The following is a 70,841-nucleotide window of genomic DNA, read 5'->3' on the forward strand; positions in this document are numbered from 1 at the left end:
GGGAAGAAGGAAATTCTCTAAAGCACACAATGTACTTAAACATAGCGAAGTCAACCACTAAGCCAAGCAAGGGAAGGAGGGACGGGGAGGGAATGGGGTGGGAATTGGTTAGGGGCTAAATGGGCGATATGTACATGTATGTCCACACAAGCTTTTACCCCAATATGATGTATGAATACAATGCACCAATAAAAAATTAAAAAAATAAAAAAGATTATTGGAACTGAATGATTTTCATGGACTGACATTGGCTTTATTGGGGAAGAAGGGGGCTCGCCCCCAGAAACCTGTCCCCCCAAAAGTCAGTGTTTCTATCTCTGGCACGAACCAAAAGTCAGTTACTGCAATAATTGTTTATCTATATTATATGTTTTGTTTAACTTGAAGTTGTTTTTCAGTGAGGGCACACTACTTTGTGTGAATTCATTAGTCAAAGAAAGAAATTAGCAAACTTTTTCTTTTTTTTTATTTTTGGTACTAGGGATAGATAGAATCCAGACGCATTCTACCTCTGAGCTATACCCGCAGTCCTATTTTATTTATATATTTTTGAAAAACGGTCTTACCAAGTTGCAGAGGACCTCACTGAGTTGCTGAGCTACAAATCTGCACTCCTCCTGTCTCAGCCTCCCAAGTACTGGGGTTACAAGCGCGCACCACCGTGCCTGGCTCAACAAACTTTTTCTGTAAAGAGGCAGGTGGTAAATACTCTCAGCTTTGCAAGCTATACAGTCTATGTTGTAACTAGTTAACTCTGCCATTGTCCCATGAGAACAACCATAGACAATATGTAATAGAATGGGGTTTCAGCAAAACTTTAATTTTCCAAGGGAAATGGCTCTCTTTTCCAGGACAATAGACTGTGCTTAGGCAGGAAATTGAGTTTCTAAGTCAACATGTAATTAAGAAAACCAAATGCAGTCAAAATTACCCCTGGGCATAAACAAAGCCTTTGAGCAAAGGGACCAATGTTGTGTGTGTGTGTGTGTGTGTGTGTGTGTGTATGTGTGTGTATGTTTGTGTGTGTGTGTGTGTGCACACAAAAACCCTGGTATGATAACCTGCAGACTTAACTGAATAATTCATATCAGAAGATGAGATGGTAAAAGAGTGCTATAACTCTTTGATGAATAACTTCCCCATCTCATGACAACACAATTTAAACTATTTATGCTTCTTTTCAGGGTATAAAATTGGATGCAAATAAGTTAAATGAACACACAGTTGATGCGACTCCAGGAGATCAGAATTTAAAGGCTTCCAGCATCCCTGTTCTCATGGAAAGCTGGAGACAGCCACATGTACCACCCACTCGGCATGCTTTGAGTCTCGAGGTATTAGATACTGATCTCTGAGACCCTCACAGTTAGGAAGACACATTAAAACAAAAGGCTCAATTCAACTTTGGTCTTCATATGAGAAATGCAAGTTAAAACTACACCGAAACCAGCATGGTGGCGCACGCCTGTAATCCCAGTACTTGGGAGGCTGAGACTCCTGTCACAGGTTCAAGGCCAGCCTCAGCGACTTAGTGAGATCCTGTTTCAAAATAAAAAATGATAGGAATGGGGGGATGTAGGTTAGAAGTAGAATGCCCCAGGGATCAATTCCCAGTAACACACACACACACACACACACACACACACACACACACACACACGTAACTACACTAAGATACTATTTTTCGCTTATGAGACTGAAAATATCCAGAAGTTGGATAAATGCACTATTGGTGAGATTCTAGGAAAATAGGTGCTGCCATGCACGGAAGGTTGGTGTCTTAATTGGCATCACCCCTGCAGGGATCATATGGGCACGATCTAACCAAACCACAAGTGTATGTCTCTTGGAAGCAGCAATCCGTCTTCTAAGAATTCACCCTCAGATAGCCACACACACACACTTGCAAAACTATGTGTGTACAAGGTTATTTGATCCAGCATGTTTTTTTTTCCAGGAAGACAAAAAAAATGGAAACCATCCAAATGTCCATCAGGTTAATGAAAGATGATGAAACTCTCACCAAAAAAAAAAAAAGGGAATGCTTTCTACAAATTCACATTGAAAGATCTCTAAAATATGTCCCACGAAGAGAGCAAGTTACAGAACAGTAAGGATTGTTGTGAATAAGCACACTACCTTTTCTGTAAAAAGTTGGAAGAATACACAAAAAGGACATATATGTTCATACTTGGTGCGTGTGTATGTGTGTGCGTGTGCGCGTGTGTGTGGTGCTGGAGATGGAACCCGGGTTCATTCTACCTTTGAGCTACACTCCCAGTTCTATTTTACTCTTTTGTTTTAAAACAGGGCCTCACAAGTTGCTGAGGCTGGCACGAACCTGTGACCCTCTTGTCTTCGTCTTCCAAATACCGGGATTACAAATGTGTGCCAGCAGGCCTGACTTAAATTCATATTTGCATAAATAAATCTGAATGATACTTAAGAGACTTATTACAAAGTGTTTCCTGCAAGGTGTGAGGGCGTGGCGCAAACTAGGCAGATGCCGGACAGAAGTTAAAGGGAGTCCTTAATTGTTTTTTTCTTTGCAGAACTGGGGATTGTTCCCAGGGGCATTCTATCTCCACCCAAGCTACACCTCCAGCTTTATGTTTTATTCTTATTTTGAAACAGGGTCTCACTAATTTGCAGATGGTCTCATTAAGTAGCTGAGGCTGGCCATAAACCTGCAATCCTCCTGTCTCAGCCTCCCAAGTACTAGGATTACAAGTGTGTGCCACCACACCTGGGTGGGGATCTTCTATTAGATACCCTATATGATTAGGTTTGAAACCAGGTGAATCTATTACCTACTCAAAAAACAATTTTTTAGCCAGGCATGGTGGCGTACCCACCCCTATATTCCCAGTACTAAAGAGGCTGAGACAGGAAGATAACAAATTTGCTGCCAGCCTCAGTAACTTACACCTGTTTCAAAATAAAAGATAGCTGGGCGTGGTGGCGCACGCTTGTAATCCCAGCATTTGGGAAGCTGAGATAGGAGGTTCACGGTTTGCAGACAGCCTCAGCTACTTGGTGAGGCCCTCTGTAACTCAGTGAGACCCTGTTTCAAAATAAAGAATAAAAAATAGGGTTGGGGTGTGGCTTGGAGGTAGAATGCCCCTGGGTTCCATCCCCAGTACTGCAAAATATTTTTTAAAAATAATTTTTTTAAAGATAAAAAGGGCTGGGAGTGTAGCTCAGAGGTAGAATGCCCCTGGGTTCAATCTCCAGTACCACAAAATAAATGAACAAATAATTGAATAAATATTTTAAACTTTAAATTAAATTTAAAAGAAAATACAACCTGAAAAGTGCTAAAGTACACGCCTATATTCTCACCTATTCAGGGGACAGAGGCAAAAGGGTCACAAGTTTGAGGCCAACTTGGGCAATTTAGTGAGACCATGTTTCAAAATAAAAAGGGCTGGGAGTGTAACTCAGTGGTACAGGGCCCCTAGGTTTAATCCCCAGTATAAAGAAAGGAGGAGGGGGGAAGGGGGAGGGGGAGGAGGGGAAAGAGGGGGAGGAGGGGGAGGAGGAGGAGGAGGAGGAGGAGGAGGAGGAGGATAACAGGCGTGGTGACATATGCCTCTAATCCCAGTACTTGGGAGGCTGAGACAAGAGGATCGCAGGTTCGGGGACAGTCTCAGCAACCTAGCCAGACTCTGTTTCAAAACAAAAACTAAAATAGAGCTGAGGATATAGCTCAGAGGTAGCATGCCCCTGGGTTCAATCTCCAGTATCCCCCCAAAAAAAACATAAAAAAGGGAGTACCCCTGGGTTCAATCCCCAGTTCTACACCAAAAAAAAGGAAGGGGAAAAAAGAGGAAGGAAGATACAACCTAAGAGCAAAATATTGCATACTATTAAACAAAACGTTATTTTAAAAGTTAATGTCAAAGCCGGGCGTGGTGGCGCACCCTTGTAATCCCCGCGCTTGGGAGGCAGAGACAGGAGGATCGCGCAGGTTCGAAGCCAGCCGCGCGCGCTGGCTTAGGAGACCCTGTTTCCAAATAAAAATGTAAAATAGGTGTGGGAGTGTAGCCCGGAGGTAGAAGGGCTTCCAGGAACCCCAGCACCACCAAAAAAAAAAAAAAAAAAAGTCAACGTCATCATGATTTCAGCCTTAAGCTCATCCATAATTATCTTGAAACTCAAAGTAATTATGCTGAGTGGGGGAAAAAAAGCCAGAACAACAACGCAAAAACAAGAATCCACTCCGTATGATGCCATTTATATAAAACTCTGCAACATACCCACCACTCAGCAGCAGTAGGAAGCACCATGGTTGCTGGGGAACGGCAGAAGGGCTGGCAGGGCGGGGCCCAGGAAGACCTTTGGGTCTGACATACATATGTGTTCACTTGCTTGTTTTTTGTTTTTTGTTTTTGGTTTTGGTTTTGTGTGTGTGTGTGGTGTTTGGGGGTGTTGTTTGTTTGTTTGTTTGTTTGTTGGTACCTGGGTTCCTGGAAGCCCTTCCATCTCTGGGCGATACCTCCAGACCTATTTTATACTTTTTAAAAAATTTTTGGAAACAGGGTCTCTTAAGCCAGCGCGGCTGGCTTTGAACCTGCGCGATCCTCCTGTCTCTGCCTCCCAAGCGCGGGGATTACAAGCGTGCGCCACCACGCCTGGCCACTTGGTTGTTTAATGGTTTTGCAGGTGTACACATATCAAACCTTATCAAGTTGTGCTTTTTTGTTTAGGTAGTGGGGACTGAACCCAGAGGCATTCTACCTCTGAGCTGCACCCCCAGCCCATTTATTTGTTTGTTTGTTTGTTTGTTTGTTTGTTTGTTTTTGGAAACAGGGTCTCACTAGGTTGCTGAGAGTCTCACTAGATTGCTGAGGCTGACCTCAAACCTGAGATCCTCCTGTCTCAGCCAAGTACTGGGATAACCGGCATGTAGCACCATGCCCAGCCCAATTTGTACATGGAGAAGCGCAAGAAGATTTATCAAAGGAAAGCTTTTTAGCCAAGCATGATGGCACACACTTGTCATCTCAGTACTTAGGAGGCTGAGTGAGGAGAATTGCAGGTTTGCAACCAGCCTTAGCTACTGAGTGAGGCCCTCTGCAACTTAATGAGACCCTGCTTTAAAACAAAGAATAAAAAATAGGGCTGGGGATGTAGCTCAGAGGTATAATGCCCCAGATTCGATCTCTAGTACCAAAAATTTTTAAATTAAATAAGTAGCCGGGTATGGTGGCACACGCTTGTAATCCCAGCACTTAGGAGGCTGAAACAGAAGGATCCAGGTTCACAGACAGCCTTAGCTACTACTTAGTGAGGCCCTTTGCAACTAAGTGAGACCCTGTTTCAAAAACAAAAGACTAAAAACTAGGGCTGTGGATGTAGCTCGGAGGTAGAATGCTTCTGGGTTCCATCCCCAGTACTGCAAAATAAATAAATAAATAAATAAATAAATAAATAAATAAATAAATAAAGCAAGCTTTTTAAAGTGAAGTGTATTTTCCCATTTTGTTCTGTTTTTATAATATGTACATATGCAATAGGACAGGAATTACAAATGTAATTTATAAATCATATATATGTACATACTCATATTTGAGGATGCATGTTCAGAAATTTTCTCACTGAAAAGGCATAGAATCACAAATGTAGGGAAACCACTGGTTGAAGCCTTTTTAAAACCCAGTAAAAGCAGAGACGCCACACCGTTAACTGCTGCGCTCTACTGCCCCCTGCTGTAAGCACGTTCTATTACATCCTTAGCCTCCTGGAGCTACAATTTTTGTGTGTGTAGGTCTGGGGATGGAACCCAGAGTCATCTGACCTCTGAGCCAGACCCCCTGCCCTATTTTTTATTCTTTATTTTGAAACAGGGTCTCACTAAGTTGCAGAGGGCCTCACTAAGTAGCTAAGGCTATCCGAGAACCGCGATCCTCCAGCCTCCCGAATGCTGGGATTACAGGCGTGCGCCACCATGCCCGGCTTAGAGCTCAAAATTTTAATGATGAGGAAAGTTGTATTCCAGGGCAAAAGGTTTTTTCCAAAGATCTGCTTAGAACCAAATCTTTCTATTCTACACCACACACACACACACACACACACACACACACACACACACACGGGAAAAAAAAGAGTTTGAACTTTGAACTTGAAGCCCTTCCGCAGCCCCCGAATGCCCCACCTGGGGTGGGGGAGAGTCGGAGTGGAAAGGGATTTTCTCTCCCTCTTTCTCCAGGTAACTTAGAGACTTAAAGCCAAACCTCTTTCTTGCCAACTCGGGTTGCAAGAAAAGGTTAACTCTAAAAACTAGCCTTCGCCAGGTGTGGTGGCACACGCTTGTCATCCCAGGGCTCGGAAGGCTAAGATAGGAGGATCACAGGTTCAGAGCCAGTCTTGGCGATTTAGCAAGACCTCAGCAACAAAATAAAACATAAAATGGAGCCAGGAGTGTAGCTTGGAAGTAGAACACCCCTGGGTTCAATCCCAGGATTAAAAAAGAACAACAGAAGAAAATAGTCTGGCCAAAGTCCAGAGAGTTACTTAAGCACTGGGCTGCATGGGAGCCCACGGCAGACTCTTGGGGACCTTATAAGTGTCTCTTGAGTGTCACTTCCAAGTTCTAACGCGGGGGGAGCTTGCTATTTTAGTTCAAGATGGACCATGACATGGCCAAGAACTCATCTCCGGAGCAGCTCCCATGTGAGGCCCAGACAAGACAGGGAAGGATTAAGCAATGCACCCAAGACTACCCTGAGCCCAAGACCACTCCACAGTGACCCCCAGTAAGCCACCATCCTGCACCCGCTACTGTATCAGTCTCCTGCTTCCACACAAGTATAAAACTCACAGCAATAAGCCGGGCGTGGTGGCGCACGCTTGTAATCCCCGCACTTGGGAGGAGGAGACAGGAGGATCATGCTAGTTCAAAGCCAGCCTCGCTGGCTTAAGAGACCCTGTTTCCAAATAAAAATATAAAAAAAATAGGTGTCTGGGAATGTCGCCCGGAGGTAGAAGGGTTTCCAGGAACCCCATCACCACCAATAGATGATAGATAGATAGATAGATAGATAGATAGATAGATAGATAGATAGATAGGGGCCGAGCGTGGTGGCGCACCCTTATAATCCCAGCATTTGGGAGGCTGAGACAGGAGGATCACAGTTTGCAGACAGCCATAGCTACTTAGTGAGGCCCTCTACAACTCAGCAAGACCCTGTTTTAAATTAAAGATTAAAAAACAGGGCTGGGGGTGTAGCTCGGAGGTAAAATGCCCCTGGGTTCCATCCCCAGGACTGCAACATATTAATTAATTAATTAATTAATTAATTAATAACAAAGGGCTGGGAGTATAGTTCAGAGGTAGAATGTTCAATCCCCAGTAAAGAGACAAGTGAAGAGAAATTTTGATACTAGGGATTGAACCTAGGGACCTTCTCCCTCTGAGCTACCCCTTTTGTACCTCTGAGCTACCCCTTCAGTGCTTTTAATTTTTTTTTTAATTTTAAAACAGGGTCTCACGAAGTTGCTGAGGCTAGCCTCAAACTTGTGGTTCTCTTATCTTAGCCTCCCAAGTACTAGGATTAGAGGAGTGTGTCACCATACCCAGCTGAGAAAAAGATCAACTCCTCATATTCTGGGAGAAGGTCTACTATCTGTGGGCTATATCTCTTCTCTCAAAAAATAACATCTTAGCCAGGCAGGGTGGCGCACGCTTGTAATCCCAGTACCTGGGAGGCTGAGACAGGAGGATCACAGGTTCGTGGCCAGCCTCAGCTACTTAGTGAGGCCTTCCACAACTTAGTGAGACCCTGTTTCAAAATAAAGAATAAAAAATAGGACTGGGTGTAGCTTGGAGGCAGAATGTCCCTGGGTTCCATCCCCAGTACCGAAAAAGAAAAAGAAAAAAAAAGTAACATCTTAGCCAGGCATAGTAGCACACATGTATAATCCCGGTACTTGGGTGACTAAGACAGGAGGATGGCAGGTTAGTGGCCAGCCTCAGCAACTTAGCAAGACTGTTTCAAAATAAAAAATAAAATAGGGCTGAGGGCGTAACTTGAAGGTAGAATGTCCCTGGGTTCAATCCCCAGCGACACACACACACACACACACACACACACACACACACACACTAGTATCTTAGAATACTTGGACAGTGGTTCTCAAACTAAGATGCATTTAGATTTACCTGGAGGGTTTGCTAAAACACAAATTGCGGGGTCAGGCCCTCAAAATTCCTGACTCAATAGGTCTAGGGTACAGGCAATAATTTATCATTTATAATTTGTCATTCTAACAAATCCTCATTTTCTATACTTTAAATCAGCCCCAGAAGCTCACTAACCAGAGAGAAACTGGTTTGCAAGAATTTAGTCCACTTGAAGTATGAGTCTACCTTCAAGAAGAGCGTCTCCTCCCAAAGTCTGAGCAGCTTTGGAGGCCTCTGGGGCGTGGGATTTATTCATTTATCCCTTTAGGAAACATCCGTAAAGAAGTGGGGGAGAAGACAGGTTCAGCGGCACATGTCTGTAATCCTAATACTTGGGAGGCTGAGACAGGAGGATCACAGGTTCAAGGACGGCCTCTGCAACTTAGACTCTCAGCAACTTAGTGAAACCCTGTTTCCAGCCCCCACCAAAAAAGATTAAAAAGGGCTAGAGTGTAGCTTGCAGGTGGAATGTCCCTAGGTTCAATCCCCAGTGCCACACAATAGCAAGGAGGAGGAGGAGGAGGAGGGAGGAGGAGGAGGAGGAGGAGGAGAAAGAGGAGGAGGAGGAGGAGGAGGAGGAGGAGGAGGAGGAGAAAGAGGAAGACAAGAAGAGGAGGAGGAAGAGGAGGAGAAGGAGGAGGAGGAGAAGAGGAGGAGAGAGAAAGAGGAGGAGGAGGAGGAAGAGGAAGGAGGAGGAAGAGGAGGGGAGGAGGAAGAGGAGGAGGAGGAAGAGGAAGGAGGAGGAGGAAGAGGAGGAGGAGAAGAAGAGGAGGAGGAGGAAGAGAAAGAAGAGGAGAAAGAGGAGGAGGAAGAGGAGGAGGAGGAGGAAGAGGAAGAGGAAGAAGAGGAGGAGGAGGAGGAAAGAGGAGGAGGAAGAAGAGGAGGAGGAAAGAAGAGGAGGAGAGGAGGAGGAAGGAAAAGGAGGAGGAGGAGGGAAACATAGTAAGAGACATAGCGGCAGAAGGAGCAAAGATGGCATCTCAGAGACAGCGGCGCCTGGGCTGCTGTGGCAATCGCGCTGCGGGACGGCCCCTCCCGCTTCCCTGGAGGCCCGCTTCCCTGGAGGCCTGGCCGCTGCGCGCTGTGAGCAGCCAGCCCTCCCCGCCCTCGCCGCCCTCCCAGCCCTCCCCGCCCTCGCCGCCCTCGCCGCCCTCCCAGCCCTCGCTGCCCAGCCCTCCCAGCCCTCCCAGCCCTCCCAGCCCTCACCGCCCTCGCCGCCCTCCCAGCCCTCGCCAGCCCTCGCCAGCCCTCGCCAGCCCTCGCCAGCCCTCCCGGCCCTCCCCGCCCTCGCCGCCCTCCCAGCCCTCGCCAGCCCTCGCCAGCCCTCCCCGCCCTCGCCGCCCTCCCAGCCCTCGCCGCCCAGCCCTCGCCAGCCCTCGCCAGCCCTCCCGGCCCTCGCCAGCCCTCCCAGCCCTCCCGGCCCTCGCCAGCCCTCCCAGCCCTCCCGGCCCTCCCGGCCCTCGCCAGCCCTCCCAGCCCTCCCGGCCCTCCCGGCCCTCGCCAGCCCTCCCAGCCCTCCCGGCCCTCCCGGCCCTCGCCAGCCCTCCCAGCCCTCCCGGCCCTCCCGGCCCTCGCTGCTCCGGAGAGCTTGGGGGAGGCTGCTGCGGGCGCTGTGTACAGCAGCGCTCCCGGTCCTGCAAGTGGGCACCACTCCACAGCACGGTCACGTTTTGTTTGTTTGGGGAATTCAGTTTTTTTCCGGTTTTTTATATTTTATTAAGAAACTGAAGCTGGGCGTGGTGGCGCGCGCCTTCTGATCTCAGTACTTAGAGGCTGAGGCAGGAGGACGGCAGGTTCCAGACCAGCCTCGGAAAAGTAGGGAGACTCAGCGACCTTGCAAGACCCTAATTCAAAACAAAAAAACAACAAAAAAAAAACGCTGGGGTGTAGCTCGGAGGTAGAATGTCCCTGGATTCAATCCCCAGTACCATCCACAAAAAAACAAGAGGAAGAGGAAGAGAAAAAGAAGAAAGTTAGACAAAACTATTATATGTTAAGATCCATCAAACTTTAACCATGAGGGTCAAAATTCAGGTGTCTGCTTCTCTCTTGCTTTTATCTACTTATTCATTTATTTATGTATGTATTTATTTACTAGTACTAGGGATTGAACCCATGGGCATTCACCTCTGAGCTATATTCCCAGCCCTTTTTATACTTTTTGTTTTGTTTTGAGACACAGTCTCACTAGGTTTCTGAGAGTCTCACTAAGTTGCTGAGGCTGGCCTCGAACCTATAATCCTCCTGTCTCAGCCTCCCAAATACTGGGACTACAGGCACCCACCACTGCACCTGGCAATACAGTACATTTTAAAAATCTTGTTCATAGATTAAAAACACACGTCATAAACTTTATCATCTTGACCATGTTAAAGCGTGCGCTTTAGTGGTGTTAAGTATGTTCACGTTATTGTGAAGCCGTTCTTCAGGACTTTCTCATGTCCATTAAAGGATTCCCCTTTGCCCCTCTAGCCTACTTCCCAGTCTATGGATCTGATTCCTTTAGATGCCTCATCTAAGTGGAATGACCTAACTCACTTGGCTCAATGTCTTTGAGGCTCATCCATGTGGCCCTCGTGATAAAAATTCCCTGTATTTTTAGGGCTGCGTAGTATTCTGCTGCGTGTAGATGCAGCGTCTCCCCTCTCCATTCATCCCTCGTGGACATTTGGATTCCTTCTGCTTCTTGGCTGTTGTGAATAGAGCTGATATGACACGACATGTTTAATGTTAATCCCATTAGTAGCACCTTCTTCATTGTTTTCTTAAGTCTAGGAAGTTAACAAAGTATACATGGAGCCCCCGGTTGTAGCATGCCCATGGTCTCCATGTCCTAAGCACTCCCACCATCACTAGTTCAAGATGCTAAAGCGATGTCACTGAGCAGGCAGCTGGGACTGATTCCCAGTATCACACCATTGTAGAGTATTTCCGCCGTTCTAATACCAACTATGGAAACAGAGCAGGAGTAGCAGTAAAATAATTAAGATACGATACTTTTGAATAGCTACTACTTTTCCATTTAGTGTAATGTTTCTTGGTTTTGGTTTTGGTTTTTGCCGTACTGGTATGGAACCCAGGGGCACTGCACCCCTGAGCTACACCCCCAGCCCTATTGGAGTTTTTTTTATTATTATTCGTGTGTGTGTGTGTGTGTGTGTGTGTGTGTGTGTGTGTGATGCTGGGGATAGAACCCAGAGGCTTTCTACCTCCGGGCTATACTCCCACCAGACCAATTTTCTATTTTATTTGGAAACAGGGTCTCACTAAGTTGCTGAGAGCCTCACTAAGTAGCTGAGGCTGGCTTCGAACCTGCCCAATCCTCCGGTCTCAGCCTCCCAAGTACTGGGATTACAAGCGTGCGCCACCACACTGGCTCTTACTCTTTATTTTGAAACGGTCTCACTGAGTTGTGGGGGCGCCTCACTAAGTATCTGAGGCTATCCGTAAATCGCCATCCTCAGGTCTCAGCCTCCCAAATGCTGGGATTACAAGCGTGTGTCACCTCGCCCAGCTACAAATGTAACATATTTAATTGTGAAAGTATGTTTAATTTCTAATGATAAAGCTGGGCTTGGTGGCGCACGCTTGTAATCTAAGTACTTGGTAGGCCGAGACAGGAGGATCGCAGGTTCGCGGCCAGCCTCAGCTACTTAGTGATGCCCTCAGCAACTTAGTGAGATCCTGTTTCAAAATAAAGAATGCAAAAATAGGGCTGGGGAGTGTAGCTTGGAGATCAAATGCCCCTGGGTTCCATCCCCAGTACTTCAAATAAATAAATAAATTTCTAATGATAGCTGTGATTAACTGACAGTTTACAAAATTCCTGAAAATACGGCAATAGCATACCTTGATGCTTTTGTTCAAACAGAATCATAAAAGCCTGCAGTTTGAATAATGGCCACTAGAGGCCTCTGGCGAGTGCACCTCTTACAGGACTTTGCCTGCTAGACCCAGGCCCTGAGAGCTCACCCTCCTGGGGTTGTTAAGGGGCAATTGGTTATTCATACCCCCGGGTGGGAGGATATAGAGCAATGCCTGGGCACTGAATCTTTGCTTGGGTGAGTCCCCGGAGGTCATGTAAAACCACTAGGTCCCCACCCCACCCCCGGGAAGTTATGGAGACCAGTGTTGGGAGAGGAATGCCTTCTCAGGCTTCAAACCCTGCTGTGATCTTTCAACGACCCCAATGAGCAATGAAGGCTGCGTCTGTGGGTCACAGGCCAACTACCTCAAAGCTCATTTATTTGAGGCTTCAACTGTAATCCTGGCTCTCTAGATCTCACCGCCCCGATGTAGAGGAGGTGAATTCACGCAGAAACACGTGGAAGAATAGGAAAGAAAAAACAGCACAGAGGTTAAGTTACAGACTCGGGCATTAAGCAAAAGCTGGCTTTGAATCACTGCCTGGTTACTAACTAGCTTTGTAAACCCGGGCAAATTAACCTTTCTGAAACCTATTCATCTGTAAACTGAAGACAATAAAACCTTCCTCGTGAGTTCGTTAATATATGAAGTAAATCATATATGAAGTACAAAAAGGGCTTATATTTCAACAGTGACTATTTTTAGACTCAGGATGAAAGGGCGAGTTTTTATTTTATTTCCAAAGTGATTCTAGAATTTATTACGTGCAGAACTGGCAGGGCAAGGGAACACGGATGGTTTAGTCCGTTCCTCATTACTATAACGCAGTACCTGAGGCAGACCCTGTTTCAAAATAAAGAATGAAAAATAGGGCTGGGGAGTGTAGCTTGGAGATTGAATGCCCCTGGGTTCCATCCCCAGTACTGCAAATAAATAAATAAATAAATTTCTAATGATAGCTGTGATTAACTGGCAGTTTGCAAAATTCCTGAAAATATGGCAATAGCATACTTTTATGCTTTTGTTCAAACAGAATCATAAAAGCCTGCAGTTTGAATAATGGCCACTAGAGGCCTCTGGCGAGTGCCTCTTTTATTTTAAAGGGGATTATTTAACTCACAGTTTTGGAGGTCAAGCAGCAGGGGGCACACTCTAGGAAGGGCCCCAGGATAGATGACAGGCTGTATGTCAGAAGAAGGATCACATCTTAAAACAGAAAGCCGGGAGAAACTGGGTCCTACAACCCCTCCCCAGTCAGTGCTTCCTGTTAACCTAAAACTCTCCCTCATGGCCCCGCCTCTTAAAGGTACCACCACCTCCAATACCATCATCTCGACGGCTAAGCCTCCAATACACAAACCTTTGGATGGACAAACCTCCAAACCAAAGTACATTCATTTTACATAAGTAAGACATACAATGAGTGCTTTCTACTTTTGAGTAAATTTTTAACTTTTGGGGGGGCTGGTTTTATCCCTTTATTAGGATGACATACCCCCTCTAGCCTAACACAAAGCCCTTTTTTATTTGTTCGGTGATTGCCTGGTTGATTTCGGTGCTGGGCATCAAACCTAGGGCCTTGTGCGTGCTAGACAAGCATTCTGCCACCGCCCCAGGCCCCGTCCACGCAAAACCCTTGTTCACTAACCAGTATATTACATTCTGCGTTTTTCCCAAGCTTATATAAAAATAATTTTATATAGACTCGTATGCATCGTTTTATAAAAACTGTTTCCTGCAAGGTGGTTTTCTGCATCTCACTCTTCTCAACATAACAAATAGGAATCCTTCCAAGTTCCTAGTACACAGGGGCTGAGACAGGAGCATTGCAGGTTGGAGCCTCAGCAGTTTAGTGAGGTCCTCCACAACTCAGTGAGACTCTGTTTCCATATATATATTCATATATAAAATCATATATATATATATGATGATATATATGATATACATCATCATATATATCATATATATATATGTATATGTATATGTATATTAGGGATGGGGGTAGCTGAGAGGCAGAATGCTCCTGAGTTCGATCCCCCAGTACCAAAAAGAGAAAGAAAGAAAGAAAGAAAGAAAGAAAGAAAGAAAGAAAGAAAGAAAGAAAATTCTTCCAAGTTAATGAAGGTACTCTAATGTTTTACTTTTAGTCTTTGCATAATACTTTAAAGTGCAGATCATCTGTAATTTGGTCAATTGAAGACTGCTTGTTTTTTTTCTACTTGTTTGCAATTAAGAACAATACTGCTGACGGGTGTGGTGGCGCACACTTGTAATCCCAGCATTTGGGAGGCTGAGACGAAAGGATCATGGTTCACAGACAGTCTCAGCTACTTAGGGAGGTTCTTTGCAACTCGGTAAGATCCTGTTTCAAAATAAAGAATAATAAAAATTTTTTAAAAATAGGGCTGGGAGTGTAAGATCGGAGGTAGAGTGCCCCTGGGTTTCATCCCCAGTACCGCAAAAAAAAAAAAAAAAACCAAACAAAAAACAATACTGCTGTAGCATCCTTGTAGCTCTATTTTCTATTGTTATAACCCTGGTGCCTTTATTTTTATGGAAAAGATCCCCAAGAGTGAGTTTTCCAGGTCAGAGGGGTTATTTATTTTTTGGTTTTGACAGTTGTTGGCAGATCGCATTTGAATAAGTCTGTGAAATTTACATTTCCGCCAGCACTTTGAGGGGGTGCCGTTCCCCATATGCCCAATAGCAAAAGGCTTAGCATTCCTCTTTGTTCTTTGGGATTTCTTTTTTTTTTTTTTAATGGACATGTTCAAGCGCTTTAAAAGCAAACAGGGTAGTAGAATGGACCCCCAAATACAACCCAATCTTAGCAGTGATCAGTATTCTGACATTCTGGTAGTCTCTTCTTTAATTTTTGCAAATTTATGGGCATAAAGTGATATACTCGGCGTTACTTTTTTTAATCTTGTTTTTGCATTTCTCTGACTGCTAGTGATTTTCAGCACATTTTCATGTGTTTGGAGTTGATCTTATGTAAGTGTCTATTCATAGCCTTCACATATTTTTTGGTTGTTTGTCTTTTTCTCGACTCTTTATTGGAGCAGTTTATATATTGTAGATGTTAATCCTTTATTTATCGTCTATGGTACCAATATTTTTCTGATCTGGTGACTTATGGTGCCTTTTACCATTTTAAAGATATTAACTTTATATATATATAATATATAATGTATGCATATATGTTTTTCTTTTATAGTTTCTATATTTTCTGTACTGCATAAAAACAATTCACCACCACTAACACTAAATGTTAGCTGACATAACAGTTTGGAACAATGTTTTTCAAAACCTACTGAAACCAAATATAAACATATCCTACGACCCAGCAATTGTGCTCCTAAGTATATACCTAATAGAAATGCATAAATATGTTCGCCAAAAGACATGCATAGGAATATTCATAGAAGTCTTCATAAAAGCAAAGAACTGTTGGGGAAAAAATATAACACCTTTCAACATCAGGATGGATAAATAAATTTTAGAATATTAATAAAACGTAATGCTATATATCAATAAGAATGAATCACAATTATATTTGATGATGTAGATAACTCACGAAAATAATAATGAAAAAGAAGCCGGACAAAGAAGAGTATGCATACTGTATTCTTTCTTTCTTTTTTTTTTTTTTTTTTGCAGGTCTGGAGATGGAACCCAGGGGCATTTGACCTCTGAGCTACACCCCCTGCCCTATTTTTTATTCTTTATTTTGAAACAGGGTCTCACTGAGTTGCAGAGGGCCTAACTAAGTAGCTGAGGCTGTCTGCGAACCGTGATTCTCCAGTGTCAGCCTCCCAAATGCTGGGATTACAAACGTGCGCCACCACGCCCGGCTTATACTGTATTATTTAATTTATTTATTTGATTGGTAAGGAGAATTGAACCCAGGGGCATTTTACTTCCAAATTAAACCCCCAGCCCTTTGGTGGTTTTTTTGTTGTTTTTTTTTTTTTTGTGCACAGGTGCACAAGCACGTGTGTGTGTGTGTGTGTGTGTGTGTGTGTGTGTGTGTGTGTGTCTAGGGATTGAACTCATGGCATTCTAACTCTGAGCTACATCTCCAGCCCTATTTTACATTTTATTTGGGAACAGGGTAACACTATATTGCAGAGAGCCTAAGTAGCTGAGGCTGGCTGCAAACCTGCAATCCTCCTGTCTCAGCCCCCCAAGTACTGGGATTACAAGCATGCAGCACCACGCTCGGCCTATTTTTTCTTTTCTTTTTTTCTTTCTTTTTCTTTCTTTCTTTTTTTTTTTTTAAAACAGGATCTCACTAAGTTGCTGAGGTTGGTCTTAAATGTCTGATCAAACTAGCCTCCCCAGTACTGGGATTATAGGTGTGCGCCACCTATAATCCAGTTCTAACCTGCTTTTATTACATAGAATTTGGGAAAGGTGATGAGATGCTATTTCTGAGATTAGGTTACAAGACACTGTGATTTCTATCTTGCTAGCATCTCCCTCCTCCTCCTCCTCCTCCTCCTCCTCCTCCTCCTCCTCCTCCTCCTCGCTTTTGCTTCTCTCCTCTCCCATCCCTCTCCCCCTCCCTCATCTCCCCCTCTGCCTCTTTCTTATGAACTAAGTTACCATGTTATAGGCTGCCCTCTGGAGAGACCCACATGGTGAGGGACAGGGAGTGGCCTACAACCAACAATTCACAAGGACCTGAGGCCCTCAGTCCAACAGCCCATGGGAGCTAAATCCTGCCCGCGTTCACAGGAGTGAGCTCGGAATGATTCCTTCCCGAGCCACCCTGTCAGTGACCACACTGGACAGCACCGGTGGCACCTTGTGAGATCCTTGAACAGAGGGCTTGGCTCAGCCCCACCACCACCCCGGGGTCCTATGCACAGAAGCTGTGAGCTTCCAAGCCACCTGAGTTGGAAGCACTTTGCTACACAGAAATAGACAGCTAATACATGTATACTATAAAAAAGATTTTAAAACTTCCTTCCTGCTATATAGACAAGTATTCCAATAGGTTAAAATATCATGTATGTCATTTATTAAATTCTCGCATATATGCTGAGTATAGTGGCACATGCCTGGAATCCCTGTACTTGGGAGGCTGAGACAGAAGGATTGCAGGTTGGAGGCCAGCTTCCGCAAGTTAGCAAGGCTCTCAGCAACCTAGTGAGCCCGTTTCCACATTAAAAATTAAAAAATAGATCTGAGGGTGCACAGCCCTGAGTTCCGTCCTCAGTACCAAAAAAAATTTTTTTCCTATATGCTGATACATGCTTCTGGATTTTCTGTTCAATCCACTAATACATTTACCTAATTGTCAGTTCCTGTGCTAAATTGACATTGACACTGTGGTTTCACAGTATGTTCTGGTATCCGCTAAGACGAGCCCCCTTCCCATCGGTCTCCACTTCCACGAGTTTCTTGACAAGTCTCAAGCATTTCATCCGTGCATAGGATCTCTTTATCTTAGCGAAGTTTTCAAAACCTTGTCTTAATATAAATTCCATTACACTTAGATTTTACTCAATCCGGAGAGAATGGACATTTTAATTACATGAGGTCTTCCCACAGGGGAATAGTTTTCCATTTGTTCTCATTTTGTTTTATGTCCTTCGTAAAATTTTATAGTTTTCTCTATCTAGGTTCTGTGCCTTTCTAATTAAATTGACTCCGAAGCATTTTCGTTTTATTACTACTATGGCTGGACTATTTCTGTCACTAGAATGGAGCAGAATGACTGGTGTCAATGGACAGTCGTCCCTCAGTATCTGCAGGGATTGGTTCCAGGAACCCCATGAATATAAAAATCCATGGCTGCTCAAGTCCCTTCTACAAAGGATATAGCAAGCTGGGGGCGGTGGCGCACGCTTGTAATCCCAGCGTTTGGGAGGCTGAGACAGAAGGATCATTCAGGTTTGAAGCCAGCCTCAGCTACTTAGTGAGGCCCTTTGCAACTCAGTGAGACCCTGTTTCAAAATAAAGAATACAAAATAAGGCTGGGGTGTAGCTCAGAGGTAGAATGCCCCTGGGTTCCACCTCCAGACCCGCAAAAAAAAAAAAAAAAAAAAGCACTTTAAATCAACTACAGATTAGAATACCTAATACGATGTAACTGTTATGTAAATAGTTGTCATGCTATATTGTTTGGGGAATAATGACAAGAAAAAAGACTATGTTCAGTATTGATGCAATTTTTATCAAGTATCTTCAATCCACAAATGTAGAACCTGTGGATATAGAGGACCAATTGTATGGGTATTTAGAAGCAGAGCAATTAAGAATGAAAACTGGGAGCCGGGCATGGTGGTGCACAACTGTAATCTCAGCATTTGGGAGGCTGGAATAGGAGGATCACGGTTCCCCAGCAGCCTCAGCTACTTAGTGAGGCCCTTTGCAACTCAGTGAGACCCTGTTTCAAAATAAAGAATAAAAAATTGGGCTGGGAGTGTAGCTCGGAGGTAGAATGCCCTGGGTTCCATCCCCAGTACAGCAAAGAAAGAAAGAAAGAAAGAAAAGAGCTGGGCGTGGTGGCGCATGCTTGTAATCACAGCATTCGAGAGGCTGAGACAGGAGGATTGTGCAGGTTCAAAGTCAGCCTCAGCTACGTAGTGAGGCCCTTTGCAACTCAGTGAGACCCTGTTTCAAAATAAAGAATAAAAAATAGGGCTGGGGTAGTGAGACCCAGAGGTAGAATGCCCCTGGGTTCCATTCCAGTAACACTATATATATATATATATATATATATGAATTTGGAGAATAAGTTTCTAAGTCGTGAACTTAGAGGTGCACATTCAAACTATTGTGCTCTCTCTCTCCTCTCTCCTCTCTCCTCTCTCTCTCTCTCTCTCTCTTCTCTTCTCTTCTTCTTCTTCTTCTTCTTCTTCTTCTTCTTCTTCTTCTTCTCTCTCTCTCTCTCTCTCTCTCTCTCTCTCTCTCTCTCTCTCTCTCTCTCTCTCTCTCTCTCTCCCCACTCAGTTGAATAGGCATAATGAAAACATCTGCTGGCTTCCATATCATGCTAGACAGTGGGATCTCCACCAACACCCCCTCTCTGCCCAGACATAGCAGCTGCTTCTCCTCTGGAGGCCTCTGCGTTCCCCTGGCTCTACCCAGGAGAGAAGGCGCAGATACCCTCAGCTCCAGGACTCCACAAGCCTCTGCGGGGCGCTCGCTGGGGGAGGGGGCTGTAGGCACAAGTCTCCCTTTCTCAGGGACCTGCAGCATTTTCTTTTTCTCTCTCCTTATTCTCTCTAGGTCTAAGGAATCTTTCCTAGTTTCATAACTTTTTTTTTTTTTGGGGGGGGGGAGAATGTACTCCGGATTGAACTCTGAGCTACCGCAGGTCTTTTAACAAGTTTTTGTTTTGAACAGGGTCTCTCTAAGTCGCTGAGGGTCTGATTACATTGCCAAGGCCGGCCTGAAACCTGCAATTCTCCTGTCTCGGCCTCCCAAGAACTGGGATGACAGGCGTGCGCCGCCACCCCTGGCTTCATGAACCTAGGTTCATACCCAGATACCTGGAAAGCTAAGAGAATCTTCTTTTTTTTTTCTATTGTCTGCTTCTTCATCACTTCCCTGAGGCAGTAAATCCAGAGCCGCCTCCCATCTGGGAGAAGGGCCGGAGAGGAAAAGGCAGCTCCAGAGTGGAAAGCGTGCTAATGTTTGAACAGTTTAACCAGTCAGTGTGGAAAACACCAGAAAAAGCGTGGCCAGATGTTACACAAGCGCTCTGCTTCCAGGGACCATGAGTGGATGTTGTTTTCTTTTTTATTTTTCTAAATTTTACGAAGTTCCCAGAATACTTTTATTATCACACACACAGTGTATCCCAGGTCATTTGCTTGTGTGTGTGTGTGTGTGTGTGTGTGTTTTGTGACACTGGGATCGAACCCCGGGGCATCCCTACGTCCAAGCTACAGCCCCAGCCCTATTTTATTTTTATTTGGAAACAGGGTCTCGCTAGTCTGATGAGAGTCTCACTACTTGCTGAGGCTGTCCTTGAACCATCTACGGTTTTATACCCAAGTCAAAATCACTGCCTGAGAGCTGGGCGCAGCGGTGCACACCTGTAGTCCCAGGTACTCAGGAGGCTGAGACAGGAGGATCATCGGTTTGCAGCCAGCCTCCGCAACTTAGCAAAATCCTGTTTCAGAAGGAAAAGGGCTGGAGGTAAAGTAGCTCGGATATAGAATGCTTCTGGGTTCTATACCTAGCACCAAAAAACAAATGTTTACTGAGGAAGTGACTCTGAACGCAAGCACATTCAACCAACGCCATGTGCCTTCCAAAGCAGGTACACAGTGTAGAAGACAGAGCGCGCAGAGGAGTTCACGCACTCTGCAGTAGCCAGGCTCCCTTTGTAAGGTGGCGGGAAGTCACTCTGGCCCTGAAGACCGGAGAGCTGCACAGCTCAGGGTAAGGGAGAGAACAAGCCCAGAGGCTCCGCCCGGGGCTTTGTTACTGTATGCTTTCACTTTTTTTTTTGGGGGGGGGTGTCTGAGGATGGAACCCAGGGGCATTCTACCTCCGAGCTACACCCCCTGCCCTATTTTTTATTCTTTATTTTGAAACCGGGTCTCACTGAGTTGCAGAGGGCCTCACTAAGTAGCTGAGGCTGTCCGCGAACCGCGATCCTCCTGTTTCAGCCTCCAGAATGCAGGGATTATAAGCGTGCGCCACCACGCCCAGCTTCATGCTTTCACTTTTATTTATTTATTTATGTATTTATGTATTTATTTGTGGTACTGGGAGTGGAACCCAGAGGCTTTCTACCTCCGGGCTATACTCCCAGACCTTTTTTTTTTTTTTTTTTTTTGGAAACAGGGTCTCACTAAGTTGCTGAGAGCCTCACTAAGTAGCTGAGGCTGGCTTCGAACCCGTGTGATCCTCCTGTCTCAGCCTCCCAAGTGCGGGGATTTCAAGTGTGCGCCACCACGCCCGGCCATGCTTTCACTTTTAATTATCACACATTTATGTGTACACATTTATGGGACACAGTACACTATTTCGATGCATGTATAAAATGTGTACTGATCAAATTAAGGTGATTAGCATTTTCATCTATCATTTCTTTTTTTTTTTTTTCAGTACTAGGGATGGAACCCAGGGGCACTCTACCTCCGAGCTACACCCCCAGCCCTAATTTTATTCTTTATTTTGAAACAGGGTCTTACTGGGCTGAAAGGGGCCTCACTAAGTAGCTGAGGCTGTCCTAGAACTGCGATCCTCCTGTCTCAGCCTCCCAAATGCTGGGATTACAAGCGTGTGCCACCACGCCCGGCTATTATGTCTTATTTTGAAACAGGGGCTCACTAAGTTGCTGAGGGCCTCTCTGGGTTGCTGAGGCTGGCCATGAACCTGCAGATCCTCCTGTCTTAGCCTCCCAAGAACTGGGATTACAGGCCGGCACCACAGCGCCCAGCAAACAGGGATTTTTATACAAGGATGAAGGAGAGATGGTTGAGCTAAGATTTGAAAACAGAGTAAACACCACCTTCAGAGACTTCTACAGACCAGCTGTGGTGGCACACGCCTGTGATTCCAATATTTGAAAGGCTGAGATAGGAGGATTATGTATTCAAGGCCAGCCTCATCTCTTTCGTTCTCTTGGGTGTGGGGGGGGGGGGTACTGGGGATGGAATCCAGGGGCATTCTATCTCTGAGTGACACCACCAGCCCTATTTTTTTTTTTAATTCTTTATCTTGAAACAGGGTCTCACTGAGCTTGCAAAGGGCCTCACTAAGTAGCTGAGGCTGGCTTCAAACCTGAACGATCCTCCTGTCTCAGCCTCCCAAATGCTGGGATTACAAGCAAGCGCCACCACGCCCAGTTTAACAGGACTCTATTTCAAAAAAATAAATAAATAATAAAGGGCTGGGGAGTAGAACTCAGCAGTCGATTGCCTCTGGGGTCAACGCCCAGTACAGAGACAAACAGAGGACACACAATGGCGTTGTACTTAACGGGTAGAGACTTCTCCATAAATGGCCAGAGTTAGTAAAGTCCCTTTCCAGGAGAGTTCAGAGCGAGCCCCGGTAGGTGACAGGGTGGGAGAGACCGCAGCAAGGATCCAGGTGGCAGGCGGCGGGAGGAGGCGACTTGGACTAGGTTGCGCCCAAGACTGCGTCCCCAGCCGGCCCAGCCCGGGGCGGAGTCTCCTCCTGGGTCGGGTTGGGGGAGGGGGGGGCTGCGCGGTCCCTGGGATCCCGGAGGGACCTGGCACCGCTGTTTGGGGATGGCGAGCGCGGCCCGGGGGTCGCGGCCGTGGCCCCCGCTCGGGCTCCTGCTCCAGCTGGCGACACTGCTCGGGCCGCAGGTGAGAGCCGGGGCGGACGCGGAGCCGAGGAGGTCGTGCGCGGGGCAAGGGGCTGGGGCGCTGCGGAGAAGCAGCGCAATGGGGCGCGCCTCCTTTGGTCCTTAGAGCCCGGGTCGCCTCCAAGGGACCCCTGGGGGCCGGAGGTGAAAACCTCCCAAATGTAGGGGACTGTCACTCGCCTCTCCTAGCCAGGGAGAGGTGCCAGCGTGGACAGACGCAGGTAGCCGGAGCACCCCGCCTCGTCTGCAGCAGGGAGGGCGGGAAGCGGGCTTAGGCTGAAGGAGGGGAGGGGGCGGTCTGCCAATAAAGCCAAGCCTCTTACAATTTCTGGGGGATCCCCGGACCCCTTTAAAAAGACAATCGGCCAGCCGGGTGATTGTTGGCGCTGGCTTGTAATCCCAGCATTGGGGAGGCTGAGACAAGAGGATCGCCTATTGCGGCCAGCTTCAGCTACTTAATGAGGCCCTTTGCAACTCAGTGAGACCCTGTTTCAAAATAAAGAATAAAAAAATAGGGCTGGGGTGTAGTAGCTCAGAGGAAGAATGCCCCTGGGTTCCATGCCCAGTACCGGAAAAAAATAAAAATAAAAAAAAAAAGGCAAAGACAACCTAAGGATCTTCTGTTGAGAAAAGTGCCTATTCGCCCAGTTTTAGGGTCTCAGACATTTCATGACCACCACCCTCTCTTACCTATTACTGGACCTCAGGTTCAGAACCTCTGGGATTTGTGACCTGGACCTGGTTCAGCCATGCTCGCCCCAGAAGAGCAGTCCTGCCTCTCAGAAATGCAGCCAGAAGACACAAGCTGCCCAGCCCAGAATGGAATGGGGCACCTGAACCCCCAGCCCCACTCCGATTTTGGGTCCATCCATCGTTCTCTAATAATAACGGGAGCCCATTAGAGCCAGATTTGGTGTTCGCAGAAACGATCGAAATGAGAACCATCAGAAAATACGGAGTTTTTAAAAAGTGAAATCCTAGTGGTGGTGGTGCACGCCTGTAATCCCAGAACTTGGGAGGCTGAAACAGGAAGCTTGCTGGTTTGAGGCCAGCCTCAGCCTCAACTTGGTGAGACCCAATTTCAATATAAGGCTGAAGGTATATCTTGGAGGTAGAATATTTGCTCCTGGGTTCAATCCCACCAAAAAAAAAAAAAATTTTTGGCAGTTTGAAAATACATTTTTAAAACTATGATGGCCAAAGCCGGGCGTGGTGGCGCACGCTTGTAATCCCCGCACTTGGAAGGCTGAGACAGGAGGATCGCACAGGTTCAAAGCCAGCCTCAGCTACTTAGTGAAGCTCTCAGCAACTTAGTGAGGCCCTGTTTCCAAATAAAGTATAAAATAGGTCTGGGAGTGTATCCCAGAGGTAGAAAAGCCCCTGGACTCCACCCCCAGTACCACCAAAAAAAAAAAAAAATAATAATAATAATAATAATAATAATAATAATAATAATAATAAAAATAAAAAAAGAAAACTATGATGGCCAAACAAAACTTGGTGTGGTAGTCAGTCTGGGGTCTCTTCTCTAAGCCAGCCTCCCCTCTGCTATGTGTGGATAGCTAACTTATTATAATTACTATTATTATTATTATTATTTCCAGGGACTGAACCAACCCAGGAACCTTCTACCTCCAAGCTATATCCGCAGCCCTTTTTATTTTTTATCTTGAAAGAGTTGCTGGCAGTCTCTCTAAGTTCTCGAATCTCCAATCCTCCTCTCTCAGCCTCCCAAGTACTGGGGTTACCAGCATGCGCCACCATGCCCAGCTCAGTTAGATAAATCAAGCTTCAGGAAAGAGAGGGGCTAGAAGGTAGCTGGCCCCTCTCCACTGGACACCACTGGCTCAGACCCAAACCCAAGGGTCCAGAAGCAGGATGTGGCCTCTGCAGGGGTGCGGCTGGGCCACCCGGATGTTAGGGTTCCTGCTGTGAGCTCTGCCTCACCCTGTTTGCTCAAGGAGGGGTGAGCAGGTGAGTTAGCCCAGCGGGGGCCAGATGGAAGTTTCAGGACTCCCCCAGCCCCCACAGCTACCCCCAGCTGGGGTTCAGGGGGCCTGCGGGAGCCTGGCACTCAAAGCCGCTGGGCCGGTTTGGGGAGGCAGAAAGGTTTATTTCCAAAGAGGCAGGCATTGCGGCAAAGGAGAAAGAGACCAGGTCCTAGACTACACTCCCAGACCTATTTTACATTTTATTTGGAAATAGACTCTCACTAAATTGATGCGAGCCTCACTAAGTAGCTGAGGCTGGCTTCGAATCTGCGCGATCCTCCTGTCTCGGCCTCCCAAGCACTGGGATTACAAGCGTGCGCCACCACGCCCGGCTCTGTTTTTAATTTTTAATTTTGAAACAGGGTCTCAAAATTGTGTTGTGGAGGGTCTCGCTAAATTTTCCAAGGATCAAACCTGTGATCCTTGTATGCCACCATGCCCAGCTTGGAATTTAAACACAATGGGAGCCAAGCTCCCTGGAACTGTAACACACACACACACACACACACACACACACACACACACACACACACCCCACAGTATGACAGATGGAGATAACAGCTTCCCTGGGTCATCCTTTCTCCTCTCCTCTGTCCCCTCTGGGAGCGTGGAGTCATGGGCAGCCCTGTCTGGGGTAGGAGGACAGGTGGTCCCAGGTCCCTCAGGGGAGCCACCCCATCTCCCACCCCAGGGGCAGACCCTCAGGCCCGAGAGCCTCCTGCTCGTGTCCACCCTGGACGGAAGTCTCCACGCTCTGAGCAAGCAGACGGGGGACTTGAAGTGGACGCTGAAGGATGGTGAGTAAGCGGCTGCCATTTCTCTCCTCTCGGCCCCTCGTCTGGCAGCGCTCACGGTGGAGTGTCTCTTGGGAACTAAGAACCCAACAAACCAGGGTCTTAGCGTACCCTCCGCGCTTAGCAGCTGTGCTGCCTTGGGGACTTCGCCTCACCTCCTGAGCCTCGGTGCCTCTGAAGTGGGCAAAGGGAGGTGAGCCCCCTTGCAGGGTTCTGGGGAAGATGCCGTTGTGTTCCTGGTGACGCTGCGCAGGGTGTCTGTCGGTCCGCAGCAAGCCCTCAGTGAGCATGGGCCACGCTTGCCAGCGGGACTCCAAAAGGGACTCACACTCCCCGTCCCTGTCCCTACAGATCCCATCATCCAAGGACCGATGTACGTCACAGAGTGAGTGAACCTTTGAAGGAGGGGGAGGCTTGCAGCTGGGGGAGCCATAACTGTCTGGAAATTGGAGAGAGGGCACATCGGAAGAAGGGAAGAGAACAAGTCTGGATGTAATATACAGGGAGAGTTTGGAGCTTCAAGATGTTTCCTACTGCCAGGCATAGTGAGGGAGGCCTAGAATCCCAATACTTGGGAGCTTGAGACTGGAGGGTTGCAGTTTCAAGGCCAGCCTCTGCAGTTTAGGGAGACTCTCCGCAACTCAGTGAGACCCTGTTTCAAAATATAAATAAACAAGCCAAGTGTGGCGATATAGGCTTGTAATCCCCGCGCTTGGGAGGCTGAGACAGGAGGATGGCGCAGGTTCGAAGCCAGCCGCGCGCGCTGGCTTAGGAGACCCTGTTTCCAAATAAAAATGTAAAAATAGGTCTGGGAGTGTAGCCCGGAGATAGAAGGGCTTCCAGGAACCCCAGTACCACCAAAAAAAAAAAAAATATATATATATATATATACAAGCCAAGTGTGGCGATATAGGCTTGTAATCCCAGTACTTGGGAGGCTGAGACAGGAGGATGACAGGTTTGAGGACAGCCTCAGCAAATAGTGAGGCCTCCATCAATCTAGTGAAAATCTGTTTCAAAACAAAAATAAAATAGGGCTGGGGATGTAGCTCAGAGGTAGAATGCCCCTGGTTTCAATTCTTAATGCCACCAAAGATAAATAAATAAATAAGCTCAGAGGTAGAATGCCTCTTGGTTTCATTCCAGTACCAATAAAAAGGAGCTATTTTTAGCTAGGTATGGTGGTACATGCCCGTAACCCTAATACTTGGGAGGCTGGGACAGGAGAATCACAGGTTTGACACCAACCACAGCAAGTTAGTAAGAACTTCAGCAACTATTTCAAAATAAAAAATAAGCCAGGCATGGTGGTGCAAGTTTGTAATCCCAGTACTTGGGAGGCTGAGACAGGAGGATTGCAGGTTCACAGTCCTCCACAACGCAGTGAGACCCTGTTTCAAAATAAAGGCTGGGGTGTAGCTCAGAGGTAGAATTCCCCTGGGTTCAATCCCCAGTACCACAAAAAATAAAAATAAAAAATAAAACGGACTGGGGCTGTAGGTCAGAGGCAGAATACCCCTAGGTTCATTCCCCAATACCACAAAAATTAAAATAGAAATAATAAGCCGGGCGTGGTGGCGCACGCTTGTAATCCCCGCGCTTGGGAGGCAGAGACAAGAGGATCGCGCAGGTTCGAAGCCAGCCGCGCTGCCTTAAGAGACCCTGTTTCCAAATAAAAAGTATAAAATAAGTCTGGGAGTGTAGCCCAAAGGTAGAAAGGTTTCCAGGAACCCCAGTACCAATAATAATAATAATAATAATAATAATAATAATAATAATAATATATTTTTTATAAAGATGGGCTCCCATTAGCTGAGAAATTAGAGGGAATGGGAGCCTTCATGAAACCCTTTGGATGACCCCATGAACTCTTACTGACCTTCCTGAAAACCCTCTAAGTGACCCCATCTTCTCCATGTTCATCTCCACAGAACAGCCTTCCTCTCAGACCCAGCTGATGGCAGCCTGTACATCTTGGGGACCCAGAAACAACAGGGATTAATGGTGTGTTTCCTACAGTGCTCTGGGATGGCGAGGACCAGGCTTCCATCAGCCGGAGGACAGAGGGGTAGAGGGGGGGGCGGTCTTGCAGAGGACGTAAGTCTGGGCTCAGAGGATTGCAGGAAGACTGTCTCTCTATTAAAAGGTAGAGAGTGAGCCAATCATGGTGGCGCACAATTGTAATTCCAGTACTTGGGAGGCTGAGACAGGAGGATCACAGGTTCAAGGACAGCCTCAACAAGTAGTGAGACTTTCATCAATCTAGTGAGACACTGTTTCAAAACAAATAATAAAACAGGATTGGGGTATGTAGCTTAGAGCTTGTCCCTGAGTTCCATTCCCAGTACCACAAAAACAAAAAATTAACTAGGGCTGGAAGTAGAATGGCTCAGAGGTAGAATGTTCCTGGATTCAATCCCCAGTACCACAAAAAAAGAAAAAAAGGTTGCTATGGGTCAACCTTAGAAGGGTTGGCGGGGTGCAGTTAAGTGCCGTGCGTGTATTTCTGTTTCTACCGCCTCCTGGGCCTTTCCCTCACCTTAGAAACTGCCATTCACCATCCCGGAGCTGGTTCACTCCTCTCCCTGCCGCAGCTCCGATGGGGTCTTCTACACAGGTGAGGATCCCTCCAGCCTGTGGCGTCCAGGTCCGGCCGGCAGGGATGGGGACCTGGGTCACCAAAGACAGCGTGGGGCTGGAGCCACAAAGACAGCGTGGGGCTGGAGCCACAGGACAGGCGCCCTCTCCTGCGCCCTCTTGAAAGTTGGCTAACTTGCCTTCTCTGCAGGGCGGAAGCAGGATGCTTGGTTTGTGGTAGACCCCGAGTCAGGAGAGACCCAGACGACGCTGAGCACAGAGGGTCTCTCTACCCCTCATCTCTACATTGGCCGAACACGTGAGTCAGGCTCAATCTGTTCCCTAAGCTCAGGGCAGCACCCCTCTTTTTCTACCCAAGGCTGTCAGTTGGTATCCAAGTTGAATTCAAGCCAGTCCCTCTGTCAGTCATCAGCAAACATTTTGTTGAACACTAACCAAGGAGTTGGGGGTGCAGCAGTAGACAAAATGGTCCTGGTCTCTGCCATTGTGATGCTCATCAGAGCTGTGGGATGGGTGCTTTGGGAGCCCCCCCCCAAACACACAGGATAAAGCTGGGAGTGGAGGCGAGGGTAACATCACATGGGCATGTCTGGTAAGCTTGCTTCTGGGCGGCCCCAGAGTACACAGTCACCATGCACGACCCGAAGGCCCCGGCCCTGCGCTGGAACACCACCTACCGCCGCTACTCAGCCACCCCCATGGACAGATCACCTGGGAAATGTGAGTGCCACCTTCCTCCAGCCCCACCTTGAAGCCAGGTCCCCAACCCAGGGAGCCCTGAGTGGCATCCATGACCATGTACCACCCATCCTCTGACCTGCAGACCCCCTCACCTGCTGGATGACACACCCCTGGTAGATGACCCCAGCTCACCCGCCGTGGCCCCCAGGCTGAGCCACCCTCAGAGCCCTGAGCATGGCCTCAGCATGCCAACTTTTCCATATTCCAAATGACCCTAACCAGTTAGCCATGAGTGACTCCTCACATCCTAAGTGACCCTGAGCAACCCCCACACACCCTGAGCAATGCCCACACATCCTTGCTGACTCTTGAAGGTGACCACGAGTGACCTTTTCCTAAGTAGACCCCAGGTAACCCTGACCATCCCTGGATATTATTCCTGTCCTACCCAACTGCCCAAGGGACCTCACAGGTACCCCTAAGTAACCCCTAAATCCTGACTCAATCTTCATGCATGAGACCCCATGCAGATAATCCTGATGAACACAAGAGACCCCCGGGACCCTAGTGCACCCTTTCACACCCAGTGACTTTCAGGTGACCACACTCCTGCGGGCCACGCTGATGACCCACCCTGGGGGGACCTCAGTCTGACCATGTCTGACCACCCCACATCCTGAAGTACCTCTTGTCAGGTGACCCAGCAACTCACACAACCGAGTCATCTTTGGGTGACCCCATGAACTCTTACTGACCTTCCTAAAGGCCATCCGAGTGACCCTACTGGACCTCCACACACCCTCCGCCCCTCCACCCGGCTGCTCTCTGACATCTCCCCAGCCATCTTTCTTGGCAGACATGAGTCACCTGGCCTCCTGTGGGATGGGCTTGCTGCTCACCGTGGACCCAGGAAGCGGGACAGTGCTGTGGACACAGGACTTGGGCGTGCCCGTGATGGGTGTCTACACATGGCACCAGGATGGCCTGCACCAGCTGCCCCACCTCACGCTGGCTCGAGACACCCTGCATTTCCTTGCCCTCCGCTGGGGCCACATCCGGCTGCCTGCTTCAGGGCCCCAGGACACGGCCACCGACTTCTCTGCCTTGGACACCCAGCTTCTGTAGGTACCACACCTGGGATCCAGGGAGCGAGCTTCTGGAGTTACTGCAGCTCAGGCCCAGTGGCCAGACTTGATGTTCAGACATGACTCACCAGCATAGCTGAACCAGGCGCGAAAATACTGTAACCCCCTGCTGGGCGTGGTGGCGCACACTTGTAACCCTGGTACTTGGGAGGCAGAGACAGGAGGATCACAGGTTCATGGCCCGCCTCAGCTACTTAGTGAGGCCCTCCGCAACTTAGTGAGACCCTGTTTCAAAATAAAGAATAAAAAATAGGGCTGAGGGTGTAGCTCAGAGGTAGATTGCCCCTAGGTTCAGTCCATAGTACCACATAAAAACAATACTGTACCCCCGCAGAAAGTGGTGGTGCATGCCTATAATCTCAGTATTTGGGAGGCCGAAACAGGAGTATCACAGGTTTGAGGCCAGCCTTGGTAATTTATCAAGTTGCTTATCAAGCAATTTAGCAAGACTGTTTCAAAATAAAAATAAGCTGGGCATGGTGGCATCAACCTAGGGAGATACTGTTTCAAAATAAAAAATAAAATACTGCCGGGGATGTAGCTTGGAGGTAAAATGCCCCTGGGGTTAATCCCTCATACCACATAAAAACAAATAAATAAAAATAAAATAAAGCCAGGTGTGGTGGTGCACACTTGTAATCCCGGTACTCGGGAACCTGAGATAGGGATCGCAGGTTGGTGGCCAGCCTCGGCAACTTAGTGAGGCCCTCTGCAACACAGCAAGGCTGTTTCAAAATAAAGAATAATAATTTTTTAAAAAGAGAGTGCTGGGGGTATAGCTCAGAGGTAAAAATGCCTCTGGGTTCAATCCCTAGTACCACAAAAATAAATAAAATAAAGCCGGGGAGTAGCTTGGAAGTAGAACACCTCTAGGTTCAGTCCCCAGCACCATCAAACAAGCAAACTCTTGTGTTGGTCAACATTTCCACTACTGTATCCCAGTCAACCTGACCACGCCACTTAGAGGAAGAGAGATTTACTCACTCACGGTTTCCTTGGAGATTTGGGGTTTGGTCCATGTGAGTCCGGAAACCACGGCTCTCAGGACATGGTGGCGGGACGGAGGGAGGGAGAGAGCGCATAGGCTCTTCTCAATATCACAGAGGCTAGAAGGAAAAGAGTGAGCGAGCAAAGGAATGCAAAAACACAGCGCAATGCCACCCATGACATTACAACCCTCAGGATTTAGCTATATCAACCTTGAGCTCAATACACAAACTCTTCAGGGGGCATCCTATCTAACCACGGAATAGCCCACAAACACTTACTGGTTTTCAAGATTCTATGGGTCAGCCTGGTGGCTTTTCTGATCCCTATAGTCAGCTGGTGACTTGATAGAGCCAACAATCTAAGATGGATTCACTCACCCATTGGTGAAATATTTCACCAAGATGTCCAATAGCATGGTTTGTGTCTACTCCATAGGGTCTCTGATGCCTTCTAAGAGACCGAGTGTCCTCGCGCGTGGTCTCACGGCTACGTGGTTCCAAAGAACGCCACCAGGGGCAGCGCCCAGTGTACCTGCATTTTTTAAGCCTTTGCTAGCACCTCATTGGCTAATGCAAGTCACGTGGCCAAGTTCAGAGTCAATCTGGATGGGTCCAGTAGTAGCTGAAACTACCCACCAACATTGACTCACCTTTCTCTTTTTTTCTCTCCCCCTTTAGGACGACGCTCTATGTAGGAAAAGATGAAGCTGGCTTCTACGTCTCCAGAGCACTGGTCCACACGGGGGTGGCCTTGGTGGTGCGACGGGGTCTCTGAGTGGGCTGGGGAGGGGATGGAGCAGGAGAGGCCCTCCCTTACTCCTGGCTCCCCACCTTCTGCTGCAGCCTCGAGGACTGACCCTGGCCTCCGTGGATGGCCCCACCACAGAGGAGGTGACGCTCCAAGTCTCAGGGGAGCGAGAGGGCTCACCCAGCACCGCTGTCAGATACCCCTCCGGCAGTGTGGCCGTCCCCAGCCAGTGGCTGCTCATTGGTGAGCTTCCTGGCTCCAGTTTGGAGCAGATGAAGATAAAGGACCTGACAGCCCAATTTCTGAGTTGGGAGGCTGAGGCTATCTTCAACCCTATGGCTTTTGTGCCTGTCCCTTAGGGCACCATGAGCCACCTCCAGTCTTGCATACCACCATGCTGAGGGTCCATCCCACCCCGGGGAATGGGGCTGCTGAGACAAGACCCCCAGTGAGCATCCATGCCCCGGCTCTCTTCTTGGAGGTCAGTGCTAGAAGGTTCGAGGGGATGGGGGGGCAGAAGATGGGTGGACAGCCTATGGATCTATCTCTTCCTCAAGCTTCTAGAAGTAACCTTTAATGGAGGATCAGTTGACCTTACACAACTTCTGAGAAGGCAAACTTTTTTGGTTTTGGTTTTATTTTAGTGGTACTGGGGATTGAGCCCAGGGGCAATCTACCTCCAAGTAATATCCCAGCCCTTTTAATTTTTTGTTTTGAAACAGGATCTCACTAGGTTGCAAAGAGTCTCACTAAGTTCTTTTTTTTTTCTTTTTTTTTTTTTTTTTTTGGTGGTACTGGGGTTCCTGGAAGCCCTTCTACCTCTGGGTTACACTCCTATTTTTTATTTTTATTTTTATTTGGAAACAGGGTCTCTTAAACCAGCAAGGCTGGCTTCGAACCAGTGTGATCCTCCTGTCTCCGCCTCCCAAGCGCAGGGATTACAAGTGTGCGCCACCACGCCTGGCTTCTCACTAAGTTCTTAAGGCTGGCTCTTGAACCTGCAACCCTCCTGTTTCAGCCTCCCCATGACCTGGGATTACAGGCATGTACCACCATGCTCGGTTTACTGAGAAGACAACCTTTTTGTTTTTATTGCTAGAAATGTTAGAAATGTCAAGGAGAGCTGGGCATGATGACACACTCCAGACCTATCAAACTCAGAATCTCTGGAGGTAGATATATGTACATCTAGTAACATAATTATCGGTATTTTGTTTTGTTTTGTTTTGAGGTACTAAAGATGGAACTCAGGGGCATTCTACCTCCAAACTGCACCCCCAGCCCTATTTTTTTTAATTCTTTTTATTTTTTGTTTTTATTTATTTATTTTTTTTTTTTGCAGGTCTGGAGATGGAACCCAGAGGCATTTGACCTCCAAGCTATACCCCCTACCCTATTTTTCATTCTTTACTTTGAAACAGGGTCTCACTAAGTTGCGAAGGGCCTCACTAAGTAGCTGAGACTGTCTGTGAACCATGATCCTCTGGTCTCATCCTCCTGAAAGCTGGGATTACAAGCATGTGCCACCATGCCTGGCTTATTCTTTTTATTTTGAAACCAGGTCTCACTGAGTTGCAAAGGGCCTCTCTAAGTAGGTGAGGCTGTCCATGAACCACGATCCTCCAGTCTCAGTCTCCTGAACGCTGGGATTACAAGCATGCACCACCAAGCCCAACTTATCTGTATTTTTTAATTATATTTGTGTGTGTATGTGTGACACTTGGACTGAACTCAGGGGCATTCTTTCTCAACTACACCCCCAATCCTTTTGATACATATATATTGGGGGGGGGGTCTGGGGGTGGAACCCAGGGGCATTCTACCTCTGAGCTACACCCCCTGCCCTATTTTTTATTCTTTATTTTGAAACAGGGTCTCGCTGAGTTGCAAAGGGCCTCATTAAGTAGCTGAGGCTGTCCTTGAAATGTGATCCTCTGGTCTCAGCCTCCCTAATGCTGGGATTACAAGTATGCACCACCATGCTCGGCTTGATGTGTGTGTGTGTGTGTGTGTGTGTGTGTGTGTGTGTGTGCATGTGTGTGTGTGTGTGGTGCTGGGGATGAAACCCAGGGACATTCTACCTTCAAGCTACACCCCCAGCCCTATTTTTTATATTTATTTATTTATTTTGGTGGTACTGGGGTACCTGGAAACCCTTCTACCTCTGGGATACACTCCCAGACCTATTTTATATTTTTTTATTTGGAAACAGGGTCTCTTAAGCCAGGGAGGCTGGCTTCGAACCTGCGCGATCCTCTTGTCTCCACCTCCCAAGCTTGGGGATTACAAGGGTGCGCCACCGCGCCTGGCTTATTCTTTATTTTGAAACAAGGTCTCACTGAGTTGCAAAGGACCTCACTAAGTAGTAGCTGAGGCTGTCTACAAATTGCAATCCTCCTGTTTCAGCCTCCCAAATGTTGGGATTGCAAGTGTGCGCCACCATGCCTGGCCTTGGTTTTTTATTTTGAAACAGGGTCTTACTGAGTTGCTCAGGTCCTTGCTATGTTGTGGAGGCTAGTCTCAAACCTGTAATCTTCCTGTCTCAGCCTCCCACATAGTGGGCTTGCACGCATGTGCCACCATGCTAAGCTCACCAAAAAAAAAAAAAAAAAAAAATCTGTATTTTAAATGATCTCCAAAGAGATTCTGGTCATCTGCTAGGTTTGGCCACCCACTCTTCTGGGTCCTGGGCACCATGATGTTTCAGCACCATGGAGAGGGTCATGGTTCCCAACATACACAGACACTGTCCCTTCAGCTCAGCCCCGCCCTGGTCTGGATGATGAAGTACAGATAGGGTTCCACAGTGGGAGTAAGTGCCAAGAGTAAAAGTTTTGTTTTGTTTTGTTTTGTTTTTATTTGTCCCTAGCTCCTGAGCCTGTATGGGGAGGAACCTCGCAACCCAGACCTGCATCCTCGAAAGAAAAGTCCAGGCTTTTATCCAACGCTGGGACTCCAAGACCTGCTGGCAGCCAGCCTCACTGCCGTCCTCCTGGGAGGCTGGATTCTCTTCCTGATGAGGCAGGTAAGCCCATTGTCCTGACCTTACTCCAACTCAGGGTCTTCCTAGAGGGGAGTGTACTCCTCTCCAAGACTGCTCAGCAGCTCCTCCCTCGCCCCATCCAGCTGGGCCTCCTGCCTCCCTCCCAACAGCATCCCTACCCCTGCTGCTGTGCTCTGGAAGTTCATGCTCACCTGCAACGCTGTCCCAGGCACAGGTGCAGGGCCCATCACTGGGCAGCTGGGTCTGAGCTCTCTTGCACCCTCTTGTGTCCATAGCAGCCGGCAGAGAAGCAGCAGCAGATGCCCCCGGTGCCCGCAGGCCCCCCCAACATCTCTCAGGATGCTCAGACACAGCTTTCAGGGGCCACCCCCCTAGGCCAGGAGGAGATTCAAAGTCCCTCAGAGCAAATCCATCCGTCTGGTGATTCTGAAGGTGAGTGTGAATGAGGAAGACGGGTAGAGTCAGGAACAGAGAAAGGGAACTGGCAGATTTACTTTAAAGCCAGTTTGTTAGAAGCCATAATGGTGGGGTGGTTAAGCATAAATAAGACAGTAAGAGGATGGTTTTGGGTTTTTTGTTTTTTTGTTTTTTGTTTTTGTTTTTGGTGGTACTGGGGTTCCTGGAAGCCCTTCTACCTCCGGGCTACACTCCCAGACCTATTTTATATTTTTTTATTTGGAAACAGGGTCTCTCTTAATCCAGCGAGGCTGGCTCCGAACCAGCGCGATCTTCCTCTCTCTGCCTTCCAAGAGCGAGGATTACAAGTGTGCGCCACCACGCCCAGCGTAAGAGGGTGTTTTGAAGCTGAGCATGGTGGCACATGCCTAGAATCCCAGGAGTTAAGAGGCTGAGACAAGAGAATCATAGGTTTGAGGCCAGCCTCTAGGTTCCTGAGGCAGGAGCCTCAGGAACCTAGAGAAACCCTGTTTCAAATTTAAAAAGGCTTTGGGCCTAGCTCAGAGGTAGAATAGCCCTGAGTTCAATCCTCAGTACCAAAAAAAGATAAAAAAGAGGGGTTTTTTTTTTTTTTTTTTTTTTTTTGGTGGTGGTACTGCGGTTCCTGGAAGCCCTTCTACCTCCGAGCTTCACTCCCAGACCTATTTTATATTTTTGAAACAGGGTCTCATAAGCCAGTGCGGCTGGCTTCGAGCCTGCGCGATCCTCACTTTGACCTTGAGTGATCCTCCTGTCTCCGCCTCCCAAGCCCGGGGATTACAAGCGTGCACCACCATGCCTGGCTAAAAAAGAGGGTGTTTTGAGGACTATATCATTGCTACTAATTTCAAGGAGTCTAGATATAGGCAGAACTGGGTATGGATCAAACTGGACTATCTGTTGATATCAATGAGTGGCAATTACACTGAGCCCGAGTTTCCTCATCTGTCAAATGGGAATAATAAGGCCCACCTCATTATAGCTCCTTTCTGTGAGAGGTTACTATCATTATTAACATTAACTTGTACCTAGGTGATATTGCTGATTTTGACATGAATATATGTCATATGTCAAAATAATATCATAGTTGGTAACAATAATAGTAAATCATGTAAGCATGATTGTTACTTTTTTTTTTTTTTTTTTTGGTGGTACTGGGGGTGGAACCCAGGGGCTTTCTACTTCCGGGCTATACTCCCAGACCTATTTTATACTTTATTTGGAAACAGGGTCTCACTAAGTTGCTTAGAGCCTCACTAAGTAGCTGAGGCTAGCTTAGAACCTGTGTGATCCTCCTGTCTCAGCCTCCCAAGCCCTGGGATTATAAGCATGTGCTATGATTGTTACTTTTTAAACATTTCTCTCACCAGGTGTTGGTGGCACATGCCTGTAATCCCAGCAATTGGGAATATGAGATAGGAGGATCACAGGTTCAAAGCCAGCCTCTGCAATTTAGCAAAATCTTGTCTCAAAATAATAAATGAAAAAGGGTTGGGGGCGTAGCTCAGAGGTGGAACACCCTATGGTTTAATCTGCGGTACCAAAAACAAAACAATGACAAAAAAAATTCCTCTTATTTTTTCTCCTTTCTATCAACAACTAGGAGTCTGAGACAGGAGGATCGCAGGCTCAAAGCCAGCCTCAGCAGCTTAGTGAGGCTCTCAGCAACTTAGTGAGATCCTGTTTCCAAATAAAATATAAAATAGGTCTGGAGGTGTAGCCCAGAGGTAGAAGCCCCTGGATTTTATCCCCAGTACCGCAATAAAGAGAGAGAGAGAAAAAAAAAAAAAAAAGAATCCCATGGTATGCAACACTCCTGGTGGCTTTGCACACGAGTTTGTCCTCTCCTCTGCCTCTGGGCGGTGCAGCTACCTCGGTCTCTTTGTGAACCAGGCTGGCACGTTCTGGTCCTGCTCAACCCACTTCCTCCGGCCTCAGCCCTGCCTGCTATCAACTGACTCCAGCTAAAGTCTCCCCAAGCTTTGCTGGGTCCTGCAGTGCTGACCCCGTGTTCACCCATGTGCTCCTCTTCCTCGGGCCTCTGCTGAGGGACAGGGTGAGCGTGCATGCATGCATGTGTGTGTTCATGCATGAGTGACTGAGGATCAAAGCCAGGGCCTTGCACATGCAAAGCACATGCTGTAAGCCAGGCGTGGTGGTGCACACTTGTAATCCCCACGCTTGGGAGGCAGAGACAGGAGGATCGCGCAGGTTCGAAGCCAGCTGCGTGTGCTGGCTTAGGAGACCCTGTTTCCAAATAAAAATGTAAAAATAGGTCTGGGAATGTAGCCCAGAGGTAGAAGGGCTTCCAGGAACCCCAGTACCACCAAAAAAAAAAAAAAAATCCTGGGTGTATTCATGTCGAGTCACCCCTCCGTGCCAGCCTAGTATGGAGCTGTATTTCTATTCTCTGTATTTCTATCTTTCTAATAAACTTCTTTAAATTTTTTTTATTTATTTTTTATTGGTGCACTGTATTCATACATCATAGTGGGATACAAACTTTTGTAGACATACATACACACATCGCCCAGTCAGCCCCCACCCGATCCCCACCCCATTCTCTCCCCATCCCTCCCTCCCATGCTTGGCTTAGTGGTTGACATCTAGTATTATAGCAATTTATCCAAACTTAAAAATGATAATCTCACATAACAGTTTCATTTGTCTGATACCAAGCTTTTGATGACTTAAAGATAACATTTCAATATTTCTTTTTGCTTTCTTTCTTACCAGAGAATATTTTTTTTCTATTTTTTTAGGTGAAACTATCATATATTTATATATTTATTTTTCAGAAAAAAAAATCTATCCTAATATGGAAAATGGACTCTAGATACCCAAAACGATCTTGAAAAAGAACAAAGCTAGAAGATATATATTTTCTGATTTCAAACCATATAAAGCTACAATAATTGAAACAGTGTAGTACTATTCTAAAGGCAGATATATAAACCATTGGAGTTAAATAAAAGCCTAGAGCTAAATTCTTCCCTATATTGTCAAGTTATTTTTGACAAAGTTTCCACAAACATTTGGTGGTGGAAATAATAATCTTTTAACTAAATATTGTTGAAAAATGATAATTACATGGAAAAGAATAAAGTTGGGCCCTTACCTAATCCCATATACAAATATTAACTCAAAATAGATAAAAGACCTAAATATAAATCTTAAGACTATAAACTTTTAGGAGAAAATCTGGGTCATAAAACCTCACAACATTGAAATTGGCAGTGATTTATTGGATATGATTTCAATGGCACAGGCAACAGAAGAGTATACAAACTCCCTAAAAAATAAAAAAAATATTGTATATCCAAGGACAATGTAAACAGAGTTAACAGTTACTAATAGAATGGGATAAAATATTTCCAAATGCTATATCTGAAGGTATATTAATATTCCAACTAGAAATCCTAAAAATTAACAACAATAAAGGCAAACAATACCATTTAGAGATAGGTAAAAGACTAACATAAATAATGAATCTCCACAGATAACCAATCTTAGTTGTCTGTTGGATGGAAAATCTTTTTTCTCTGGTTCTGGTGTGTATTACCTATTTCTTCTTTTTAGTTAATCTCTTTGAGTATTTTCTCTAGTGCTGGTTTTGAAGACATAAATTCCTTCAGTTTCTGTTTGTCATGGAAGCTTCTTATTTCTCCATCTAATTTGATAGAAAGTTTTGCTGGGTAGAAAATTTTTGGCTGGAAGTTGTTTTCTTTCAGAGTTTGGAATATGTTACTCCAAGCCCTTCTGGCTCTCATGACTTGGTTTGGGAAGTCTGGAGTGATTCTAATTGGTTTGCCTCTGAATGTCACTTGGCCCTTTGTTTTTGCTGCTTTTAAGATTCTCTGCTTGGCTTCCACATTGGTCATTTTGACAATTATGTGGCGTGGGGATCCTCTTCTCCGATCCTGTCTAAAGGGAGTTCTATAAGTTTCCTGGATCTGTGTATCAGCCTCTTGCTCTATGTTTGGAAAATTTTCTGCTATTACTTCCTTGAAGAGATTGTTGATCCTTTTGGTTTCACTTTCTTTTCCCTCCTCTATTCCAATTATTCTTAGGTTAGCTCTCTTAAAATGGGCCCATATTTCTTCAATATCAGATTCCTGCTATCGGATATTTTTTTCCTAGATTAGAAACTATGCATTTATTTTTGGAATTATCATCTTCTAAGAGCGAGATTCTGTTCTCCATGTGGTCTAATCGGTTGTTTGTGCTTTGAATTGAGGCCTTTACTTCATTAATTGCATCCTTTATCTCTTTTTGGCTCTCTCTGAGTTCTTTTCGAAGCACCTCTATTATTTCTACAGTTATTTTCCTGATTTGATCTTCTAGAAATCTCTGATTTTCTATTTTATCGGGTTCTGATATTGTGGGGTTGTGGGCATTCATTGCTCCAGTATTATTCCTCTTTCCCATGATTTAGGAAGTTTGTGCCTTCTCTGGGTTCTTCCCTTGGGTCACTATGACTTCACTTAAGGTGTTCTGGATCTCCAGTCTGTAGTATCTCAGACCCCACTACTCCTTTACTGGGTTGTATCACAGAGTCTCCGACCCAGAGAGTTGATAGAGGCTGCCTTAGACTGTGGGGGGTGCCAGGTTGCACATTCTACTATGGTGTGATATCTCTGCCACCGCCCCTCCCCCACTGGGTCAAGTCCCAGGGAGTACAGTACTGGGATTTCTCCTCTGTGGCCCGCAATTTGACTCACTGTTCTTGAGTACGCAGATGTAGCTGTACTGGATTCGGTGAATTCTCTTCTGCTGCCGCCGGTGGCAATATGGCGCCGCTGCTACGCCCTCAGCCGTGAGGCTGGCGTATTTCTTCTTGGTTTTGATTTCCACTCTGAATCCCTGCAGCATGTGCTGAGCTCAGCGACTGGGAGCTTTAGATTTTACCTGCGGCGAGAAATCCTACCTGGCTGTTCCGCAGCGGCTCACCTCGGCTTGCTGTGGCCGTCCGGTGAAGTCGCCGCCGCCGCCGGCAGTATGGCACTGCTGCCGCGGTCTCGGGTGTGAGGCCGGTGTATCTCCTCTGTGGCTCTGAGCTCTGTTCTCAGTCCGCTTTCTCTCTGGAGCCTGGTGGTTTTTTTGTTTCTCTGGTGATGGTGTTTTCTGGCTATGAAAGGCACTGATTTTGTGGTAATGGAGATTAGTTGTTAGCGGGGCTCTTAAGCCCCGCTTTTCTCAGTCGCCATCTCCTTTAAATCTTAAAAAAAAAAAAAAAAGCACATGCTGTACCACGGAACTGTGCCCCAGCCCAGGGGCAGCTATTGTGTAGGGCTCCACAGCGGAGCTGCCTGAGCCCTGAGGTGTGGCCGTTCCTGTCATTTTACTGGCTCAGGTTTGGTCCAAGTAATAATAACCCCGCTGCACCCCAAAACTCTCATCTCCCCGGACCTTCTGACTCTGAAGCAGACCTACTTTCTGTAGACAACCCAGATTCCATGGTTACCCCGGGCGGTTCCTGTCCAGGGCACTGAAGTTCCTCCTGCTACTCTCCTTCCATTTCCCCTTCCTCCCCTAGCGCACAGGACCCCAGCCAGCCAGGTGGTGGGATTCTTTCCCAGAGTCCCCTCGGCATCCACCTAAGTCAGTAGGCAACAGTGATACTGAAGATAGTAACAAGGAGGGAAAACAAAGGAGCCTACATCACGACCTGGCTCAGCCGAGACACCTTGCCATGTACAGTACCAGAGATTTTCATCCACTGAGCTAGGGGAAGGGCCTGTGACAGTGAGGGTCACTTTCAGAGCCCAAGAAAATAAAACAGATTAACACAGAGAAATCTGATGCCTTTCTTACTAAACTTTTAAGACTGTACACTTCCTCTGTAATTTAAGAAGGTCTTTCTATTTCCTTTGTTTTCCTTTGGGCTAAGGGCAAGTATAGTAGCTGTTCTAATCAGTTTAAAAATACTAATTTAAAGCTGGGTTGGTAGTGCACGTGTAATCCCAGCCTTCGTGAGGCTGAGACCAGAGGATCGCGGTTTGCGGACAGCCTCAGCTACTTAAAACTTAGTGAGGCTCTCTACAATTTAGTGAGACCCTGTTTCAAAATAAAGAATAAAAAATAGGGCAGGGGCTGTAGCTTGGAGGTTGAATACCCCTGGGTTCCATTCCCAGACTCGAAAAAAAAAAAACAATTTTTTTTTTTTGTGTGTGTGTGTGTGGTACTGGGGTTCCTGGAAGCCCTTCTACCTCTGGGCTACACTCCCAGACCTATTTTATATTTTTTTATTTGGAAACAGGGTCTCTTAAACCATCGAGGCTGGCTCCGAACCAGCGCGATCCTCCTGTCTCCACCTCCCAAGCTTGGGGATTACAAGCGTGCGCCACCACGCCCGGCGTAAAACAACCTAATTTAAATCAGGCATGGTGGCACACGCTTCTAATCCCAGTACTTGGGAGGCTGAGACAAGAGGATCACAGGTTTGTGGCCAGCCTCAGCAACTTAGTAAGATCTTGTTTTAAAATAAAAAATAAAACAGGGCTGGGGTTATAGCTCAGAGGTAGAACGCCCCTGGGTTCCATCCTCAGTATCGCAAAAATAAATAAATAAATAATAAATATAAATATGAAAATATAGTTTTACTTTTTTGGTACTGGGGATTGAATCCAGGGGTGTTCTAAGTCCAAGCTACACTCCAGGCTTATTTTATTTTATTTTTTCTTTTAAAACAGGGTCTCTTGCTAGGGGCATAGTTCAGAGGTAGAATGTCCCTGGATTCAATCTCTAGCACTAACTCCCCCCAAAAAAACAAGACAAATAAACAAAAATAGGAAAGGCAGGGCCACAATAAGATGGAGACCCCAGCAGCCTCAAATGAGAGGTACAGAAAAGGCCTGGAAGGGTGACCTTTACCTGGAGTCAAAAGAGCAGGGCTTATTCAACAGATTTCCAAGCAATTCTGACCCTACTCTCGTGCGTGCCAGAGAGACAGCGTGGGTAACGTGCTTCCGGGAAGGCCCTGAACACTCACACTCCTGAGAATCCAGCATATACCAATTTAGGTGACTGCCCGAGTCCTGCGGATGAGATGTGAATGGATGTTTAATCATCCTGAAGCAGGGCCTGGTGCTTTTCTTGCGGATTCCTAACACTGATTTTCATTGGCTTTTCCATGTTTCTTCGAGACGATTGTAGAGACAGGCAGGCAGCTGTTCCTAAGTAGAACACGGTCTCGGGACCCCTGCACCATGCGGCTCCAGGGGTGCCATATACATTTAGCTGTGTGAATCCTGCCTCTTGGAGCTGAGCAGGACACAGCCTGCCCAGATGTGATGGGTCTGAATGAGAGTCCCTCGCAGGCTACTCAGAGATGGAGCAGTAATGATCTGAACCTACAGATCCCATCTTAATGAGAAGCCAAGGCCTTCTTAGGGCTCCTCGCCACCCAGCACTAACTCGGGGTGGCATAGCAGCGCAGTGCCCTCTGCCTCCCGCTCCAGCCTTTTCTGTAACTCCGCTCACCCTCCTCCTGCTCCCAGCTGCCAAAATCCACCTTCCTGCTTGAAACTGGTCCAACCTCAATGGAAAGGATTCAGTTACAACTGCCGGAGGTGGGGATAATGAGATAAAATAAGACAAAGAAACCAGAGCAGAAGATGCCAAAAAAAAGGGGGGGGGGTGATACAGCACACACCACCCTGCGCCCTCTTTCCTTACATTCATTCAAACTTCACATCAATCCAGCGTGGGATCATGAACATTGGCCCTGCTTTCTGGATGAGGTCACTAAAGGCGCAGGGGTTAATTAACTTGCCTCCCTACACGCAGAGAGAGCGGCAGCTGCAGGCACTGGGGCTGTAACCCTAGCACCCAGGTCCTTGCTGTCACCCACGGTATCAGGCTGAGCAGGTGAAAAGATGGTGGGCGGGAGAGAGGATGCCTGGCCCTGGCAAAGGTGTGGATGGAAAGGTGGACAGAGGAGCTGCATCCTGAGTCCCTGCCCTCCTCTTCCCCAGCGGAGCCGCTCACCGTAGTGGGGAAGATTTCCTTCAACCCCAAGGACGTGCTGGGACGCGGGGCAGGTGGGACTTTCGTTTTCCGGTGAGTGGTAGCTGGAGCCAGGCTGCAGACATGGCTCTTACGAAGCTTTGGCCACTGTCCCTTGTAGAGTCCTTCTTTCAGACTCTCCAAGGCCGACAGGTGGACCCCTGCGCTCACCAGTCCCTGGCCTTTCTTTGATCTGCTCTCTCTGAACCCCTCGCCCCGCCGCACTTGGCAGGGGACAGTTTGAGGGGCGTGCAGTGGCCGTCAAGCGGCTCCTCCGAGAGTGCTTCAGCCTGGTCCGGCGGGAGGTCCAGCTGCTGCAGGAATCTGACCGGCACCCCAACGTGCTCCGCTACTTCTGCACCGAGAGGGGACCCCAGTTCCATTACATCGCCCTGGAGCTCTGCCGCGCCTCCTTGCAGGAGGTGAGCTCGAGGCGGGGGAGGCCAGGGAGGCCTGAGCTGGGTGGTAACACTTTGCCTCTCCCTGTGGCTCAGTATGTGGAGAACCCTGACCAGGACCGCTGGGGCCTGGAGCCAGAGATGGTGCTGCAGCAGCTGACGTCGGGCCTGGCCCACCTGCATTCCTTACACATAGGTACCTGCAGGCCCTTGCCTCCTGTCCCCATCCTCGACACCCTGTATGCCCCCATCAGCAATCGGCGCCCTCTCTGCCCCTCTCCTATAGTGCACCGAGACTTGAAGCCCGGCAACATTCTCATCGCAGGGCCTGACAGCCAGGGCCAAGGCAGGGTGGTCCTCTCCGACTTCGGCCTCTGCAAGAAGCTGCCTGCGGGCCGCTGCAGCTTCAGCCTCCAATCGGGCATCCCCGGCACAGAGGGCTGGATGGCCCCCGAGCTCCTGCAGCTCCTGCCCCCAGACAGCCCTGTGAGTCTAGCCACCTGCCCTGTATTCCTTCTGGGTGAGGCTCCACATCATTTGCTGGTGTTGGGGGGCATTCCCCTCCAAGACTCTGTTCTTCATCTGTACAGGTGGGGATAATCTGATAATCTCCCTTCTCCTGTAGGGCAGGGGTTCTCTGCTGTTTTGCTGCTGGAGGTCATTAGACAATGTCTGTAGGTGTTTTGGGTCATTTGACCTGAAGGGAAGTGCTTTTGGCATCTTGGGGGGAGGCCCGGGATACTGTTGCTACTGTACAGGTCAGCCCCCACACACACAATCGTCTGGTCCATGTCAGTAGTGCCAAGGGTTGAGATACCTTGAGTTAAAAAACCAAAAAACAATACAAACCATGATTCACAATAGCCGGGGAACTAAGAAAAATATATACATATCAATGCCCAGATTCCACACCCAGTAATCCTGACATAATTACCTGGGGGTAGGGCCTCAGGCGATTTTAAGTGGAGCTGGGATCTAGAGCCACTGATGGTGGGCGCGGTGGCACACCTTTGTAATTCCAGTTCTTGGGAGGCTGAGACCGGAGGAGTGCACAGGTTCAAAGCCAGCCTCAGCTAAAATGAGCTAATCCAGTTGAGTCACTGAACAGCACAGGACCCCAGTTAAAGATTTTGGAGTCAGTGTCCAGATGGAGATTGAAACCATGGCACAGCCACTCCCACTACTAAAGGCAAGAGAAAGCTCCAGAGCTGGGCTTGGGGGCGCACACCTGTAATCCTAACACTTGGGAGATTGAGAGGAGAGTCATAGGTTCAAAGCCAGCCTCAGCAATTTAACTTAGCAAGATAGCTTCCAAATAAAAAATATAATCTGTGTGAGGGTATAGCCTGAAGGTAGAATGCTCCTGGATTTAATCTCTAGTGCCAAAAACAAAACAAAACAAACAACAGAAAGAAGAAAGTCAAGGAAAGAAAAAAAGAAAGAGGATGGGTGTGGTGACGCATGCTTGTAATCCTTGCACTTGGAGAGAGACAGGAGGATCGAACAGGTTCGAAGCCAGCCTCTCTCTGGCTTAAGAGACCCTGTTTCCAGATAAAAATATAAAATAGGTCTGGGAAGAAGGGCTCCATCCCCAGTACCGCCAGAAGAGAGAGAGGAGAGAGAGAGAGAGAGAGAGAGAGAGGGAGGGAGGGAGGGAGGGAGGGAGAGAGAGAGAGAGAGAGAGAGAGAGAGAGAGAGAGAGAGAGAGAGAGGAAGGGAATGCATGCTGCCAAGTGGTGGCCTAGCTGGAGATCCCAGTTTTTATTTTTTATTTATTTATTTTTTGGGGGACCTGGGGATGGAACCCAGGGGCATTCAACCTCTGGGCTACACCCCCCACCCTATATTTTATGTATTTTGAAACTGGGTCTAAATTGTGGAGGGCCTCACTAAGTAGCTGAGGCTCTTTGCAAACTGCAATCCTCCAGTCTCAGCTTCCCGAATGCTGGGATTACAAGCATGCGCCATTACGCCCGATCCAGCTTTTCTTTTTGTTGTCTGTTTAAGTAGTAGCCAGCAGGGCATGGTGGCACATGCCTGTAATCCCAATACTTGGGAAACTGAGATAGGAGGATTGAAGATTTTAAGTCATCTGCAGCAACTTAGTGAAGCCTCTGCAACATAGTGAGACCCTGTTTCCAAATAAGATACAAAATTGGGCTGAGGGTTTAGCTCAGAGGTAAAATGCCTCTGGGTTCAATCCTCAGTGCCAACACACACACACACACACACACACACACACAAAAGTGGCAACTATTTTAATGTTGGAGAAATCCATATAAAAAAAACCTAGATTTCTGGATTCTCTTGTAAAAGCTCTGCCACCCTGGCAGAGTCCCTGGTGATCAGCAGCAGGAGCTGAGGACCAGCTGCCCTGTGGCCAGGCCTGCCCCAGGTCTCTAGTCCTCACCATGGCCTGCTGCCTCCTGCTGGCCCCTTCACTCTTCTGCTACTGTGTGCGCCCTGCAGGAAGGCAGCTGGAACCCGGGACCAGAAGCTCAGCAGGGTAGAGGTGTGGGATGAAGGCAATGGACCGCTTCAGCAGTGTAGAGGGGAGGGGGTCTAGATCCAAGAGATGGTGCCCAGGAGCATCCTTGAGTTCTCATCTGCACTAACCTCCTGATCAGCCCAGGAGGGAATTTAGCCAGGCCTGCCTCTTCCTCACGCCCATCTCTCTGCCCCCAGACTACCGCTGTGGACATCTTCTCTGCGGGCTGCGTGTTCTATTACGTGCTTTCTGGTGGCAGCCACCCCTTCGGAGAGAACCTGTATCGCCAGGCCAACATCCTGGCAGGGGCCCCCTGTCTGGTTTACCTGGAAGAAGAGGCCCATGGTGAGATGGGGGGCCAGCAGAAAGTGAAGAATGGTGTGAGGCCCGCAGGCCTGACCCATCCTCCCCTTCTACCCTGCAGACAAGGTGCTTGCCCGGGACCTGGTGGAAGCCATGCTGAGCGCACCGCAGGCCCGGCCCTCTGCTCTGCAGGTGCTGGCCCACCCCCTCTTTTGGAGCAGAGCCAAGCAGCTTCAATTCTTCCAGGTCAGAGAGAAATTTTGGGAAAGGCCCCTCAAAGTTCTAGGTTTGGGTCCTGGACAACAAGAAAAAGGAAGTCAGGCTGGGCTGGTGGTACATGCCTGTAACTCCAGTACTTGGGAGGCAGAGACAAGAAGATCATGGGTTAGTAAGACCCTGTTTCAAAATAAAAAATAAAATAAGGCTGGGGGTGAGACTCAGAGGTAGAACACTCTGAGTTCAATCTCCAGTACTAAAAAAAAGAAAGATTAAAGGAGCCAGATGTGGTGGCACATGCCTGTAATCCTAGTTCTTGGGAGCTGAAACAGGAGGATCATAAGTTCCAGGACAGTCTCAGCAAGAAGTAAGACTCATCAGCCTAACAAGACCCTGCTTCAAAATTAAAAAAAATAAAATAGGGCTAGTAGTGAAGCGTGGAGGTAAGATGCCCCAGGGTTCAATCCCCAGTGCCACACACACACACACACACACACACACACACACACACAAATAAATATAAACGGCCACCAGTTCCAGGCAGCCCGGCTCCTCCCCTGAACCAGGAGTCTGGACTCGTCTTCTCCATCTTGGCAGCCCAGGGCCCACTCCACTCCACTCCAGCTTTCCTGCCCTGGCTGCCCCTGGAGTATGCTCACTCCTTCCTGCCCGAGTTGTCAGCTCATTGCTAGGGCCACATTCAGATTGCCCTTGTTTGTGTGACGCTGAGCGAGCCTCTGAGCCTGCTGGCTCATCTGTGGGATGGAGACAGTAGTGCCTGCCTCCCAGGCTGGCGGTCCATCTGGGGGCGGCCCAGGCCACCATCCTGCTCATCCCAACCCAAGAGGCGTTTGCTGCTGTGCACCCCTACGCCACACAGCACGCACTCAGGCTCAGGAGCACTGTGGGTCATATAGGACGTCAGTGACTGGCTGGAGAGGGAGCCCGAGCAGGGGCCCCTGGCGACTGCACTGGAGGCCGGGGGCTGCAAGGTGGTCCGGGACAACTGGCACAAGCACATCTCCATGCCGCTGCAGACAGGTAGAGGCCCCTGGGTGGCCCTGGGAGCGGAGGAGCCCACCCGGACACGTCTGCAGCCCATTTCTCTGTCCACAGATCTGAGACGGTTCCGGTCGTACAAGGGGACCTCAGTGCGAGACTTGCTCCGCGCCATGAGGAACAAGGTGCGTTCTGGGGCCGGGGGCCTGCATCCTGGGAAGGCCTGCTGCAGCTGAGCCGGGCTCCCTGCTCTCCCACCGCAGAAGCACCACTACAGGGAGCTGCCGGCCGAGGTACAGCAGGCGCTGGGCCAGGTCCCCGACGGCTTCGTGCAGTACTTCACACACCGCTTCCCCCGGCTGCTCCTGCACACCCACCGTGCCCTGCAGGGGTGTGCCTCCGAAAGCCTCTTCCGACCCTACTACCTGCCAGCCTGAGGCCAGGGAACCACCCCAGGGGCCTCAGGAGTGAGCGGCCGGCAGCCACAGAGGAGCCACCCCAGCAGACCAAGGAGTCGGGTCTGTGGCCCGGCCAAGGCTGGCCTCAGCGTCAGAAAACTGGCAGAGGCCTGGGGCTGCGGCACAGACACACCCGTGCACCTCAGGGAATACACAATATAAAAGATTCATATATGTTTAATGTATATAAAGCCAAGGGTAGGGCAGTCCCAAATTCAATAGAAATTTTCTGTACAATTTATACGGTGGGTTGAGAGAAAAAGGGAAGAGGCTTGTGTAGAACTCACACCCGAACATGTACAAAAATAACTTACATGGCAACCCCATCTTGCACAGAAGGGGCTCCCCGCCCAGCCCCCAGGGCTGTGGGCACTTTACAGACACAGCCCCACAGGAGCCAAGCATGCAGGCCCGGGCTGCCGGGAGCGGGAGCGAGGCACCAGTCCGGAGGGCAGGGCGGCCTAGGAGGAGGCCTTGAGGCGGTTGCAGGCCGAGCGGGAGCTCAGCAGCTTGTCCACCATGGTGCGGGCGTAGCGCAGGCGGCTGGCCAGCTCCTTGCAGCAGCCGTGCTCCTCCAGCAGGCTCAGGCGGTAGGTGCGGAAGTCCCGCTTCTCGTCGATGTAGGTCACGGCGGCCATCAGCGGGCACAGGATGAGCTTAGTGTGGTCCTGGAAGGGGAGGAGGGTTGAGACTGAAGCTGGCAGCTCCTGCTTGGGCAGGGAGTGGGACAAGCAGGTGGGGGCCCTTGTCCCCTCCCTCCTCCCTGCTCCCAAGGCCGGGCACCTGGAAGAAGTTGATCTGCACGGTGCCGTTGCTGAGGTGAAGGATGATGGCGCTGCGCGTGCGGAACCAGGTGCGCAGGTAGGGCAGCCGGGCCAGCTCGTCGCCCTCTCGAGGCGTGATGTTGGCCCCCGCCTTCAGCAAGTGCTCGCTCATGTAGTTGCGGAAGTACTTCAGCAGCGTGATCTGGGCAGAAGCGGCATTCTGCAGTCAGAGCCTGCCCGGCTGGGGCCCGCCCAGCCCCGGGCGTCCAGCACTCACCTTCTTCATCAGGGAGTTGGGGTGGGAGCTCACGGTGAGGTAGGACTCGCTGCCGTCCCGCTCTATGTACTGCAGGCTGTCCCCATCGTTGTAGAGGATGAGGCGTGTCGAGTCATTGAAGAGCACCCCCACGCTGTTGTCACACAGCTGGTACCCTAGTGGCAGGTGGAGGGAGACCTCAGAGAGGGGAAGGAAGGGTGTGGGGAACGGGGGCTGGAGCTGGGAGGCCTGGGATGGAGACAGGAGTGTTGAGAGCAGCCCCCTGGGGCCCAGGAAAGCCGGAGCCTGCACACACCAAGGGTCACTGGCGACCCAAGCCACCCACACATTTGGAAGACACCTACCGAGGCCGTACTTGTCCGAATAGTCCACCCACTTGCTGACCCAGAAGATGGGGATGCAGGCAGGATCCTCGGCCTCCTCTGGCAGAGACAGACAGACCATCAGTCAAGACCAGTCTCTTCCCCTCTGATCTACTGGTGCAGCCCACGCCAGGGAAGCTTGCCGGGCACCCACTGGGCTCAGCCGATAGGCCTGGGACCCCAGTGAGGAGCACAGCTCGGCAGGGCTTGTGCCACCAACAAGCAGCACACTCATCTAAGCAGAATGGTGCAGCGCAGCCGCCAAGTTCCACTCATCCTCCACTCAGCTGAGCCACGTGCCCAAAGCCCAGTGTGTGCCAGGCACTGTCGTGGGTACAATGAGCAAAGATGGCAGCCCCCGCTTCGCAGAGTTTAGGTTAGAATTGTAGGCACAGAGATCAATCAAAATCCATGTGAACAAAATATCTTTCTATTAGGGTAAAAGCTAGTGGCTAACAGATTGGCTAGTTTTCCAGTTTGGAGTGATTCGGAAACTGTGAGCAGATAGACAATTCCAGATACATCAGAATGTATTGCCAGTGGGCTTGGTGGTATCTGTAATCCCAGTACTTGGGAAACAGACAGGTAGATCGCAGGTTCAAACCTAGCCTCAGAAACTTAAGAGAAATCCCAGTTCCAAATAAAAATAGGGCTGGGAGTATAGTACAGAGGCAGAATGCCCTTGAGTTATAGTCAGTGCGTGCATCAAAACAGACGGGAACTTGGAGCATGCTGGTGAGAAGGGAACTTGGAGCATGCTGGTGAGAAGGGCCAGGAAGCACTAGGTAGAGGGGCCGAGGGGCCAGCAGTGGGTGCAGGGAGGGAGGTAAGGGCAGGGTGGGGCAAGCCGGTGTCTGCAGGAGGTACGGGCGCTGGGCTCTGGGCCTGTCTGGGATGGGGCTGATAGGATTTCACCCAGCATAGAGAAGCACAGCATGTGCAGATGAACAAGGGAGGCACATTGGGGTGCTGGACGATGGACTTGAAGAACAAGAAGAGATGGGTCAAAAAGGCAGGCATGGGCCACATCGTGGAGGGCCCAGGCGTCGAGCTGACTCCATGTGGTGACCATAGGAGATGGGCAGCCAAGGGAGGCAGGCCTGGGCGAGGCACCGCTGCTCTGCTGTGGCCGGTGACTTACCCTGCCTCCTGCAGATCCCCAGACCCACGGCCCCCGCCCAGGCCCCGCAGCGCTCACCTTGCCTGACCAGTCCCCGCTCCGCAGGCTTGGAGGCGTTGACGCTGTGCAGCTGCTGCAGCATGTCACTCAGGTGGCACTCGACTGCCTCATTTGTCTCTCGAACCAGTGGTTCCTCCTTTTCCCGGGGACGGTCAGGCAGGGGATTCTCCGTGCCTAGGAGGTAACTCAGTCATTAACTAGGCTCAAAAGTTGGGGCGAGGGTGTAGGAGGGGGCAGGGCACTGCAGGCCATAGCTGGAACTCTTCCCGGAGAAAAACTCCTTTAACTACAGTTGCTTTGGGGAAACAGAGTCAGTGTCAGATTATTAAAGGAACAGCCCCCGTGCTCATGTGACAGGCAGGCGATGGACTGGAGGCCACTGAGCTCCAGCACTCTGGCCTCCAACCAATCAGAGGCCTTGCAGGACAACGCTAGTCGCTCAGGCAGGAGGATGGGAGGGCTGGGTCTATTGCAACTCACCAGCAGGATGGATTCAGGAGGTATTGAAATGAAAACCTAAGATTTTCCATCTTAAAATTTGTTTTAAAGCCGGGTATGGTGTCACATACTTGTGATCTCAGCACTTGGGAGGCTGAGACAGGGGGATCCCAGGTTCGAGGATAACCTCGACAACATAGCAAGACCTTGAGCAACCTAGTGAAATCCCGTTCCAAACTAAAAAATAAAATAGGGCTGGGGATGTGACTCAGAAGTAGATCACCCTGGGGTTCAATCCCCAGTAACACACACACACACACACACACACACACACACACTGTTTTATATGTTTATATGTAACCAAAGGGTCTGAAAAGATATACACAGAAAATTTTAACCCTGGTTATATTTGGGCGGTAGAAGCATGGATGATTTTTACTGTCTTTTTGCTTAAACATTTAATCTTCTCCCCCAGTGACATTCGCTAATTCTTTCTCCCTGTGAATTATAAAATATTCCTAGGATAAGTATTCAATTAAAAAAAAAAACTGCTGTGATAAGGAGTGTGGTGTGTGTGTGTGTGTGTGTGTGTGTGTGTGTGTGTGTGTGTGTGTGTGTTAATGGGGACGGAACCCAGGAGTAGTCTACCTCTGAACTACACCATCAGCCCCATTTTATTCTTTTATTTTGAAACAGCTTCTTGCCGTGAACCTGTGATCATCCTGTCTCAGCCTCCCACATACTGAGATTACAGGTGTGCACCACCAATCCCAGCTTATTTTGTTTTGAAACAGAGTAGTCTCCTATACTGCGGAATTGTCCTTGAAACTGAGATCCTCCTGTCTCAGCCTCCCAAGTAGCCGAATGCTAAGCACAGAAAATGGACAAATACACAGATTCATCATATAGTTCTCTCTACCACTGGGTATGTTCCATGACTTTTTAAAAATACTATATATTTAAAATTAAAACCAAAAGAAAAATAATCCTTTTTTCTTTTTTGTGGTACTGGGGGTGGAACTCAGGGACTTTTCTACCTCCGAGCTATACTCCCAGACCTTTTTTATACTTTATTTGGAAACAGAGTCTCACTAAGTTGCTGAGAGCCTCGCTCAAGTAGCTGAGGCTGGCTTTGAACCTGTGTAATCCTCCTGTCTCAGCCTCCCAAGTGCTGGAATTACAAGTGTGCGCCACCATGCCTAACTATATGTGAAATATTTTTTTTTTCATATTAATGTAAAGAAACAAGATTTTCAGCCAAGTGTGGTGGCGCACGCTTGTAATCCCAGGACTTGAGAGGCTGAGACAGGAGGATCGCAGGTTCGCAGACAGCCTCAGCTATTTAGTGAGGCTCTCAGCAACTTAATGAGACCTTGATTCAAATAAAGAATAAAAAATAGGGCTAGGGTGTAGTTGGGAGGTAAAATGTTCTTAGGTTCAATCCCCAGTACTACAAAAATAAATAAAACATTAAGATAATCTGAATCAGAAACACAGGTTCCCCACGATTATGCATGTCCTAATTCTGTCCTCCCAGGAGACCTAGAAATAAAGACAACCTAAGCAGTGCTTTTCTGGATTATAACGGACTGTCCATCTTCTTGAAGAGCTACGTACTGGAGTTTACAGGGACAAAAGGAAAATGGCAGAGTGCTGGAGCTCACTTGAGTGACACTACAAAGGACAGAGGCGAGATGAAGCAGATGTGTCAGGGTCTTGGCAGCTGTTGATGGGGACGGGTATATTTGGAGTTTTTCCTATGTTCTCATGCAAGAGTGATGCTAACATTTTTTTTTTTTTTTTTTTTTTTTTTGCGATACTGTGGATGGAGCCCAGGGGCTTTCTACCTATGAGCTAAGCCTCCAGTCCTACTTTTTATTCTTTATTTTTAAACAGGGTCTCACTGATTTGCAAAGGGCCTCACTAGGTAGTAGCCGAGGCTGTCCTCAAACCAAGATCCTCCTGTCTCAGACTCACAAATGCTGGGGTTACAGGCGTGCGCCACCATGCCGGGTTTGCTAACAAATTTTTTAAGTGATCAAAAGGAATTTTTCAGCAGGGCATGGTGGAGCACAACTGTAACCCCAGTACTTGGGAGGCTGAGATAGGAGGATTTGTAGGTTTTGAGATCAGCCTCAGCAACCTAGCGAGGCCCTACTTCAAGACAAGAAATAAAGAGGGCAGGAGGTGGAGCTTGGAGGTAGAATGCCTCTGGATTCAATTCCCAGTGCCAGCACCAAAAAGAAAAAAAAGTTTTCAGTCTTGGCATTCAGTCCATTTCCTTGGCCCAAAGGTTGATCCAGCCATGCTAAGGTCTGTCTTTCCTGCAAGGCCCAAGGACCAGGGCTACTCAAGGATAGCAGAAGGACACAGACCAGGATTCAGGGATCGGGCCGGGAAGCTGGGGAGCATGCCGCACACACCGCGGGCCCAGCCCTCGGGCTCTGCCTTCTCACCTTTGTTGAGAACCGTGAGAGGCTTCCGGGTGCTGGGGTCCAGGCTACTGGGTGCGATTGAGAACCGCGGTGGGATGGTGAGGCAGGTGATAGGGAGGCGGGCGGGGATGTAGCCAGAGGTGAAGAACTCGTCATTGAGCAGCTCGTGAATGGTTGGCCGGGCGGTGGGATCCGTCTGCAGCATCTTCTGGATGAGGGAGGCGGCCACGGGGTTGATGTGCTGCAGCAGAGGGGGAGAGCCTTAGCAGGATGTGACAGGGGCCCGACTGCAGCAGTGCCACCAGGGAACTGCAGGCCCGGCCCACACGGCCTCCAACAACCACAGCAAGACCGGCTGGCCACATCAGCTTTACTGAGTCAACAGGACCTGCCTAAGAGTGGAATGAGGTTTCTTTCCCCTGTAAGACCAAGGTCAACTTGGGAGCCAGGTGCAGTGGCACACGCCTATAATCCCAGTACTTGGGAGGCTGAGACAGGAGGATCTCAGGTTGGAAGACAGCCTCAGCAATGTAGTGAGACTTTCAGCAACCTGGTGAGACTCTGTTTTCAAACTTAAAAATTAGTACTCAGGCCGGGCTTGGTGGCGCACGCTTGTAATCTCCACGCTTGGGAGGCGGAGACAGGAGGATGGCGCAGGTTCGAAGCCAGCTTCGCTGGCTTAAGAGACCTTGTTTCCAAGTAAAAATATAAAAATAGGTCTGGGAGTGTAGCCCGGAGGTAGAAGGATTTCCAGGAACCCCAGTACCACCAAAAAAAAAAAAAAAAAGAAAAAAATAGTACTCAGGAGGCTGAGACAGGAGGAGTGCAGGTTTGCGGCCAGCCTCAGCTACTTAATGAGGCCTCCACAATTTAGTGAGACTCTCTTTCAAAATAAGTGATTAAAAAAATAGGGTTAGGGATGTAGCTCGAAGGTAGAATGCCCCTGGGTTCAAACCCCAGTACCACAAAAACAAAATACACAAACAAAAATTAAAAATTAAAAAAGGGCTGGGCGGGGGGGTGTAACCTGGAAATAGAATGCCCCTAGGTACACACACACACACACACACACACACTTAACTTTAACTGAATTTGCCCATAGCTACACTTAAAGTCACTCATCAGTAAAGGAGCACTTGAGAACAGGCTTTACCTAAGGCCTGTATTTCTTTCTTTCTCTCTCTTTTTGTATTGCTGGGGATTGAACCCAGGAGCATTCTACCTCCATGCTACACCCCAGCCCGAATTTTTTTTTTTTTAAAACAAAGTCTCACTAAGTAGCTGAAGCTGGCCAGGAACCTGGATACTCCTGTCTCAGCCTCCCAAGTACTGGGATTACAAGCGTGCGCCACCACACCCAGCTAAGACTTGTACTTCAATCCCAGCCCTGCCTCTTAATACCACCTGAGGCAAGCAACCTGGACTTTCTAGGGCCTTTGTAGCTGCATCTGTAAAATGGGGTACAGCATCAAGCTCGGAGCCCTGTTGAGAAAATTTGATGGAATAAGATCCAGCACAGGTCAGATGGAGAGTAACAGCCCAGCATTAACTCTGCACTTGCTATGTGCCAGGAAGGGTCCTAAGTACTCCTAGCATAGCAATCCTGTGGCCTCACAAAAACATCTAAGGGCCCTGTAATCCTAGTACTTTCGAAGATGAGACAGGAGGATCACAGGTTCAAAGCCAGCCCCGGCAACTTAGTGAGCCTTGATTTCAAACTAAAAAAATAAAAAATAGGGCTGTGGGTGCAGCTCAGAGGCAGAATGTCCCTGGGTTCCATCTTCAGTACCATTAAAAAATAAAAATAAAAAAAAAAAAAAAGAAAGAAAGAAACCCAAACCCAATGGATGGGATGTCTGCTATCATCCCTCACTTGCAGGTGAGGGAGCTGAGGCACAGAGAGGGTAAGGGCCATGAGTAAGACACACCCAGGGAGCAGTGGAGCCAGTACTCACACCCAGCACTTAGTCGCTCCTAACAGTGAGCTGACCCTTTGTGACAGATGTAGTTTATCTCTCCTTGCAGAGACAGGGCTCTTGGATTCACACACAAGTCAAGGCCACCAAACTGGAAGATGGCCACATGCCAGCCTTCTGTGGAAACGAGCTATTCTTCTAGATAAGCGCATGTCAGCGGCTGTGGAAATGGACGCAGTTTTGCCATTGGGAGGCCCGTGGGTTCGCAGGGTCCTGGGTTCTGCGGGCCCTCACTGCATGCAAGGTGCCGTGTCACATCAGGCACCCAGAGATGAGTCCTTTTCATAGATGGAGACAGTAAGAAGAGTCAGGCCATTTACCCAATGTGACCTGGCTGCTAAGCAGCAGAGTCCACTTGAATTAAGATGGCCCATCTCCAGCCGGGCGTGGTGGCACACGCTTGTAATCCCACCATTTGGGAGGCTGAGACAGGAGGATCGTGGTTCACGGGCAGCCTCAGCTACTTAGTGAGGCCCTCTGCAACTCAGTGAGACCCGGTTTCAAAATAAAGAATAAAGCCAGGCACAGTGGTGCACGCTTGTAATCCCTGCGCTTGGGAAGCAGAGACAGGAGGATCGTGCAGGTTCAAAGCCAGGATCGCTGGCTTGAGACCCTGTTTCCAAATAACATATATGGTCTGAGAGTGTAGCCCGGAGGTACACATCCCATGAGGGTTCCATCCCCAGTACCACAAAATAAATAAAAATTAAAAATAATGAAAAAATTAAAAAATAAAAAATAGGACTGGGGGTATAGCTTAGTGGTAGAATGCCCCTAGGTTCCATCTCCAGTACCAAAAAAAAAAAAAAAAAAAGATGGCCCACCTCTGAGTCTTAAGCACCCCTGCCTGCTCTCTCCCATATTTTCTCCTGCTTTTACACATCTTTTTTTCCCCTCTCATTTCTATTAGGTATTGAGCTCATGGGCATTGTACTTCTGAGCTATACCCCCAGCCCTTTTTTATTTTGAAACAGGACCTTACTAAGTTGCTAAGGCTAGCGCAAACCTGTAATCCTCCCATCTCAGTCTTCCAAGTACTGGGATTATAGGCTTGCACCCCCATGCACATATCTTCTGAAGCTATCTTTGAGAATCTACATACACTTTCCCTAGGGAAAAAAATGCTTATATGTACCAAGTTCTTTTTTTTTTTTGGTGGTACTGGGAGTGGAACCCAGGGGCTTTCTACCTCTGGGCTATACTCCCAGACCTATTTTATATTTTATTTGGAAACAGGGTCTCACTAAGTTGCCGAGAGCCTCACTAAGTAGCTGAGGCTGGCTTCGAACCTGTGCGAGCCTCCTGTCTCAGCCTCCCAAGCGCGGGGATTATAAGCGTGCGCCACCACGCCCGGCTGTACCAAGTTCTATAAGTAATTTCTGATAGACAGATCCCTTATAGTTCTGTGGCTACCCCGAGGAGGACTGACCTGTCTCTGTCCTCAGGATATAGCTGGGCTCAATAAATACGTTTTGATGAAAAAAATACACTTAAAGTATCATTAGTCACCTTGGGAATACTGTATTCATTCTTCTTGATCCGGAGGTAGGTCTCTTTTAGACATGAGGTCTCAAAGGGCGGTTTGCCCACCAACAAGGTGTACCTGTAAGCACAAGGTGGGGCTCAGCTCAAGGCTGCCAGCTAAAACCCAGAGAAGGACAGGCGCCCTTTCGACTTTCACCAACCAGGGCCGCCTGAGGAGCTGCCCACCAGCCAGCCCCCTGCTGGCCTTCCCCCAGGCAGCGGCCACCTACCCCCTCCCCCACTGGCCTAAGACCCAGCTGTGCGTCTCCCACCCAATGCTGTTCAGTTTTTCTAGAACTTTATTGTGCATGGAAATGACCCCAAGAACTTCTTAAAAACCCAAATTCTGGTCAAGTAAATAAGTAGCCTGGATCCTAAGGTTTCTGCATTTCGTGTCAGTGTGGAGAGGTTGGGGCAGGGTTGGGGGTTTTGCGTCCCCCTTCCCCGGCCCTGTGGCCATGCTACGGGAATCCTCTAGGACACACCAGAGTGGCGAGGAAGGTGGAAACGAGGCTGTCTGGGGCAGCGTGTCCTCTGAAGAGCCTTTCCATAAGGCTGCGGCCAGCCAGGGGCTACGTCTTTAAGGGCCCCAGATTGAGGCCAGGGAGAAGCCCCACTTACATTATGCACCCGATGGACCACACGTCCACCTCGAAGCTGTGTCCCTTCTTGCTTAACACCTCGGGGGCTATGTAATTCGGGGTCCCGCACAGGGTCTTCTTCCGCTCCCCGTCATACTCCACTTTGGTCGCCAGTCCAAAATCCCCTGGGACGGAGGGAGGAAGAAGGGAGACTCGGATGTCAGTCTCTGCCATTTGTCCATGCAGACAGTGGCTCAAGCTTGCCCATCAAGCACGAGTCCTTTCAACCCACCAGCCTGTTCACCCAGGGTCCCTCACCCTGTGCTCCTTCAAGGAATCTGTCTCACCCCACTTTCTCTCAGCCTCCCCTGAGAAAAAAGGGCTGTGCTTCTAACAGGGAATGGACAGGGGATAGTGAAACCCTAATGCCCTCGGGGTTCAAACAAATAACTTTCAAGATGGCTACTTGTGAGAGGGGGCGGGGGCTGCTGCACATCAGGAGGAATCTAGAGGGGCAGCTGCTTTTCAGTCCAAGAAAGAGATGCCCCGTGAGAATGCAGACCCCGAGAACGCAGACCCCGTGTTACTGGAGCTTCCTGTTGCTTAAAAGGAGCCTTCAAGCAGGGCGTGGTGCCGCAGGCTTGGGAGCCCAGGACTTGGGAGGCTGAGACAGGAAGATGGCAGGGTCGAGGACAGCCTCAACACGCAAGGAGACTCATCAACCCAGTGAGACCCTGTTTCAAAATAAGGAGAAAATGGGGATGGGGTATAAGCTCGGAGGTAGAATGCCCCTGGGGTCAATCCCCAGAACCAAAACAAACAAATAGATAAATGGAGCTCCAAATCCAATCTTTTATGTCAAGCCTCCCAATATAAAACATGAAAACTGCCTGTGGATATAGCCCTTCGGCCTCCTAGTGAGTGGAGCATCTCCTCGCAGGCCAGCATCTCACCTATTTTCACCTCCAGATCCTCGTTGAGAAAGAGGTTGCCCAGCTTGAGGTCCCTATGGATGACGCGGTTTCGGTGCAGATACTGGCAGCCCAGGACGATCTGCCGCAGGTAGTAGCGGGCCTCCGGCTCGGTGAGCGCCTTCCTCCGCTTGTGCAGCTCCAGCAGGGACTACGGAGGAAGAGGAGAGGCCATACCGAGGCCCCGAGAGGGAGGAGCGTTACTAGGACCGGGGCCAGCCCTGGACCCTCGGGGGATGGAGGAGGAGCCCTCACCCCACCCCACCCGACTCGACTCCTTCCCCAGGACTGTGCCGGACACTGGCTACGACCGACACAGCACCCCTCTCCTGCCGTCTCCCTCCCTTATCTAGGGCCCTCTCTGCCCCACTTAGGGACTCGGAATCCTCAGTATTCCCTCCCGGAACCCTCCCGGCTGTAGATCCTTCCCTTTTCCGGAAGCTCCTTAGTCCGGCTCCTGCCACCCCTCCCGGGGGCCAGCCTGCTGCGGAAGCCCTGGGCCCGCAGCGCCTCCAGCCCGGGACTCCTCTAGCAACTCCGGACTCCAGCGCCCGCCACCTTCGCCGCCCCCCCCCCCCCGCCCCGGCACCGCTTTTGCTAGCAGGAGCCTGACTCCTCTCCACTTAACCGGAACCCCCCCCCCCCCTAGCAGCTCCCGGTGCTAAATACCCCGGATCAGGGGCCTTTCCCACCCCTAGCTCGAGGTAGGTCCCCAGCAACCCTTCCCTAGCAGCTCCAAGACCTCGGCGCCCTTTCCGGGGAACTTCTTCCCAGCAGCTCCGGGGCCAGGTGCTCTAGTCTGGGCGCCCAGGCAGCTCCAGTTGACCCCGCAGCCACACTCACCCTCCGGCGGCAGAGCTCCAACACCACGAACACAAAGTCGTTGTCTTCGAAGAAGCCGTGGAAGCCCACGACGTGCTGGTGGGCGAGGCTGCGATGAATGGAGATCTCCATGGACATCTTCTCTTTCTGGTGCGGCTTGAGCAACAGAGACTTGGGCACGATCTTGCCAGCGAACACCTCCTTGGTGTCTGCATCCGAGATCTCGAAGCACTTGGCGAAGCCCCCTTTGCCCAAAAACCTGCCCCGCACATAGCGCCGCCGGCTGCGTGGGTCCATTAGGACCTCCGGGATCTCTTTCGCCGGCTGAGAAGCCGCCGGGGCACTGGGAGCTGCAACTCCCGGGACCCCTGCTTTCCCCGGGTCGGCTGGTGCCCGCGCCAGCTTCCCTGCACCAGCTGTATTCATGTTCCCAGAGTTGCTGCGCAGACCAGGTAGGGTCCGTGCAGGGGTCGGTGCAGAGGCTCCGCAAAGCTCCGCTCCTCCCCGAATTCAAACGCGGCGCTGGGAACGTTACAGAAGCCTGCGCGCCACTGATTGGCCGCGGGGATTTAAAATCCAAACCCGCCGGCCGCGCGGCACCATGGGAGCGCTGGGCACAGCAGCCGCCTTTAAACCTGAGCCCAACCCTGGGGAAACTTGATTGACAGGGACTCACAGACAGCTGGCACGTGTGATATACTGGGAAACCCCGTCCGGCGTGGGGATACCGAGACCCGGCCCCAGGAGAGGGAGAATTCGTTCAAGGGGCTTGGTCTGTCTCCAGCCGCCACGAAAGCTCCTGCAGGCACAGGCGCCTCCTCCAGCAAGCTTTCCCTAACACCTTCCTCCACCCCCACCCCGCCTTCTAGCCTGGAGAGCTGGCAGCGCCAAAAGGCAGCTTAGGAAAACACCCGGTGATTCCGCTGTCATCAGCACTGCCAAGCCACCTCAAATCAACAAAAAAACTAAGTAAAAACAGGATGCTTGTCGGCAAAAGAGCGGCTCACGCAAGTCCTCTAGTTCCCCTTCGAATGATAGCTGCTCCCGGAGCCGCCCCTGTATTACAGAGCAGTATATCTACACCAGCCGGGAGCGATTCAGCAAGCAAAGCAACTTCTGAGGCCCTATCTCAGGCCTGGGGTCGGAGCCCTCCTGCAAACAAGCCTGCCCAGGTGATTCCCACACACCGCGAAGTCTGAAAGGCATCAGATCCCCTTTCCCTCAGTGATGCAAGAGCTGTCTGTCTTGCTCAGCTGTGTCTCTCAGTGCCTAAAACAGCAGACTCTTCATTTTTTGGGTCAAAGGGAGGGACCGCTGGTTGGAAGAATGCCTAGCAAACCAGCAGGTCACAGTCAAATGTGTCCTGCAGGCCGGGTGTGGTGGTGCGGGCTTGTAATCCCAGTACTTAGGAGGCTGAGACAGGAGGATCACACAGGTTCGAAGCCAGCCTCAGCTACTTAGTGAGGCTCACAGTAGCTTAGTGAGACCCTGTTTCCAAATAAAAAATATAAAATAGGTCTGGGAATGTAGCCCGGAGGTAGAAGGGTTTCCAGGAACCCAGTACCACCAAAAAATAAAAAAGTGAGTGCCTGTGGTCCCATTACTTGGGACAGGAGGGTCACAAGTTCAAGGCTAGCCCTGGCAATTGAGGGAGACCTTGTTTCAAAATTTAAAAAAAAAAAAAAAGATGCCAGGCGTGGTGGCACAGCTTGTAATCCTAGTACTTGGGAGGCTGAGACAGGAGGATCATAGGTTTGAGACCAGCCTCAGCAAAGTACCAGGACTCTCAGCAACCTAGGGAGACCCTATTTCAAAACAACAACGACAAAAGGGCTGGGGTAACACACACACACACACACACACACACACACACACGCCAGTAACACACACATAAAACCAACAAAAACATTCTCATCACAAGAGCATGAGAAGCCTCCTGGAGGGCAACTCCCCAAGTAGCAGCCAGCCAGCGCTGACCTGCAGACAGGCCTTGCTAAGGACAGCAGTCTCAAGCCTGCTTTAGGACCTCTCTCCTGATAGTCCACCCCTTGGCCAAGGCTCCTTGCAGCAAAATATCGTCGGCAGGGTCCCAGGCAAAAGGATGAGCTCCGACTGCTGCATGGACCTCGCCTACACCTGTCAGGGGCCTGGACTTGGCCAGTTAAGATCAACCCCGGGGACCATAAAGGTGTGTCTTAGAAAGCCAAGGGGCTTCCTCCTTACATTTCTGTGTAAACCATTTGCCCTGACCTGATGAGGCCCAGCTGAGGCCCAGCACGACACAGGCCAGTGAGCAGAGGCTGAGCAGAATGGGTCCCTGGCCGAGGAAGCACCCTGAGTCAGGGGCACAGACAGAAGTACAGTAGCCCTGGCACAAAGAGCGGAGCGAGTTAGGGCTCAGAGCAGGCCATACATTAGCCAGGCAGGGCTGACTGACAGCCCCCTCTCCGCCCTCACCCATGTGGCCTCCAGCCCAGGCATTCCCAGACCCATCTGGAAAGTTCTTCCAGTTCTGAGAGACTCCCTGTGGCACCGGGGATTAAACCCAGTGGCATTCTACCTGTGAGCTACACCTCCAGCCCGATTTTATTTTTTATTTTGAAATAGGGTCTCACTAAGTGGCCGAGAGTCTCACTAAGTTGCCAAGGCTGGCTTTGAACCCCTGATCCTCCTGTCTCAGCCTCCCGAGTACTGGGATTGCAGGCTTGTGCCACCAGAGCCTGGCTCATGATACAAGTTTGCCCACCACACTTGTGTGTTTTGCACAGGAAGTGCTGGGGCAGGGCCCTGTTGTCAGCAGCGGGACTCAAATAACTCCAGCCATGGGAGCATCTCCTCAGGCAGAGCTCTGAAGCGCAAAGCTCGAGCCGCCCTGGTCCAGGGCTTCATTCTTTCTCCAATGTTACAGCATCGTGTACCCTGTTCTGCAACCCTAACTTAACCTTTCCTTAGAAAGGGTTAAATTAAGAGGCACAAAAGCATTTTTTTTTCCTTTGGTGGTACTGGGGGTGGAACCCAGGGGCTTTCTACCTCTGGGCTATACTCCCAGACCTATTTTAATATTTTATTTGGAAATAGGGTCTCACTAAGTTGCTGAGAGCCTCACTAAGTAGCTGAGGCTGGCTTGGAACTTGCGCGATCCTCCTGTCTCAGCCTCCCTAGCACGGGGATTACAAGTGTGCGTCACCACGCCCGGCTGCACAAAAGCATTTTTGTACTTAAACACTTGTATACAATTTAGCCAGAAAGACTGGCTCAGAATCGGTAACAATATGTGATAAACTCAACTGTGTCCCCCTAAAATTCTCTATGTTGAAGCTCTAATGGAGGGCCACGGCATCCCCTCTCTTTGGAGATAGGCCTTAAAGAGGGAACTAAGAGACCGGCATGGTGGCGCACGCTTGTAATCCCAGTACTTGGGAGGCTGAGACAAGAGGATTGTAGGATTGCAGCCAGCCTCAGCAACTTAGGCTCTCTGCAGCTTAGTGAGACCCTGTTTCAAATAAAAAAATAAAAATAAGCCAGGTGTGTTGGCGCATGCTTGTAATCCCAGCATTTGGGGGGCTGAAACAGGAGGATCTCGGTTCATGGACAGCCTCAGTTACTTATGATGCCCGTTGCAGCTCAGTAAGACCCTGTTTCAAAATAAAGAATAAAAAAAATAGGACTGGGGGTGTAGCCCAGAGGTAGAATGCCCCTGAGTTCCATCCCCCTACTGCAAAAAATAAAAAGATAAGAATGAAAATAAAGCCGGGCATTCTGGCACACGCTTGTAATCCCAGCATTTGGGAGGCTAAGCCCTGAGGATCGTGGTTCGTGGACAGCCTCAACTACTTAATGAGGCCCTCCACAACTCAGTGAGACCCTGTTTCAAAGTAAAGAATAAAAAATTGGCCAGGGGTTGTAGATCAGAGGTCACACGCCTCTGGGTTCCATCCCCAGACCCTCAAAAATAAATAAATAAAAATAAAAATAAATAAACCAGGCATGGTGGCACATACTTGTAATCCCAGTCCTCGGGAGGCTGAGATAGGAGAATCCCAGGTTCCTGGCTAGCCTCAGCTACTTAGTGAGGCCCTCCACAATTTAGTGAGACTCTGTTTCAAAATAAAGAATTAAGCCGGGCGTGGTAGCACAGGCTTGTAATCCCTGCACTTGGGAGGCGGAGACAGGAGGATCACGCAGGTTCGAAGCCAGCCACACTGGTTTAAGAGACCCTGTTTCCAAATAAAAAAGTATAAAAAGAGCCGGGCGTGGTGGCGCACGCTTGTCATCCCCGCACTTGGGAGGCAGAGACAGGAGGATCGCGCAGGTTCAAAGTCAGCCGCGCGCACTGGCTTAGGAGACCCTGTTTCCAAATTAAAAAAAAAAAAGTAAAAATAGGTCTGGGAGTGTAGCCCGGAGGTAGAAGGGCTTCCAGGAACCCCAGTACCACCAAAATAATAATAATAATAATAATAATAATAATAATAATAATAATAAATATAAAAATAAAGAATTAAAAAATAGGGCTGGGGGTATAGCTCAAAGATAGAATGCCCCTGGAGTCAACCCCCAGTAGTGCAAAAATAAAAATAAATAAATGAATAGGACTGAGAATAGAATGTAGCTCAGAGGTAGAATGCTCCTGGGGTCAATCCCTAATACAAAAAAAAAAAAAAAAAAAGCCGGGCATGGTGGTGCACGCTTGTAATCCCAGCACTTGGGAGGCTGAGACAGGAGGATTGTGCAGGTTCAAAGCCAGCCTCAGCTACTTAGTGAGGCTCTCGCCAACTTAGTGAGACCCTGTTTCTGAATAAAATATAAAATGGGTCTGGGAATGTAGCCTGAGAGTAGAAAGCCACTGGGTTCCATCCCCAGTACCACAAAAAAAGTACCCCCCTTTTTTCTCATTATAAGTTTATTCAAACTTGTGGCAGTAAATTCAGTATTTATAGGGTTACTGCTGCAATGATACAGTTTACAAGCCTGCAAAGTTAACTGTTTTCTGTAGGGTATCCATATCACAAAGCATGATTTCGTGTGTGTGTGGGGGGGGTGTCTGGGGATGGAACCCAGAGGCATTCAACCTCTGAGCTACAGCCCCTGCCCTATTTATTATTCTTTATTTTGAAACCGGGTCTCACTGAGCTGAGTTGCAGAGGGCCTCACTAAGTAGCTGAGGCTGTCTGCAAACGGCGATCCTCCTGTCTCAGCCTCCTGAATGCTGGAATTACAAGTGTGCGCCACCACGCCCGGCGATTGTGTGTGTGTGTGTGTGTGTGTGTGTGTGTGTGTGTGTTGAATCCAGAAGCATTCTACCTCTAAACTACACCCCAGCCCAATTTTTTATTCTTTATTTTGAAACAGGGTCTCAGTGGCTGAGGCTGGCTGTGAACCTAGATCCTCCTGTCTCAGCCTCTGAAGTACTAGGATTACAGGCGTGCGCACCAAGGCCGGCTGGGAACTCTGGGTTCTCACGCCAAGCCCTGCCTTTACTAGATGTGTCCTTGAGTAAGTTACTTGATCTCGCTTTGCCTCAGCTGGGCGTGGTGGCGCACGCTTGTCATCCCGGTACTTGCGAGGCTGAGGCAGGAGGATCACAGGTTTGAGGCTAGCCTCAGCAATTCAGCCAGACCCGCAGCAACTTACAAGATCTTGTTGCAAACTAAAAAATGAAGTAGGGCTGGGGTCTAGCTCAGAAGTTGAGTACCCGGGGTTCAATCCCCAGTATAAAAACATACATATACATACATATGTACATACATACATGGAGATAATTATAGAGTCTGTCTCCTAGGATTCTCTCTAGGAGACAAAGTGCATATTGAAGCTCTTGTGAAAAGATGATGAGGACAGCACTTCAGATAGGACCAAGGCACAAGGCACGTGGTTCTATTTTTTAATTCTTTATTTTTATATTTATTATTATTATTATTATTATTATTATTATTATTATTATTATTATTTTGGTGGTACTGGGGTTCCTGGAAGCCCTTCTACCTCCGGGCTACACTCCCAGACCTATTTTTACTTTTTTTTTAAAATTTGGAAACAGGGTCTCCTAAGCCAGCGCACTCGGCTGGCTTTGAACCTGCGCGATCCTCCTGTCTCTGCCTCCCAAGTGCGGGGATGACAAGCGTGCGCCACCACGCCCGGCTCTTTTTATACTTTTTTATTTGGAAACAGGGTCTCTTAAACCAGTGTGGCTGGCTTCGAACCTGCGTGATCCTCCTGTCTCCGCCTCCCAAGTGGCATAAAAAGAACCTGCACCTATTCCCAGGGAGCTCAGTCTCCCACAGGCCTTTTTGGTTCCTAGGCCTCTCACTTCTTTTTCTTTTGTTCTTTCTTTCTCTCTCTCTTTCATTTAATTTTTTCCTTTCTTGAGGGGGTCTGGAGATTGAACCCAGGGATGTTCTACATCTGAGCTACATTTCCAGGCTTCCAGCCCTTTCTCATTAAAAAAAAAAACTTTTTTATTCTTTTTGCGAGTCTGGGTATGGAACCCAGGGGGATTCAACCTCCGAGCTACACCTCCTGCCCTGTTTTTTATACTTTATTTTGAAATAGGGTCTCACTAAGTTGCAAAGGGCCTCACTAAGTAGCTGAGGCTGTCCACCAACTGCAAACATCTGGTCTCAGCCTCCCGAATGCTGGGATTACAAGTGTGCGCCACCAAGCCTGGCTCCAGCCGTTTTCGTCTTTTATTAACAAGGTTTCCCTAAGATGCTGAGGCTGTTCTCAAACCTGTGATCCTTCCGGCTCAGCCTCCTAAATCCTGGGATTACAGGTGTGAAAAATCAGAACATGCCAAGCGTGGTGGCACAGGCTTGTAATCCCAGCATTCAGAAGGCGGAGACAGTTGGATTTCGGGTCAAGGACAGCCTTAGCTACTTAGCTAGGCCCTTTGCAACTCAGTGAGACCCTGTTTCAAAAAAATAAAAAGGAGCTTGGCGTGGTGGTGCACACTTGTAATCCCAGAGCTTGGGAGGCAGAGACAGGAGGATCACGCAGGTTCGAAGCCAGCCTCAGCTACTTAGTGAGGCTCTCAGCAACTTAGTGAGACCCTGTTTCCAAATAAAGTATAAAATAGGTCTGGGAGTATAGCCCGGAGGTAGAAAGCCCCTGGGTTCCACCTCCAGTACCATAATAATAAAACATAATAATAAAAAAGTAACACAATAATAAAACATAATAATAAAAAAGTAAAAAATAAAATAAAAAGACTAAATAATAGGGCTGGGGGTATAGCTCAGAGGTACAGTGCCCCTGGGTTCCATCCCCAGTAGCGCAAAAAAAAACAAAAAAAAAAATCAGAACGCACCCCCCAGACACCCAAGGTGGAGATGAACACAACTGAAGACAGACAAGTTGACAGGGCCAAGGAAGACCCAAGGTCTGAAAACCAGAGATGAGGGTTTCTTTCCTGCATCTCTTTTCTCGGTGATTTTCATCTGCAAGACCCATCGGCCCGAGGCCCCGTGGACTTGAAGGCCCAAAGAAGCTCCTTTCCCATCTCCAGGGAAGCCAGCTGTCCTGTGCCGATTCTTCTCACTTCAGAGCTGAATCAGAGATCTTCATGAAAGTGGGTGGGGCCCAGCCACCAGGACGCCGTCAAGAAAACAAAGTCCTGGTGAGGCAGCAAACGCACTGCCCACAGCCGCTCTGGAGCCCAGAACAGTAGAACTCCTGCACTCTGCAGCCAGTGGGAGCTGGCGTGGATTCCGGCCTCGCCGTGGCACTGGGCAAATTTACTTAAATTCTGTGATTACCAATTTCCTTCTCTGTAAAATGGGTTGCGAAATCCCTACATGTTTTTGACAGCTGGGAGGATTAAATGTTCTCTGATAAGTGCCTTGCACCCCACAGATGGGGAACATGAAGAGTGATAGAGTGATTCTTTTCTGTGTGTGTGTGGAGAGAGAGTGTGTGTGTGTGTGTGAGAGAGAGAGAGAGAGAGAGAGAGAGAGAGAGAGAGAGAGAGAGAGAGAGAGAGAGATATGCTGGGGGATGGAAACAGGGGCATTCTATTTCTGAGCTACATACATCCCCAGAACTTTTTTATTTTTAAATTTTGAAACAGGATCTCACTATCACTTGCTGAGAGTGTCACTAAGTTGCTGAGGCTGGCCTCGAACCTGCGATCCTCCTGGCTCAGTCTCCCAAGCACTGGGAATTACAGGCATGTGCCACCACACCGGACTCCAAAGGTGTTCTAAATCTTATTTAAAATGTGTAAAATTATGAATAAGACATGGTTAACCTGGACAACCATTGGTGGGAGGGGGAAGGGAAGATGGGGGCGGGGGGGAGAGGGCACCAAATATAGTGTAAATGTATACTATTTATGTTCAATAAAAAAATTGTTATAAAAAAATAAAATAAAATAAAGAAAAAAAATCAACTTGGCATGCGATCCCAAAATAAAATAAAATAAAATAAAACCTATATATCAAAAATAAGTTAATCAGAAAAAAAAAAAAAACTAGCTGGGCGTGGTGGCGCACGATTGTAATCCCTGCACTTGGGAGGCTGAGACAGGAGGATCGCACAGGTTCAAAGCCAGCTTCAGCTACTTAGTGAGGCTCTCAGCAACTTTGTGAGACCCTATTTCCAAATAAAATATAAAAAAGGTCTGGGAGTATAGCCCGGAGGTAGAAAGCCTCTGGGTTCCACCCCCAGTACCACCAAAATAAATAAATAAATAAATAAATAAATAAATAAATAAATAAATAAAAGGATGCTGCACCTTGTAATATAAGGGGTTTCCCTCAAGGTGTGGCGGTAGTCATAGGAACCATGCATTGAGTGCTTACCCTGAGCCAGCTCTCATGCTCTGCATGTGTGAATGCACTTGAATAATCATCACAGGCCAGGTGTGGTGATGCATTGCCTACAATCCCAGCACTTGGGAGGCTGAGATAAGAAGATCACAGGTTCAAAGCCAGCCTCAGCAACTTAGCCAGGCTCTCAGCAACTTAGCAAGACCCTGTTTCCAAATGTAAAAATAGGGCTGGGGTGTAGCTTGGTTGTAGAAAGCCCCTGGGTTTAACTCCTAGTAACACACACATACCCTTCCATCACAATCCTGCCCAGCTTCCCCTGTATGGATGAGAGATCTGAGGTCCCATGAGGGGAGATAACAAGGATCCTAGACAACAGCGAGGGACCTGCCCTGGCTGCACGCGCACTCTTCACCACTATGAGAACTCTCAGAACGGGTCCCTCGGGCCTCCTTGGCTCGCTCCCAACGAAGCTGTAAGATCTGTATGGTGGAGACTGGCTCCATCTTCTCACTGTATTCCTAGGGCAGAGCCTGGCACTCAGTGGTAGCTTGGTCAGTACATGTTACATGAATAAACGAGGGATGACACCTCTCCTCTCTCCGTAGTATGTGGTCAGAGACCCACCTTCCAGCAGCAAGTGCACGTGCTACAGAAAACACAATGTCACTGCTGGAGTTTCCAGAAGTGTCTCAGAGATCATGGCCTCATGGGAACTTGTCCAAGCTCATGGGACACTCTGCAGAGACCAGTTCTTAAATAACCAGCCTTTGGACACGTTGTCCTGACACGGCCAATATCTTGCAGCCCCACGAGGTTACCCCAGGGGATTGGTCAGCTGGATGCCAATCCCCTAGAGGGTGGCCAAGGCCAATTAAAACACGGCTAGGAAATACCCTCTGGGCTCTCATGGTCCAGGACAAGATACTGAGAAAGGCCACTCCTTAGCCCTTCTTTATAGCTGAGAAACTTCTGAAGATGTGTTCAATAGGAGCAATGTTTGTCTCTTTTTTTTTTTTTTTTTCAATACTGGGGTTTGAACCCAGAGGCATTCTACCTCTGAGCTCCACCTGTGATAAGTAAAATAAAAAATTAAATGCGAGTAAAATAAAAATAATGTGCGTACGGCGGAGTGTGAAAAACACGAGAGAGGTCCGGTACACATGGCATGTAAAGTTTTAATGGCACGGCTCTCCCGGGGATCAGGGCGAGGCACCATGGGGCCCGCGCGCCTGTCCGAAGCTTGAGGACGCGGGCTCTCCTTTTAAAGGCATGCATCTCGCGAGATGGGGGTTTACTCGCGGGAACGCCCAATTCTCGCGGGGGTTTCAGCCCCTCCCTTGCCCTGCAGAGGTCATGTGACACAAAGTCACATGAGTGCAGGACCCAACTTAACATTCCGGCCTTTTGATGGTAGGGATAATGGATGACGATTGGACCCTCTAGCTTCTTCCTGCTGTCAAGGGGCGTCGTCAGGGGCCCCAGGCCGGGAGGAGTCGGGAGTTCAGTCCCCCAGAAGGGGGTGCGGGTGGGTGCATAGCTGCAGTGCGAATTGGAGGTCACCCTGGACAGCTTAGTGATGTGCGCTTGAGGAGGCTTGAACAGGCAAGGGCTATTAAAGAAAAAAACAAATCATGAGATTGAGCAGGCGACCAAAAAGGAGACTGGCTTACTCAGTACCTGGAGAGCTACCCTGAGCTGGCAAAGAGGATGGAGGTTGAGGGATCCAGGAGCCATCAGTCTTCAGCCAGGCTGAGTAGGGCCAGCGGCGGGGCCTGGTCTGGAAAGGTGCTCCCCCTGTGTTGAGGCACCTGAGGCTCACCCTTTTCCAAGGGCATTGTTCCAGTGGCCCTCCTGGCCACACGCCAAGCAGTCTGATTGGTAGGCGTGGCTTTGCCCCACTTGAGGCAGGCTCCTGGAGGTAGTTGTTGTTGCAGTCCTCCACACCTAGGTGGCGCTCCAGGGGGCTGAGCCGCCACCGCCAGCCAAAGGGCAGCTACCAGGGATCTGCTTTTTGGCAAAGTCAAGAGTGTACGCTCCATCTCCGCCTGTTTCTCTCTGGAATTAAAACTTAGATGCCATGTTAAGGTTCTGTCAGCTGCGACGGACCTATACTCACAAAGAGCACGTCCCGAGACGGGTGTCCAGCAAGAATGGCAATGTGGACTCCGCCCCAGCCCCAGCCTGTTGTTTCCCGCAGCACCTAGGGCGCGCCCGAGCGGGCCACCCAGCAAAATTGCAGTCTGGCGCAGGCCAAGATGGTGACTGTGACATCACCAGGCAGTGACTACGCGCCATCACAAAATGGCAGCTGGCGGGAAAATAAATGGAAGCTGATGGGGGAGAGCATTTGGAGGGATACCAGACCGCTTATAAAAGTTCCTAACTATTCCTGGGCCACCGCAACCTATTTCCCAACTCGTATCAAGGCAGACAGGCTCTCAGGGCATCTGCTAGTATAAAGGTTCGACTCCCCATAATTGGTTCGCGGGCGGAAACGAAGAACAGGAAATGGGCGTCCCCGATTTCCCTGCTCAATCGTTCGGAAACAGAGGTTAAGAGATAGGGAAGAACGTCTTCATTCCTTCTCAAAACCGGAGGATGACCTGGTCATCCGCAGGGTGGTCCCAGTGGACCGGGGGACAATGGGTCACCAAGCGCTTGGATTTTTGGGTCCCAGTGGACCGGAAGACCCAAGTCCGGAACCTGCTAACCAAGGGAAGGAGGCAGTTTACCGGAGTGAAGTGTTGCCAGCCAGCGCTGGCTGCGACAGAAGCGCTGAGAAGCTGCTGGGAGCGTGGTGGAGCTGGGGCGCGTGGATGCCGGTGGCTGGTGTGGATGGCACTGGCGGCTGGCGCAGGCAGGATCAGTGGGGGTGCGCAGGCGGCATGGCTTGCCGGGCAGGCGGCGTGGAGACAAAATGGCTTCCAGGCACGCGCCAGACGCTGAGGCTGGGCCCCGAGGAGCACCGCCAGTGAGCCTGGCTCAGGGTGGGTGGGGCAAACCGGCCAGAGGTCCCGGCGGTGACCGGAGAACCAAGCTGGAACGGTGCTTTAGGAGGTACAAGCGGCAGGCAGAGGTCCTGGCCCGCGCAGGCGGTTGGCAGGCAGAGCAAGTGCCAAGCTGCCTGGCTCGGGCCG

At 49.0% G+C, this 70,841-nt stretch overlaps 2 protein-coding genes across 3 annotated transcripts; one reads left to right on the forward strand and one right to left on the reverse strand.

Annotated features, from left to right (window-relative positions):
- Window positions 1-22,275: 22,275 nt before the first annotated feature.
- Window positions 22,276-47,588, forward strand: ERN2 (endoplasmic reticulum to nucleus signaling 2; the record flags this gene model as incomplete). 2 transcript variants are annotated; one of them, XM_080702677.1, is made up of 22 exons in its annotated part: window positions 22,276-22,356; window positions 25,038-25,143; window positions 25,492-25,525; window positions 27,072-27,144; window positions 27,685-27,757; window positions 27,929-28,036; window positions 28,357-28,458; window positions 29,276-29,540; window positions 31,232-31,310; window positions 31,397-31,544; window positions 31,661-31,782; window positions 34,171-34,326; window positions 34,581-34,737; window positions 42,717-42,801; window positions 42,980-43,169; window positions 43,242-43,341; window positions 43,432-43,631; window positions 45,831-45,978; window positions 46,058-46,182; window positions 47,070-47,193; window positions 47,269-47,336; window positions 47,415-47,588. In XM_080702677.1, the coding sequence occupies 22 exons, from the start codon at window positions 22,276-22,278 to the stop codon at window positions 47,586-47,588; spliced, it is 2,718 nt and encodes a 905-aa protein (XP_080558803.1). The 2 variants fall into 2 exon arrangements, with proteins under 2 accessions (XP_080558803.1, XP_080558804.1); XM_080702678.1 differs by having other exon boundaries at window positions 34,596-34,737.
- A 482-nt stretch (window positions 47,589-48,070) lies between these two features.
- On the reverse strand, window positions 48,071-59,365 carry PLK1 (polo like kinase 1; the record flags this gene model as incomplete). The annotated part of the gene is made up of 10 exons (XM_080702531.1): window positions 48,071-48,277; window positions 48,393-48,575; window positions 48,651-48,805; window positions 48,995-49,072; window positions 50,211-50,366; window positions 53,087-53,306; window positions 56,551-56,644; window positions 57,187-57,331; window positions 58,100-58,268; window positions 58,961-59,365. 10 exons carry the CDS (start codon window positions 59,363-59,365, stop codon window positions 48,071-48,073), a joined length of 1,812 nt encoding a protein of 603 aa, XP_080558657.1.
- Between the last annotated feature and the right edge of the window lie 11,476 nt (window positions 59,366-70,841).

This window comes from Muscardinus avellanarius, assembly GCF_963383645.1.
Source record: "Muscardinus avellanarius genome assembly, chromosome: 10".
In the NCBI taxonomy this organism is placed as follows: Eukaryota; Metazoa; Chordata; class Mammalia; order Rodentia; family Gliridae; genus Muscardinus; species Muscardinus avellanarius.